Source organism: Gambusia affinis, linkage group LG08, assembly GCF_019740435.1.
Source record: "Gambusia affinis linkage group LG08, SWU_Gaff_1.0, whole genome shotgun sequence".
NCBI lineage: Eukaryota > Metazoa > Chordata > Actinopteri > Cyprinodontiformes > Poeciliidae > Gambusia > Gambusia affinis.
Genome location: NC_057875.1, coordinates 29,319,370 through 29,380,317, shown reverse-complemented (window position 1 = coordinate 29,380,317; position 60,948 = coordinate 29,319,370). Strand labels below are relative to the sequence as shown.

Here is a 60,948-nt window from a genome sequence, read left to right as displayed (position 1 = left end):
GCTAAAATAAAAGAAATATGATCTCTCTTTTTAATTGTAATCAGAACCTTTGCTGAAGCATTTTGTACAGAGCTCTCGAGGGGACATGTGGAAAAAAAATATTTTGAGTTCCCTCGCAAAACTTTTGTTTCCACTCGCAATAATACTGATCAGTTCATGCAGCGTAATTGAATACTGTAAGCCTTTCTCACAGTGCCCATCATACTCTCTCTTTCTCACAGTGCCCATCATACTCTCTGCCTTAATATAAGGCTTTCTTGGGGGTTTTCCATGTATGTTAATATCTCGTTGTGAAATATCTAAAGTTTTATATATTTTTCTTAAGGATAGAAATGCACCACAAACCTATGATATAAACAGAAATTGTACGAAAGAAAGAAAAAGCACATCCAAACTATTAGGAATAATTCTGAGTTGTTATCACAGGGTAATGAGTCACCTGATTTTTGATTGTCTCTTTTGTGTCTGAATGGTTTAAAGGGCACATCTCACACTTTTCACGTTCAGTTCCATCTCAACCTTAACAGACATAAACATGCAGTGAATAAATTGATTTTCAATCAGTTTTTTGTGCCAAAGAGTTAAAAATAATTAACACGTTTTATTATTATAAAACACGGCAAACTAGTGAAGGTAGAGGGCCACACTGGGTCTGACGCGTGTGTCAATGATTTCCAGGCCTTGTCTTTCTTCTGTCACAATTATCGATTTATTCCATTTTGATTATCATGCTTCAAAACTTTGCGAGGACTGACCACCTTCATCATAAACACAAAGCCACCACACCTGTAACCTTCCAAGTCATTATGTCACTAAGTATGAATTATTCATACTTAGTGACAGTCACACCCACATCAACACACCCACCACCCAAGTGTCAAAGCCTCGTGCTTCTGTCATATCAACAATTACTTATTTCATTACAATAATTACTTATTTCACAGAGCCTCAGTGAAAATGTTTTTATTATTATTAACTCTTTGGTGCAAAAAACTGATTGAACCTCTTTTTACATCAACCGTAATGTGTTGTTTCCATTAAGACTGAGATGAGAACTGCCCTTTAAACAATTTAGACCGGCACAATAGAGATACAATCAAAACTGTCAGATGATTTATTACCCCGCGATAATAACTCAGAAATAGTCCAAATAGTTTGGACGTATTTTTATTCCTTTCCTACTTAGAGAAAGTTTCTGTTTCTATCATAGGTTTGTGGTGCATTTCTACGACAAAAAATATATAAAACTTCAGATATTCAACAATGAGATATTGACATACATGGAAAAACCCTACATAACCTTGTGTTAAGGCAGAAAGTGGCGGCCCTGTAAAAAAGGCTTACTGCTAGAGAATGCAAAACCTTTTGTGAGGGAACGCCATAGAAAGTGTTTTCCCCATGTCCCCTCGAGGGCTGACGGGTTTTAATTGTATCTTATAAACTTTCTGACAGTAAAGAATTACAGCAGCCCAGCTTTGAAGTAACAAATGCATGAAGACGTTTTTTAGCATCAATTCTAGACAGGATGTTTACAGTTTTTATTTTCTAATCTTTTTTTTTTTCTCCCCTCCAGCGGGTCTTTTTGTGGGCTCTAGTGTCCCTTATATGACAGTAGGCTGACAGGAAAGGGGGAGAGACAGGGGGGAAGATATGCGGCAAATGTCGCTGGGTCCAGGAATCAAACCCGCGACGGCCGCGTCGAGGACTCAAGGCCTCCAAATGTGGGTCGCGCTATCCCCTACGCCACCACAGCACGCCCGAAGGATGTTTACAGTTTTCTTGAGATTCTGTTGATCAACTGTGTCTAAAGCAACAAAAACAGATATAACTTCATTATCTGAGGCCAAGAGAATATTATTTGTGACTTTCAACAGAATCATATATATAATGGGTGCAGAAGTTAAAGGGAACACTTCTTTGAATTATTTGTTGGGATTGGATCCAAGATCATGGCAAATTAAAGGTTTACACGAAGCTAATATTTTTAATAACTCCAAAAACTGAATCTTTTTAAGTCATTTTTGTTGCCATAAAAGTGCAGAGAAAATGCATGTTTAGTATAAATTTTAGAAGTCTTGACTGTATACTTTGATTAAAAGTAGGACAGAGCTGGTCCTGAGGCACCAAGTTACCAGAAGAGCTGTTTTTCTCTTTCCTACACTTAATTTATATTAAAATTAATCTAATGTTTAATCCAAAATATTTCCATTTTGAAGTAGAGAGGGTTTTTTTTCCCATTTCAAATCAGTAATAACTATAGAAAACAGTCCCGGTTTCACACACCACAACTTCACTATGGCGCTGTGTTCCAGAGTAATGACTTGTCAAGTTCTCACATTCTGCCATCTCCCTCTACCTACATCAGGCCATCAGTCTCATCAAGAGCTACAAGGAACCACATTTAGTCAATTAATATGAAAACCTTGCCTTGTCTTCTTACCAGTTTAGGAAATACTTCACTTGTGTTCATTTAGTCTTGAACACAAGACTAAATGTGTTGGTATTATTCAAATGTGAAGCATTTCACCTAGTTTTCCTATCGTCAAGATCCCAGTTTGTTCCCTTTTCCCTTTTTACTTTTAGGCTTTAATGGCAGGGTAACACTAAGACTCCTGGTGTGAATTATTATTACAGTACCATCTGGTGGAAGGCACGGTCAACTTTAATGTGAGAAGATGTAAGAAGATTTTACAAAACCCCACTGTATGCAATAGGCCACTGATGAGTTTCTTGGATGACTCAAATACAAATCAAATTCTGGCGTTGCTTTCTATCAGACCTGAATTTATTCAACAACGGTAGGAGAACAGCACCACTAACATAATGTCGGCTATGAAGGATGTAAGTCAAATCAAAATCTCTACCATCAGTATTACTGCAATAAACACACAAAGGAACCTGCAATTAAAGAAAACTAAGAGAGAAGGTTCAACATGTTAGGTGGAAATTTTGGTCTAAAAAAATCTTCTGAATATTATTATTTTTTCATGTAAACTGTACATTGTGTTTGTCTGGATTAGTTTCTGAAGCACCACCTGCTGTTCTCCCTGTTGATCAGCTCCCATCACCCGCTTAGATGAAATTTTGCTTGCCTAATGCAGCGACACCAGAATAGCATCCTGCAGGCATCTTCTCCGTTGCTCTCACCAAACTAGAACCTCCCTCCTAAGCATTCGAGCCTTCCATCTCCTTATTGAGCACTTGTGTAGGGCGTGGGTGCACACTGAAGACGTGGATCCTGCCCCATGACTGGGACGGACGTGTCTTCAAGCCCGGCCTCTGGCCAATAGGGAGGTTGAACGGATCAAGTGTCACTATAACAGAAGGACATAATCACGGTGGTAAGTTTGCAGAACCTTACAGCCTGTCTTGGCCAACAGGGAGCTCACTTCATTCAGCTTTTCTGAGGTAAGGCAGAACATTGCATGTGTGGATGATGGTGGGAGCTCATCTGCAATGTCCCTAAACATCACCTAAAGTCAGGTGCAAACTGAGTCCGTGTATCTTAAAATCACTCTCACCCCCAGTTGAGGCATCTACAAAGATCAGCGCTACAGCTACTGGAAGACATGTTTGAGTTTGAGCTCTATAAAGCTGATGTGTTTCTCCCAGAAGAGCTGATGATCAATGGGCTCAATGTACTGATGTACATCTATCTAACTTTAGCTGGGCAGAAAATATACGGTTTATTTAGCACTTCTAATGGAGACACAATGCAAGCCGGTGAATCTCAGTTTCTTATCAGGTATGCAGCTGGACTTTGTTGTAGTTTTTGTGTTGTCATGGCTAGAGTCAGGTTTTATTGAGTGGGGCAGAGATGCTGAAAGGATTTACAGATGGCTCTGAACCTTAGCTCAGCTTTCCACCTGGGCCGTAAAAGATACATGATTAATCTTTGCAATGTTGGTGGTTCACTGGATAGATTTTCTCCTTACCTTAAGCATGCACTTTTTCTCCACTGCTGCAGTTTTTACTTGACAATTTTGCATGTGGACAGTAAAATACCGACTAGAAGACTGAATGTGTTGGCATTATCTAATTGCCAACACACCTTGTTTACTGAAATCACATTAAAATGTAGACAGAAACTTCATCTGTCAAACTGTTCAGGACTTCCCTGTAAATCCCAAGTAAAGCAGCTTCAGCCAACAAGGCGCCTGGAGGATGATTGAAGGAACCATGTGAGAGCAGAAAAACTCCACATAAGGGAATGATGCTGGAGGAAGTCCAGTGGACGGAATCCAATATTTTACATCATGCAAAGTAAAACCAAATCTGAGACCTGTGCAGCTGTCATGTGGAGAAAGTGGTGATGTCAGGAAGTTTTCGTGGGGGCCCTGTGCTAAAGAGATTGATAATGTAGACTAATAACCAAAAATCTAATCAGGTAATGAATTTAATGATGAGTAAAGTTGGGTACTGTGTGTTTGGTGTTGGGTTTTGATCACACACTGTACCGAGACATGCTCCCAGATGAAATGCTGAAACAGATTTAGAATGTGGAAAAATTTATGCTAACGTGTGGATACTCGCTCCTTTGTTGGCATAAGACAAAATCATCTTTAACACATTAGCTGCTGATGGGGGAGGACAGCAGGCTGACCTGTAACACTATCACTGGACCTTTTTCTTTCTCTCCACTGCAATATTAATCTCCTGCCTCAGTAGTTAAAAACAGACTATTGGCATAAATCTATGTTTAGTCTCCTTCTCATTTATCATGAGAGAAGCAAATTCATGACTGTGGCTCAAATTTCAGCCCAGCGTTTTACAACAATTATATAACCGAGCTGTCCAGATATCATTACGTTAGAAATATGTGACAATAAATATTATTGGGAGAAACCTATAAAATGAATCAGATGTAATAATTTTTGTTCTTTTATTTCTACTAAGGAGGATTGTATGAAAGTAAACAGGTTGGGGCTTATTTAGGGTGGGGTCTGCTGTACATATTTGAAGCATCTGCTACTCAAGTCTGAGCTATAAATACAACAGGAGACATGGCTGCTCCTTAAAGACAGACTTTAAGCTCCTATTTTCTTTGATTTTAAGGTTTTAAAGTCCACTGCCACCATGTCTGACGCAGAGGAAGTGTAAGTCTTCTCCCATTTCCTCTCAGAAATAAAAATGTTTCATCACATTTGTGAGTGTTTTTGATTAAACAAACAAAATAAAATCTCAGCTTTTGCTTTAAAGCAGCTTTTATTTCTTCTTGAGAAATTTTCCAAAATACTCTACATATTGCTGTATTCTGAAGTGGTGAGTATTTTTTGATGCTAACTTGTTTTTGTCTTGTGTTTTGCAGTGAGCAGGTCGAGGGTAAGTAGTTATATTTTCTGTAGTTAAATGTACATATGTATTTTTATTACCAAAGTATCTTGCTCAGGTACAATTGGGAGCTCCATGCTAAATCCAGATGACATTTCTGAACATTCTCTAACTGATATTCCATTCCCTGTAGAAAGTTAGCACTGGACAGTTTTGTCTGTTTGCAGGTTTGGCTTGACTCCTCCAGACTGAAACTGTGCAGACAGAAAATAAATGTTTGTGTTGCTGTAGCATTCTTGCTAGTTGCAGCACTGGCAGAAAAAAACAACAAAAAGAAAACAAAACAATTGACCATGCTGTTTGAAATCCAATTGCCCTGTTTGCAAATATAGTCTTCCAGCTCTGCATGACTATCTGCAGTTGTAGCTGTCCTTCTGAGCTGAGCACACTACCATCTGAAAAGTGATTGTTTAATTCATCTTAAAGCTCCGATCAGCCCAGAATGACTGCTTTGTTTTGCTTAGCATGGAATCCCACTGTGCCCATCATTTACATTTATACTTTTTGAAAAATGGGTACAAATGGGATGAAATGATAATATTCTTCTGCTCCTTTCTCTCTCGGATCAAGAATACGATGGTAAGACAGCCGGCACACTACCAACCGTAACATTAAAAAAATAATAATAACTCATTTATGACCCACTTGTGAGTTCTTCCAGATATACTTTATGCAGCATGCTGTTTAACATTAACAGTATTTAAAATTTAAAACATACAAATGGCAGTGCAGCTACAATCCCATTTCATCCAACAATGGTCCTTTTGTATTTCTCTTTCCGATGCCTGCTGTCTCACGTGCTTTGGCGCCATCTTGTGGAAACTGACCAAACAGCATTATCATTAACTCACATGTTCCTTTCCATACCCACAACTGAAAACATCCATCTCTTTCCCCCTTTTCCTCTCTCCCGCTTCTATTAAATGTCTTGCTACCCCCCACCTCCATCTCCACGGTGATTTGCTGCATGGTGTTTAGCTGTAGAAGTGGAGATAGTACAGGAGGTAGAGGTTGCCCCTGAGGCGGCTCCTGAGCCAGAGGCAGAGCCTGAGCCTGAACCAGAACCAGAACCAGAACCAGAACCAGTGGTAGAACCAGAGCCAGAGCCAGTGGCAGAACCAGAACCAGAGCCATTGATTGAGCCTGAAGGTATGTGGCAAGAAGGGGGACGGGGTTATTCTATCATCCCTTTCAATGCAAAGACCCCACTAACGTCTTGATACTGTCTGCACATACCACCTTCCTTTCACCTCTGGACAAACTCAAATACTCGGCTTTTACGCAGAGCTCAGAAAGTGCAGGTTGAAGGACCATCCATCCATCCATTTTCTTTACACCCTTCTTCCCTAAATGGGGTCAGGAGGGTTGCTGGTTCCTCTCCAGCTGCGTCCCGGGCGAGAGGCGGGGTACACCCTGGACAGGTCGCCAGTCTGTCGCAGGGCAACACAAAGACATACAAGACAATCAACCACGCACACACACACTCACACCTAGGGAGAATTTAGAGAAACCAATTAGCCTGACAGTCATGTTTTTGGACTGTGGGAGGAAGCCGGAGAACCCGGAGAGAACCCACACATGCACAGGGAGAACATGCAGACTCCATGCAGAAAGATCCCCGGCCGGGAATCGAACCCAGGACCTTCTTGCTGCAAGGCAACAGCTCTACCAACTGCGCCACTGTGCAGCCCCGGTTGAAGGACCTCTTGAAAAAAAAAGAGGTCCTTTTATATATATATATATATATATATATATATATAGTCTAGTACCATTCTACCATGACTTAGTGACAGTTAAAGGCTTATTTTGCATTGCTGAATGATGGTTCTGTGAAGTATTGGTCATAGTTCCCTTACCTGCAGTGGGAACATGTCAGCTGGTTGAGAATAAATACAGTTTGTCAGTTCAAGGCTACCAGCTAGTTGGTTGTACGCCTGCTGTTTTATCTGACTTTTGCAATTTACTTTAACTCAAACTGAACAACATCTATGTTTCTATATGAGCTTTTTATGTGATAGTACCTTGGTTCAGGGAGTTGGGGTGATACCACCTCTACAGGTCAGCAGTCCGTCCAAGCACAGGGCAGCAGAGAGACACAATGCAGCACACCTAGTGAAGATTTAAGCATGACCAGTTAACCTGCCAGCATGTTTCTGAACTGTGGGAGGAAGCATGAGGACCTGGAGAGAAGCACCTTAGCGTGGGTAGAAATTGTTCAATCCATGCAGAAGCCCCCGGCCCAGATCTAAATGTACCAGGCGCCACAAAACCTATTTTCTGGCCCCATGTTGTTTGTCCTAACTGACAACAGAGCTGCTAAGAATACAGAAGGTGACAAAACATTTCCTTAGTGTGTCATTCTTGTAGGTTGACCCAAATGGATCCTGCAGTTGATTCATCGATTGAATGTGACTAATTCAGTTCAATTTTTCTCTAATACTTCAAGAAGAAAAGCATTTTTGAGAACCCTGGGATTTCTCCACATAACTTTCTTATTTCATTTGATTTTATAAATAACATATTTACTTTACAGTAACAGTAAACATCACTAGATTTACCAAATCTGAGGAATGTTTTAAAAAGATTTCATTTTGTTAAAACCATTTTGAAGAGCGATAATCTATAACCAAATTTGGTTATAGACCTACTTAATAAGCATAATGTACTAACAATACTAAATGATATGCACACAGAAGGATTGACTAACATGTTTGTCTCCTACTGACAGAAATGGATATTGCTTTCAAAATGTTTCAAATTTTAACTTCATTAATGTCTAATATGTGTAAATGTTCCACTTATATCTGTTTGTCCAACAGAAACAACAGAAGTGTAATGTGGGATACCCATGCAAACTATCCAATTATTTATATGAATTTGATGTTTTGGATGGCCATTTTTGTTTATTTTATTTTCCTTACGTTGAATGGGTTACCTATTTCAATGTCAAACGTTGCTTTTCTGTGTTATTTGGTGCTTGATGCATGCTGACGTCGTTGAGCTGAAGAGGAAGGTATGTAGAGTAAAAAATATTTGATGGATATAAAAGGGATTTTTCTGGTTTTGGTGGGATGTCAGTGTTCTGGTTTGAGGCTTGTTTCTCAGTCATCCAGTCAGTCCATGAGCACCAACCAGTTGTTAGGGTGCCGGGGTTTAAGACATAAGAATGAAATGAAAGTGATTTTTTTAATCTGTTTTTAGGGAAAAAACAAAAGTGTTATTGGAGAAGGAAGAAAAGGGTGAACGAATATGGATTCCTAACACATGCTTTACTGCACAGCAAATGTAGGGAGGCTTTCAGACCCAAAACAGCAACTCAACACTGCACTACAATACTTCTACATTTATTTTGCTGCCAAAAGTCTTCAGATATCCATTAAACTGCTGCCAGTAGGGCTGAACACACTCTGCCAAAAATGGAGCTCATGTTTCTCTTCCCTAAAACTCAACTCAGCTCCTCCAGGTCTGGAAGTCCGTCTAGGTTTGCTCTGCAGCTCATCATATGCGTCATATGGCTAATAGACAGAACATGGAGAAATAATTTGTGTTAAATAATTTTGGGGGTCAAGCCAAAAAGAAAAAAAGGCTCAAAAGAAAGAAAGCAAGAAGGAAAGAAAAAGAGGAAGGAAAAAGTAAAAAAAGAAACACTAACAGAGACTGGTTGTGTTAATTGTTCAGATTTGATTCTCACACACGTTTTATTTAATCCATGTTTAAAGTTCACACTTCTGCCCATATCTGTTTCATTGAATTTTGTTTCATTTCCCTGTTGTGACTCTAACCTTAGCTATTAATAAGCCAAGTTTTTTTTTCTTACAAATTAATCTCTCATTTAAAATGATTGTGATCTATGAGCAATGCCCAAATGAAGGGCAGTATAGTCTGTGTCCCTCCTAACCCAATGACATGTACTCATCCCCTCTTCATTTTTTAACCTGCAGAGGAGAAGCCAAAGTTCAAGTAAGTCTCCTCCTGTAGTCATGTGATCATTGGCCACAAAGCAACAATAAAAAAAATGGCACACATTAGTAGTCTCAAAAGTGAATCCGCTCTGTTGCAGGCCCAGCGCTCCAAAGATCCCAGATGGTGAAAAAGTGGACTTTGATGTAAGTGAGAATTACATGAGAGTAAACAGGTTTGTTTTGATTTGTCTGCGATGTTTTCTGCTGAGTGCTGGGTCCATTTTATTATTATTATTATTATTTTATTGTTTTTTTTTTTTTTTTTTTACAATGCAGGACATCCAGAAGAAACGTCAGAACAAGGATCTGATGGAGCTTCAGGCCCTGATCGATGCTCACTTTGAGTGCAGGAAGAAGGAGGAGGAGGAGCTGATCGCACTCAAGGACAGGATTGTGAGTCTTACTTACTGACTTGATTTGATTTAAATCCAAATGTTGCATCCAAAAAGCCAGGCACAGAAGAGTGAAAACATAACTTTATTGCCATATGTTAAGAGGAGTCAACAATGAAATAATTTTTTTTAAATGATATTTTCCTTAATTATTCTTACTTCTGCTCAATCAGAAGTAAGAGATATATATATATATATATATATATATATATATATATATATATATATATATATATATATATATATCTATATATCTCTTACTTCTGATTGAGAAGTAAAAAATATATATATATATATATATATATATATATATATAATTATATAGTTATATATAATATAATATATATATATATTATAGTTATAATTATAATATTTTAATATATATATATTAAATATATATATATATATAATTTTTTTAGAAACTGTCAGTAACTGAAGGACAAAAACATTAAAGCATTTTTGGGGAAACACAACATGGATGAGTAGATGCTGTCACTTACTCATCTGAATTTGTCAGTGTGGTTGTTGCTTTATTTCTCTGATGTTTTGAAGGTTTGGCGTCGTCGACAGAGAATTGTCTGATCATTAACCACCTGCTCAGCACTGCCAAACACTCTTCAATTATAACTTGGGAGAAACATATTGTTAAAAGTGGAATTATCTGCAATGCAGAAAGTACTTTCTTTTAATAAATATTAATGAAGTGTATTAATGAATATTAATGAGTTTATATATCTTGCTGAAAATGTACTTGTAAGTTGGTTTTGTCTTATTTCTAAGATATTTGTATTAAGATATTAGCTCTAGAAATTGGACCCAAATGACTTGGTAAGATTTAGTATTTTTGCAGTGGAATGAAAAAATGACTCTTTGGATGAACATAAAAAAATCATGGAAAGGTTTTCCACCTCATAACTTGCCTTATTTCAGCACCATGTAATTCTGTTACTCCTATTTAAAGCAAACGTGTTAGGTCAATTTAATTTATTATGGTTATTCTAATTTAAATAAAATGAGTTGGCTCAACTTATGTTATTATGGTTATACCAATTTAAAGCAAATGTGTTTGCTCAATTTAATTTATTAAAGTTGATTCAACTTTACAATTTACAATAGTTGGACCCAATGTAATTTAAAGAGCCAGCCCAACTAATTTGCAATGCTTTGGACCAAATAATTTACTTGACTAAGATTAATGGCAATTTAGTTGAAACCAACTTTTATTTTTCTCTGGAAGAGTTTTTGCTGTGCTAGTGGTTCGTATTTTTTTGAGACAGTAGGAGGACATGGAAAAGTTTGCCAGGACCGGGAGTCGAACCAGCGACATCTGCGTCGAGGACTAAAGCCTCCAAACGTGCAGTGTGCTAAACCCCTGCGCCACCACGGCACGCTGGAGAAACCAACTTATGTTACAGTGATACCTTCACAATACTTATTAAGTTGATCCAACTCATGAAAATTAAGTTAGCTCAACAAACATGCTCCATGCTGAAAGAAAGTTATTTAATCGTGTGGAAATCCTTTGCATGATTTAATTATGTTAATTCAAAGACTTTTTTTTTTAAGGCATAGACTTGTAACAGTGTTACAGTGCATTTAAGAACTGTTTCAGTGCAGTTCTTAAATGCCAAGAACTGCATTTTTTATTGTGCTTTTCCCCAACAGAGAAAAGCACAATATCTATAGTTTAATGTGTAACTAAAACTGTTTTGAAGTCTTCCCAGGCGCAAAATAGTTATGTCGCGTGATCTTTCATAATCTCTCGTGATCCCCTGATCTCGCTAGACCCTCTTTGGAGGGAAATGAATCTGACTAAAATGAATCATGTTATCTCAACTTGAATACGTTATTCATGTTGAGACAAAAAAATCGATTGTCTCACATGAACTCGCGTGATATCCCGTGATCTCACTCGCTGTCTTCAGCACAAGATCAGTCTGACTACAAAGAATCATGTTATCTCAAAAAGATTAAATTTCATAAATGTGAAGTTGTTTAATTTCTTGTTTATCCAACATGACTGTATCATGTTTTAGTTTGAAACATGAAATTATTTAGTTAAAAGTACATGATATTCTTTTGTTAATGTGATGACCCCCTAAGTTCATTTTTTTCAGCGTGCAAGTGTTTTTGCACGGTCTCCATGACTATGCTCATCCTAACCCTGCAGGAGAAGCGTCGCGCTGAGAGGGCTGAGCAGCAGAGGGTCCGAGCAGAGAAGGACAAGGAACGCCAGGCCAGGCGTGAGGTTGGTCGACAGTATGTAATGTCATGACGCCGATCAGCAACAGTGTGGACTCACTGTGGGTTTACGTCTCGTGAACACAGGAGGAGAGGCGGATAAGGGAGGAGGCTGATGCCAAGAAGAAGGCTGATGAGGATGCCAAGAAGAAGTCAGCTCTGTCCAGCATGGGCTCCAACTACAGCAGCCATCTGCAGAGGGTCAGCACACATACGCATGCTCACACCGATGGAGGCATAGTTAGAATCGTGATCCGCTCTGAGCCTTCACCTATCTACACTATAAACAGGCTGACCAGAAGAGAGGAGGAAAGAAAGAGACTGAGAGGGAGAAGAAGAAGAAGATTCTGGCCGCCAGACGCAAGGCGCTCAACATCGACCACCTGAGCGAGGACAAGTTGAAGTATGACTCATTTTCTCTTCCAGGAAATGTTTTTTGTTGTTTCTTACCTACAAAAAAAATCAGAGACCAGTAAAAACTCCTTGTGGACACATGAGAGTTAAAGCTGTTATACATAATGATCTAACCTTCTGCTTCCAAACTAAAACCATTCTACTGAGCAACAGTCTGATGTTTATTTTTGTTTGCTGTCAATTTATTTACACTAGATAGTAATGCTTTAGACTAGCTGAGTCGCACAATGACAACAGCAGTAAGAGTTTGTAAAAAGCTGATTGGTTCTCCTGCAGGGAAAAAATCAATGAACTCAGTGACTGGATGCGTCAGCTGGAGTCTGAGAAGTTCGACCACATGGAGAGACTGAAGCTGCAGAAGTACGAGGTGAGAAAAGTCGATTACTCTGCTGCCTTACACATATCAAACCCCAATGGTCAATAAAGGTTACAATAATTACTTAAGTATATTTTGTAACTAAAAATGCAGAACGAATTATGATTTTTTTAAAAACAGATTTTACGTGACGTCTTTATTTTGTTAGTATGAAATACTGATTCAACTTAATTCAGTTCATTTATAGCAACAATTCACAAGATCTGATTTATACACAGAAACATATTAAATCAATTCAATAGAATGAAATAGACAAGTTCAAATTCAAATTACAAACTGAGTCCTAATAGTGGATGTATTACATCCTATTTTTATATGATGTTATTTGTTCAGTTTTATTCCATGAGATGCACAAAAAGAAAACTAAATCTGGTTATTTATAGTATTTACTCTGATTTTGCTTTTACTGTTTTGATATGCATTCCTTAAGGTTTTTGATATGAAAGAACTCTAGACATGAACATTGAAAACTTGTGTGTAGGTGTAACACCTCCACCTGCTCTGCTGTACACTGAAAACAATGACTCTTTGGATGAACATAAAAACATCATGGAAAGGTTTTCCACCTGATTACTTTGCTTTATTTCAGCACCATGTAATCCGTTACCCCTATTTGAAGCAAATGTGTTAGGTCAACTTAATTTATTAAGGTTATTCCAATATAAAACAATTGTGTTGGCTCAACTTATGTTGTTATGGTCACTCTATGGTTGATTCTAAATCAAACGTGTTGGCTGAACTTAATATATTATGGTTATTCCAATTTAAAGCAAATGTGTTGGCTCAATTTAATTTATTAAGTTTGATTGAACTCATTTACTATAGTTGGACCCAATGTTATTTAAAAGAGCCAACCCAACTAATTTGCAATGCTTTGGACCAAATAATTTACTTGACTAAGATTAATGGCAATTTAGTTGAAACCAACTTTTTTTTCTTGTTTTTTCTCCAAAGATTTTTTTTATTTTTTTATTTTCCCACCAGGGGGTCTTTTTGTGGGCTCTAGTGTCCCTTATATGACAGTAGGCTGACAGGAAGGGGGGAAGGCATGCGGCAAATATCGCCAGGTCCGCGTCGAGGTCTCAAGGCATCCAAAAGTGGGTCACGCTATCTCCTATGCCACCACAGCACACCCCTCTCCAAAGAGTTTTTATGGCGCTAGTGGCTCATATTTTTTTGAGACAGTAGGTAGACAGGGTGAGGACATGCAGCAAAGGTTGCCGAGACCAGGAGTCGAACCAGCAACATCTGCGTCGAGGACTAAGGCCTCCAAACGTGCAGTGTGCTAAACCCCATTGGTTTCTCAGCACACCTGAGAAACCAACTTACGTTACAGTGATACCTTCACACTACTTATTAAGTTTATCCAACTCATGAAAATTAAGTTAGCTCCAAAACCATGCTTTGTGCTGAAAGAAAGCTATTTAATCGTGTGAAAGTCCTTTCCATGATTTTATGACGTTAATTCAAAGACGTTTTTTTAATTCGAAGTCTTTTTTTAAAAAAGACTTTTTTTACAGTTCTTAAATGCACTGTGTCTGTGCATTTAAGAACTGCACTGTAATAGTGCAGTTCTTAAATGCCAATAGTGCCCTACAGAGAAAAACAAATATCTATAGTTTAATGTGTAACTAAAACTGCTTTGAAGTTTTCCCAGGTGCAAAACAGTTATGTCGTAAAATCCCTTGTGATCCTCTGATCTCGCTAGACCCTCTTCGGAGGGAAATGAATCGGACTAAATTGAATCATGTTATCTCAACTTGAATACGTTATTCAAGTTGAGACAAAAACGATTGTCTCGCGTGATATCCCGTGATCTCACTCGGCTTCAGCACTATATCAGTTTGACTATAATGAATCATGTTATCTCAACGTGATTAAATTTCATAAACGTGAAGTTGTTGATTTTCTTGATTATCCAACATGATTGTATAACATTTTTGTTTGAAACATGAAATTATTTAGTTAAAAGTACATTATTTTCTTTTGGTAATGTAATAACCCCCTGAGTTCATTTTTTACAGTGTATGCTGTTTCCTCCATCACCTCATTATCTTCTGAGATTAAAATTCTTCTTCTTCTTCTTCTTCTTCTTCTTCTTCTTCTTCAGGTTACAAGACTGCGCAAGAGAGTGGAGGAGCTCAGTAAATTGTAAGTCACAAAAGTGAAGTTGTTCCTGCATGTCAGAGAACAGTGAGAATGACACCACAGTTTCCCAGAATCACTTTTTTACCATGGAGACTAAACCTCCACCCATGAGTTGACTTAAGAAAGTCAGAGCTGGTAACTGGGGAGTGTGGATCTGTTGCTAGGGTAGATTTCCTGCAACCTGGAAGTTGTGAGTTCCATTCCAGCGTCGTCATATGTCACTGTGTCCCTGAGAAAGGCACTTCACCCAAAGCTTTGCATCAGCTGTGAATGAGTGAATGTGGAGTCAGTGTAAAATACTTTGAGTTGTTTTGTAGAACAAGAAAAGGCATTGGTTTGTTTTATGACCTTGGTTGACTCAACATTAGATTTTCTGTGTCTTTTATGTTAAAGTTAGGGACAGCTCCTTTAGCTGAGATTATCTTTGAGTTTTTGTTGCAGTTTTCAGGTTATATTAAAGCTGTAATTGGTTTAAAAACAATATTTTTATGATTGGCCACCCCTCCAAAAATGTGTTAGGTCACAACCATTCATTTAGACCTGAGGTTCTCCTTTTGCTGTCAACATGTTTGGTGATTTGTCATGTATGCTGGCAGGGAATCAGACAGGCCAATTAGAGCCTGATGGGAAATCAAGGTGTGTTGCTGGAGGTGTTTATTTATGAGACTGGTGCTGTAACATCACAGCCAACAATGGATGTAATGAGACTGTAAGATTAATGTATTATAATACTTATATTTTTCCTATTACTCAGTATTTACTAAAACAGAACTGGATGAATAAAAATAATTTTCGAATCTTTCAAACAATTAAAAGTTGATTCTATTGGATGTTTAAACACATAGCCAGTCTGCTTGTGCATAAAAAAAAAAAAAACAGAACGACAGGACAAACAACCATGCACACATATCCATACCTAAGGGGAATTTAGAAAGACCAACTGACCTGACAGTCATATTTTTGGACTGCCGGAGAACCCGGAGAGAACCCACCATGCACAGGGAGAACATGCAAACTTCATGCAGAAAGACCCCGGGCCGGGAATTGAACCCAGGACCTTCTTGCTGAAAGGCAACAGTGCTACCAACTGCGCCACTGTGCAGCCTTTGTCAATAAAATATTTCAGCCAATTAATCAATGATTCAATGTGAAAATAAGGAGTTAAGCTTTCTGTGAATAAATGTATCTACAGCACACTGTTCTCTACCTATAAATGTTCATATGTGCTTTAAATGGTGCCAATCTATTTGCCTTTATGTTTCACCAACATGGCATCTTTGGGACAAATGAGACACAAGTTGCCTCTGTTTGGAAGTAAAAATGTGAAGTCGCAGCTCTGACATGTCTCCCTGTTTTCTGTTTGGAATTACAGCAGCAAGAAAGGTGCTGCAGCCCGCCGCAGAAAGTAGATTGGCTGAACCCACGAGTACTTGCAAACCAAACTGCCATCACCATATGGACACACGCAGGATGAAGCAAATCACACTGTGGAGAAGGTTGCACCTCTGAAGAAACTAGTAACGCTGAGGTCCGCCCTGCGGTTTCTCAGCCATGTCATGAAGAAACAAGGAGCCTTTAGCCGCCATTTAATAGGAAGAAAACACTACTCAACATGCTTGCCATCACACCTCCTCACCCTCAACTCTGTGGTTCTCAGTAATTTTGTAAATAAAGTGTGACTCTTCAAACCATTTCTATAGTTATCAGAAGCCAATAAAGTTCCGTCTTTTCAGATGTGGAATCTTAAAGTCATCTGTTCAGCTCTTATTTCAGTTTTGCCGAACTAATTCTAATCTTCAGTCTAAAGCTTCAGTCATTCAGAACATGCTTTTTCACTTCAGCTAGCCTAAATTACATTATTTTTCAAGGGTCTGCAGTGAAAAAGAGCACAATGTGCTTGAAATGTGGATGTAAGCAGGGATGTAAAAACTTCAGATCAAAGTGGATGGGATGTGTCAGAATAATATTCAGGCGCAAGAACATCAGAGATTCTTTGGCCATTCTCAAGAGCTTTGATGTTACATAATCCATCATCCTTCTTGGTCAGAAATAAATATATTACATGGCTCACCATAGAGAAGTATTTCAAATAAAATTTAAACTTTGTCCTGCTGATTTTTTTAAATTTATCAATCAATTTACTGTTAGTATATTAAAATACTGGTGATAATTAAAAAAGGGGATTCTCATGCTTATTTAGTATTTTGTTTGATGAGATTTCCAGTGTTGTGACTGTAATTCATTCATCAGTAGTTTTAGAGAATTTAGAGAAACGGCTGGGTGTGCTACAACAACATATCCAACTTTCTGCTGCCAAAAGGAAACCTTTGTTCAAAGGCAACATCCACGTTGACTAGGAGTTGTCTGGAATGGACCATGACTCTGGGAACATGGATTGTTTTTAGAGCAGATAAGTGGCCCTTAGAAATCCAAAACATGTAGATCAGAACTGGTCGAAGTTCTGAGTCAGAACTTCTCACTCTCTCTCTCCATCAGACTTTACATTTAAATTACACTCACTGTTTTCATTAACACACAAAGAGTTGCTCCTCTAATCAATAATGCAGAAAAGAAAAGTTTTATAGAATTTCTCCCAATACAGTCAAATATAGTTTTATTGTAAGCAGGTTTAGCCTGTTACAGAGAAAACTAGTCTTTCGTTTAGACAATAAACAAAAGACTAGAAACAATATTTAGTGGCAGGGACTTTGTGTTTCCTCTGTTTTCCAAAACCTTTATGGTACTTTTATTTTAAATAGAGAAGCATGTTTCAAGCTGTTTTGTCCAAATTGGGTTGTAACATTTTGTCAAATTCTAACGTTTTTCCAAGAATGAGACACTCATCAATAAGCAAAAAAAGCCTCATGTCTTCTTCTATAACAACTTCTTAAAATCCAAAAAATGGTTTTAAAAGCTGGGAAAAAAAACAAAAAAAACACGGCATTTTCTCAGCTTCACCAGCAGATGACAATGTCAACATCCTTCCTTTGTCAAAACCTGCTGGTCTGTGTTGAGCCAACCTGAGGATGGGTCAGGTTTCATCCATCCAGAGGTAATTTTTAAAATTATTTTAGTCTTTAAATAAAAATTCTTGAAATCCAATAAAGTATCAACATTAGGCTTTTTGTATAAATAAGCCGGTGGATTTATTTTCCTTAAAAATTTCACACAATTTTCAGCAGTATAAATATAAAGGTGGCAATCTTCTCACAACAACAAACAATACAAAGAGGAACATTAAATAAAAATGCATGACTTCACATGAAACAAATCAGCTCTTATTTACATGATATGTACAGAAACAAGAACTAAATAAAATTGAATGGTCCTGACAGAGACTTCTGGGTCTGGATTTGACAGGAGCTTAAAAACAAACAATAAAACACAAACAGTAGATTACTTCTCCAACTGCTGAACTCTATTATTTTTGTCAGTAGGTTTTCTCTGCAGGAGATTTTTTTTTTTTTGGTATTTTCAGATCTACTGGAATCTCCTGGACTTTAGAAGGAAGGATGAGAGTGGAGGAATGTTACTGGATGCTTGTTGGACTTATTTCATTAAATGATTTTTTTTTTCATATAACTTAAATAGAAACAAAAAGTTATTAGTAGAATCCTGTTGAATCCAGTTACGTAATCCAAAAAGTGGAATAATGTAGTCTTTGAAAATCATCTGTGGGGAGAAAATAAATTATTCTTATTAGTTTAGCATTCATACAATCAACCTTCTGGTACCAAAGTAGTGACAAGTTTCTACTTAGTTACCTCTTCAACAGGGATGGAAACTGTACAATAATAATAATAATAATAATAATAATAATAATAATAATAATAATAATAATAATAATAATAATAATAATAATAATAATAATAATAATAAATTTGGTCTATTCACTTAGTTTTTAGATTTTTATTTGGAAAAACATGTTGAAGTTCATTAATATGTTTAAAGTTTCAATTAAGACTAGTGAAATATAAAATCACATTAAATTAAATTTCAAAACTAATTTAAAAAAATGTCCACTGTCCTCGGATAAAAACTTAGACAGGTTTAGTTAGTTGACTTAAATTAGTTTTTTCTTCCCGGCAGGAAGGAGCTTTGACGTGATGGATGCATGTCAGGCTGCTAACAGCTGCCGGAGACTCTTTAAAAGCAGAATAACGAGGCCATTTTGTTACAATAAGTGTTTTCCAGTAATAACTCTACAACAAGGCAGCGTGTTATTTTCCAGCTGTGCTGAGCGGGAGGCTTTATAGGACTTGGTAGATGAGGTTTGGGTCCTGGTTGTCGGGGGAGGAGGGGATCTGAGTGGCTTCTCGGGCCTTTCCTGCCTCGCTGAGAGGAGCTGAGGAGGCCGGGGAGCCGGAGGCTTCAGGCCCGGGCTGCAAGCTGCTGCCGTCTGTGGAAATCCGCTCCACAATGCTGGATAGGCAGTCCAGACTGGAGACCACCGAGCTGCGACACCTCTTCGGACCAGCTGCACAGACAGTACAACAAACATGCATCTGATTCAAATATATTTATTGATATTTTTATTGACATTTACTGTAGATCTATTTGTTGCTCCCCCCCAACCCCTCTGGTGCTATACAAATAAAGTTACTTGATTTTTTTTTTCTATAAGGGAATTGGATTCTTAAATTTCTGACTTTGATGCAAGACATTTTCATTCTGAATTTTCCAACGATTTAACTTAGTTATAAATTATGCGACTGGAAGTGGTTCAAATTCATAACCAGTTAAATCTAATATTACATAACACTCATTTTATTGATCGAAAGGCTCTGAGAAACGCGCTCACCGCTTGGCGACTCAGAGAAGAAAGAACTGGTGTCAAAGCTTTTTGTTCTGCTCGGTCCGTTAAAATCCATCTGGAAGGGAAAAAAAGGCCGCTTACTGACGTCAGACAGCATTTTCACCGGAAAAGTGAAAAAGTTTTTACATAAATGTTAGTGTTTGACTTTCTTAAAATGAAATAAAGAAAAACTATAATCTAGTTTGTTGACGGACGTGTTTCAAAATAAATCACACATCCTGTGCCTGCGCTGAAATATAATTAACAAATCATGTCTCGTTTTTATATATCTCTGCTGTTGATACATGTTAACGCTTAACATCTTAATGTATTTCTCCATAAACATTTAGATTAAAATGCAAATTTGAAAAGAATGGGAAAAACAAATAGCATTTTAGTTAATTCAGAATACAACAATCAAAAGAAATGGTCTCAAGATAATAATAATAATAATAATAATAATAATAATAATAATAATAATAATAATAATAATAATAATAATAATAATAATAATTTTAGCGGACCAGGTGTGTTTGCTGTACTGTTTGCTTCTTAAATCACCATAGTGGACTAAAAAAATAAACAAAAACGAATAATCGAAAGCTGGTGAATGTAGGTGAATGGGTATTTAAAATGTCGAATGATCGTTTGAGAGAAAACAAAACAAAAAATAAAATAAAATAACTGCGTGCCACCAATCAAGCACTGCTCGTCTTCTAGTGTTCGTTGAAATTAAAATAGTCTTATAGGAAGGAAAGTTATAACTAGCCTGAGACGGTATCAGGTCAGCAGGTAGAATGCTAAAGATCGTCGGCGTGTAAAAGCGCGCCGCGCGTTCCTGGACTCACCATCCCGTCGGAGCAGTTGGAGCGGGGACTGGACGCGTCCGAGTCCCCGCTGTAATGCTCCAGCACAGGGTAGAAGCCCTCCTCCTGGCCCCCGCGCAGCAGCGCCTGCAGAGACTCGATGTAGCTGATGGCGTTCCTCAGAATCTCCACCTTGGGAAGCCTCTGGTTGGGGTTGGCCGTCGTGCAGCGCTTCAGTGTCTCGAAGGCGTCGTTCACTTTGCTGAGCCGCCGGCGTTCACGCAGCGTCGCCGCCTTCCGTCTGTCCGCGTTGGTGGTCTTCCGCTTGCAAGCCTTGCAGGCCCACAAGAGGCACCGGCCCGCCTGGTGATGCCCGCTGGGGGCGCGGACGTGCTCGTCGTCCTCTGCCTCCGGGTGTTGGAGCTGGTGATGCAGGTGGGGGCACGGTGAGGGCGATGATGAAGACAAAGAGGAGGAGGAGGAGGGGGAGCAGGAATCCTCGGGTTTCAGCGGGACCCCATGCACCAGTCGCGGATCCAGGTCCTCGAAGAAGTGCATGCCAGTGGTGTTAAAGCAGGGGTCATCATAGAAGTCATCAGCAGAGGGAATGGAGAAGGAAATATCCGACAGCTCCATGAGTGAGTCCAAACCACAACAGAGCAGGAGACAGATCCGCCGGAGCAGAAACAGCTCGCTTTCTGTCGATGTGAAGTGTTCAGGCAACAGCGAAGAAGAAGAAAGAAGAAAGAAGAACAAGAAGAACATGAAGTGATGTTTGATTCCTGCTATCATAGCAGCTGTCAGCCTGGGGCCCCTGCGTCTTATACATGGCCCCGCCGCAGCAGGCAGGGTCAGGGCACTGGGGGTCCGCCCGGAGCTGACCAATCTGCTGCCAGCAGGAGGGGTTTACAGCTTCACGGTAATTAGCTCAGTCCTACAATTAACCCAAGAGGAGATAGAAAAAAAAATAAAAATAAAAATAAGTGCAGAAGGAGCCAGAAACCCGCAGCCGAACAACACGGAGACAGAAACAACGTAAATGTACCTACCGGAAACAGCTGTGCATGATTTTTTTTTTCGTTTCTGATTGCTCTTGAGTTTTCATTAATTTTTCATCCTTTTACAAGACAATCCTTTATTTATTTAATCAGCAACGTGCAGTTGATTAGAGCAAGAAATGAACTAGATCAAGTTACAAGAGCAAGCAACAGGATTGTTGAAAATTATTCTCATTGTAATTCGATTGTAAAATTGAATGTAAATCAAATTAGAATTGGGTCAGAGAACATTGGTTTGGTTTGTTACATAAAATTGGAATAAAATCCATTGTGATTGTAAAATGGTTTGAAAAATCATAAGGCAAATATTTGTACCAATATTTCTTGTACTGTAAATTAAAAAAAAAAATTGAAATAATATCATTAATTATACATAAATACGAATTTTAATGCCGGATTTGTGAGAAATAAGTTTCTCGATAAACTAAATTGTAAATCTTGCAGAAAGGAAACAGTGTTGATAAAACAAAAGGGTGTTTTGGAATGTAATCATTGTTATTATTAATAGCAATACTGGTAGTAAAAATAGAATGTGATCATACTATTTTTGGAAACAGTCATATGTACAAATACAATAAAATTAACTTATTGAATTATTTCTCAACCAACTCTAAAACTTCACTCCGTCCCAACTCAGAGAAGCCCGTGCTCATATTGGAAATACGTCCACGGAGAATGTAAACACTACATGAAAAAAACAAAACAAAAATAAAAACATCTAAAGTCAGGGCGTATTTTTAGACAGATGAACCCCTCACCTGTGCTCTCTCGGGGGTCGTTGTCCTCCAGCTCCTTGCAGCCCACCCCTCAGCTGTTACTACTACAATTTCATCAATAAGTCAAAATTTCCACTCACAGTGAACACTGATTTTTTTTTCTTTCGTTTTTCTGAGGATGTAGCGAGCTAACCTTCCAAACATGACAGAAACAACAAAGTTATATCTAAAATAAGGTATAAAATATCTGGGGGAAAAAATATCTTAAAAAATGAGGAGACCACTGCTCTGAACCCGATTGAAAACCTCCTGGTTATTCCACCAAATATTGATTTCTGAACTCTTCCTGAACTCAAACATTGGTATTGTTGTTTCTGAATGAATATGAACTTGTTTCCTTTGCATTATTTGAGGTCTGAAAGCCCTGCATCTGGTTATTTTAACCATTTCTCATTTTCTGAAAATAAATACTAATAAACTTTTAGAGACATGTTATTAGTTTACAGAATAAAAGAACAATGCTCATTTTACTCAAACATATACCAATAAAAGTAAACTGATTTTAAGTAGTCTTTTATTTTTACATTAGCATACATTAGGATACAATTATGTTTAGCAGAGTACGCTCTGCTAAACATAATTAAAAGGAAGTATTAAATATTCTCGTACATAGTTTGATTTGAAATATTCTATGAAATTTAATTTTCTCTGCTGCACCTAATTTTGTCTATACTTACAATTGGCATATCTGGTATTATATTTTCTGCATAAATTGATCGCACCTTCAGCTTCTGGATTTCTGAATGAAAATTAATGCACTTGTATTACCTTCCAAACCTTAAGCCATACACTGTATATCATTTATAGGTGGGTTAACTTGAAAATGAAAATCCAACTGCTGCCCTGAAACTACAATTAAAGTCACCATGAAAATTGTATTGGTTTTTCACTCAGAAATTAAAGTTTATGAAGGTGATTTACCAAGAAGGAACAAGTGTATAAACATATATTTTTTCAAAATTTATTTTAAGTTAATTAATCTTGAATTGTGAGATTTAACTGAATGCTGCAACTTAAACCAAATAATTATTTCACAACATGCAAGAAAAACTGTCCTCATCTTCTCAGAGTCATATTTCTCTGTTATTTTCACTCACAATGTCAAGATAAAATAACGATTTTACCTTATAATAAATTTAACATTTAGAATAATATATATTCTTGTTTCAAACTGCATGAACAAAATTTCTGATCTGATCAAAAATTCTGCTCAAAACCATTTAGTGTGAAAATGACATTATCCACAAGCTGTCAGTTGCCTTAATAAGGCAAATGTTTATTTGCTTTATTAGATCAATGTAACACACACAGGATACCAGTTTCCACTCCTTTCGTTTTCTTCTTTCACTTTTTTTAAGTGCTAAAAATCCCACAACTTCAGAACAATATTCCACCTGAGTTTATTGTGTTAAAATGTGTTTATTATGAGAATAATAAACACATTTCTAGGAACTCCCTCCATCAAATGTCTTTTTGAGGAGGAATCCTTCAGAGTTCTGCTGCTCTCATTTTTAAATTTAAGTACTTGTCTTATGAGAACGCTCGCATCACATTCTTAGCAATATGTACTGCTAGCATCTGTGTATACCTTTAAGCTTATGGAACATTCCTTATAGGTGTAAAACATTGCCAAATCTATTTTAAATTCTATAGTCAAGTTGGCAAAGTTTGAAATACTTTGGAGCTCAGTCAGAATCTCTCCATATTTTGTCTTGTTGACTCATTATTAATGAGTAACAGAAAGAAATCTGACATGATTTGTGGTACACAACACCAGAACAGGAGACAATTAACAGGTGTCAGAGAATTTTATTGTGCTAATCTGGGGTTTAGCTGACTAATAAAGTGGCAGAGAACGGTCAAAGGCCATGCTGTGACAAACCAACACCACCACCTGGAAACATCAACACCGTTCTATCTCTGTGGCAACATTAATCTTTCCAGTTTTCTGGAATGATTGGGGGGGTCTAGCCATGTCAGATTGGGGGGTTAAATGTACAATCTGACATGCTTACTTTAATTTTTTTTTATTGATTTTCATAACTTTATGTAAACATCAACAAAATTAAACAAAAACAACCCACCCCAAAACAACAAGGAGCACTGCAATGTCCACATAAAAAAAAAAAAAAAACATACATACATACAGCCCACATACACAAAATACAGCAGTCATGATTCAAAATAGTCACGACTGTCAGACAGCCAAATGAGTGATATATTGAATGTAAGAGAGAGAGAAAAAAATAAAGATAAAAATAAAAAAATTACAGCCTCTGTAAAAAGGATTGCAGTGGGGCCCAGATCCTCCAAAATTTGTCCGACTTTTGATGAAGATCATGAGTAAGTTTTTCAACTGAGACAATGGCAGAAATCTGTGATATCCACATATCAACTGTAGGGGCCTGTGGTGCTGACCATCTCAATAGTTTACATTTCTTTGCCAGAAATAAAAGGATTGCAAGCAGATGTTTAGTGTCTGCATTAAGTAGAATGTCTGAAGCATGGTTAAAGAGACAGAAGGAGGGAGTTAGTGAGAACTGTTTACCAATGATCTCTTGTATCATGAGATGAACTCTTTTCCAGAAAGTTTGAATACAATTGCAAGACCAAAATAAGTGAATAAATGTGCCCCTATGTATTTTGCAGACACAGATCTGAAGCATCAGGAAACATCCTCCGAAGGCGAACAGGTGTATAATAAGTTCGGTAGAAGAGTTTAAAGTTCTGCTCATGTAAAGAAATGAGGTGGAGTTGGGGAAGACCCCATCACAGATTTCTTCCCAATCTGCCAGATCAAATGTCAGTCCTAGGTCACGCTCCCACACCAGCTTCATAGCATCATAACCTGAGGAGTCAGAGCCAGATAGTAAATGATATATCTTAGAGATAAGTCCTTTGGGAGATTTGGTCTTGACAATCATATTCTCTAACTCTGACAATTTTGTGCATAATTTTCCTGTCCTCCAGAGAGAGCTCACAAAATGACGGATCTGTAGGTATTTATATAAATCTCTATTAGAAATATTGAAATTGGCTTTAATTTGTTCAAAGGATTTAACAGAGTCAGAGTCCAGCATGTCCATAATATTTGACAGTCCCTTAGATACACACATGCTTACTTTAAATTAATGACAGTAACCTGCTTCTGCGGTTGGGGCACAACTTAATGATAAAGGAAAAAAGCAAATTACTTCTTTCCTAGTTATTGTTTAGCAGTCACCTAATAATTTAGAATAGCACAAAAGCAGCCTAAGTCAAGACAAAGACTTTAATGTTTTGCTTATTAAACAATCTCTTAAGTTCATAAAACCATAAATAACAATATTGATGATCGATGAAGTCAATAGTTCACTGCCTACATGAGGCAGTGAACGAGGCAATGCTGCTCATGCTATAGTAGCCGTCAGCCACATCTAGCTTAGCTGCCATTAGATTTAAGAAAGTGGGACATCTTAGAACATTTTTAGAATTATCTTATGTAACTGAGTTGCCAAATAAGAGGACAAAATTAGCCATAAAAGAGACCCTCACCTTACATTAAAAACACTCAGTGTTTTTAATGTAAGGTCCAAATTCTTATTAGCTTTAGATGCTCCAAGCTCTCAGGCCATATTTTCTGGAACACTTCTAAATTTTTAATGGAAAAATACAATGAAAATACAGAATAAAAACATTTGCACTTGTCTTCCTAAGATATTATTTCTGCTCAGAAGCAACCGACTGTGAATAGAGTTCTGATGAACACGGTGGGCTTAACTGTTCACCTGGCTGCATCTTTGTCTGAAGCCAGGAGACAGCTAGCTGCTTGGCTAACAGCTTGCAAGAAGACTTGCAACATGGTGTTTTTAGCTCCAAATCAGGCTGGCATGAGTGACCAGCAATAATAAAGTGTTGTTTCTCAGCTCAGATTCTCAAACTAATCAGAAGGATTAGCAGCAGCTATGCATGGCTAGTACAGGTCAGCTTGAACAGCTGACGCATCCTGTTTGCTCCTGTCTGGCTGTCATATTCAGTGAAGCTGTGACTCTCAGCTCTGGAGTTCAAAAGGCTGGTTCATCTTCTCCCTTAGAGGGGCTAGCAACCATATTTTGGATGCCAGCAGCAATTTTGGGGAACCTGTAATTCCAAGGTGCCTTTTGCAGAATTCTGAATTAAACCAGGATCAAGCTGTAGTTAGGTACTGGATGCAAAAACAGTAACATGTATTTTTGGATCTTTCCTCCGTTTTGTCCACTCCAATGTAGCAGTGCCACAGAAAGAGACAAGTGTTATGCTATCTAAACAGTGTTGTAAATTTAAGGTGCTCTAGTTAACTAAAAGAAATGTTTACTAGTTGAATAGTAAGACTTAATATTAATCAAGTAGAGCCCAACTCTGACCATTAGGGGACGGAGCAGAACTGAAAACTAAATGTTTCCTAACCTGGGAAGGTTTTCTCAGCTTTTGAGAGCTTTAATACAACTTGTTCAGGTTTCCAACAAATTATTTTATGTAATTAACATGGAGGAGCAGAATGAGGAGACCAGAACATTTGTGTTAATATTTAATACATAGTTTAGAAAGTTACAATTTTCTTAGGAGGTATTATATCAGAAATGAACATCTCCTACCATTATGATTATATGTGATTTTACAGATTCAAATTCAGATACATATATTACAGTATAATATAATACAATGTAATGCAGTACAATATAATCAAATGTAGCTTCTTCCTGAGCAAGCAGGCAGCAGCAGTGGGAAGGAATGACTCACTTTTTCTAAATGTGAAAGGCATCTGCATGCGTGTGCATGTGGGTGTGTGTGTGATGTTGTTAAACACTCAAGTAACCTTAAACACTCAGCTGAGTATGTCATACAGCAGTTAATGTAGTGATGACCAGATCACAGGGACCCTTTACACACTAATGACACTCAGGTTACATTTCATGTTTGTGATCTTTTCTATGTCATTGTCTATGTGTGTCCATCTCTCTCTCCTGTTGTGTGTGTGTGGTCATGAAGTCCCCCAGCTCTCTGTGTGGTCTGTCACCCTTTACCCTGCAGACCTGCAGTGTCTGAATCAACACACTCAGTCTCTATGTTCCTGCTGCTGCTCTTCACACGTTAAACATCCAAACATCATCTTCCCACAGAGTGACAGAGTGAAACCAGCTCACAGTGGTTGCCTCTGAGGACCTACACATTTCTGTAAGTTTAAGAAAATTATCTTGAAAAAGTGAAACGTGAACAACTAGCATATTTTGAATAACCTTTTCAATCCACAATCTGCACATTGCTTACATCTCATCACCTGAAATATAACAAGCATTATTGGGGCATTAAAGTTTCCTCCCTCCACCAACATTATATCATTGCTCCACCTTGGAGGGAGGAACAGGACAATGTTACCTATGAACTTGTGAGGGCAAAATGGGAAAGCTTATTTACAGAATAAATAAGCAGTTACCTAGAAGTCATGAAGTAACCCTTAAAGCAGTCAAGTGTGAGAAAGTATAGTGAAAAAACCAAACACATTACCACTAGAGACAAGCGCAACAAAATTAAAACGACATAGAGTAAAAATAAAATAAAACAGAAAAAATTTGTAATGAAACAGCGTAAACTCATAAGTGATAGAACTCAATAATAGATAAATAGGTAAATTGATAGAAACTTTAGGATTTTCCCTTTGGGAAATTGTAGTTCCCATCTCCAACAGAGCACCTAAACATCAAATACTTAAATTAAAATTACTTAAATATTTAAATTAGTAATAATTAGAATTTCTCAGTTAAATGTATCTGAATAACTTTGGAAAATTTTTCCAAAGTTGTAGGAACAAGCTTATAATATCACTCTTTTTATTAGAGTAATATTATGAAGAAATGTTATGCTAACTGCCCTGTGACAGACTGGCGACCTGTCCAGGGTGTACCCCACCTCTCGCCCGGAACGTAGCTGGAGATAGACACCAGCAATCCTCCCGACCCCATTAGGGACAAGGGTGAACAGAAAATGGATGGATGGATGTTATGCTAACTAAAGCAAAATTTCTGGATATACTGCACACTTTGTAAAACGTTTAAGACTAAGTTAAAATCCAAAAGTCAAGATGGTAATAAGATACATGTATGTCATCCATGCTTGGACATGCTGAGGGTCTTGAGGTGAGCGGTGGGATAAACCCTCATCAGGTCTGAGTAAAAAACAAAAAGTTTGAAAGAATCAATCAGAGAGGTAAAAATTCATGAGGGTTCTGGTTTATTTATAGTTTGCACAAAACAATTTTCCTCTATCTAAAAGTATCAGCAAACAATGATGGCTAATTGGTGCCCCCCCATTGCACTTAGCGTTGAAAGGTTAACTCCCACAGATCACAGTATGAGGGAGTAACTGATAACCTGAGCATAGCTTTAAGACTGAAGCATATAAAAGGCTCGACCATCCTCTCTGGCTGGCTAACAAGTGTGGCTCCTGGGGGTTCTGCCTTCTCTGTGCTGGTGGTCCACACACTTTGTTACATTCTTTATTTGTTCAAATGGTGCCGAACGTCATGTGTCTATTTTACAAGCTCAGTATTGACACTTCTACACAAGGTTTCATTAAATTACATGAAGGTATTCTATTGAACTTCAGATCATTTCAAATGACATACATGGACCTAACTTAGACATCAACATCATTTCATAATATTCAGATTAATTCAGCTGTGAAGATTTGTTGTACTGATCACACTGAAAAAAATACCTCTTTGGATGAACATTAAGTTCAATCGAGTGGAAATCCTTTCCATGATTTAATTACGTAAATTCAAAGACGATTTTTTTAAAAAGTCAAAGACTTTTTTTTACAGTTCTTAAATGCCAATAGTGCCCTGCAGAGAAAAACAAATATCTATAGTTTAACGTGTAACTAAAACCGCTTTGAAGTTTTCCCAGGCACAAAACAGTTATGTCGCGTGACATGTCCATGCAGTGACATGTCCGGGCTGGAAATCGAACCCAGGACCTTCTTGCTGCAAGGCAACAGCTCTACCAACTGCACCACTGTGCAGCCGCTAATCAGACATTTATTGCTAAAAATGTCTGATAGACACACCTATCACACACACCTCAACAATAAGTGTAATAATAATGACCAAAACAAAACACGGGAAATATTAGGGTCAGCTAAATTGTCTTTGCGGGACCTAAATAAGACCCCGGAACTGACGCTGTTGTCATGGTTACCTAGAGACGGACACTACGCAGACGCAGTGAGCTGTTATCAACCAGTGTCTTTTTAAAATGTCCACCCGATAGAACACCATCCTTAGAAATAAAACCTCTGGCAAAAATACAGACAGTAGTGGGAAGACACAGGCTAAACAATCACAGTGAAGTTTAATAGGGGCATTAAAATAAATGTGTCGGTGACATTCATTCAGTGGCACCATTGAGTTTGATATCAGACAGAATGGATCAAGAGAGGAAATGCAGACCCGTTAGAACGTAAAGAACCAGACATCAGTCTCTTTATTCCTCCGTCATTTCCTGAGACCAAAAAATAATATAGATGGCAATTTAAAGAACAAATCATACAAATAAATTAAGTAAATAAATAAATATTGTGAAGAGAACATTAAAAACGTTTGTTAGGGATGTGGGTTGCCAGTTTGGATAAGGCTTCCTATCAAGCTATAGGAATGATAGAAAACATGCTAACAAAAAGCCTCAGACCTACATCTCATAGGAGGGTCTAGACACAGGCTAACAGAAGCGGCTCTTTGGCTCACTTGTACAAGTTTATGTCCTGGGGGGCGCCGGTGAGATGTTCGCGTCCACCTCAAAAATATGTAGTTGCGCCCCTGATTGGATGCCTGTGGCTTGGTGTGGTGCATAGTTTTTGCATTGTCTTACACAAAGTGTGTTTTGTTCAGGTAAAGTTGACGTCTATTGAAGGCCCTGACTGAAACCCCCTGGCACGCCACTGACTACTATAATTTATGCCACAATTTAGGGTAGTGTGTAAAAATACACACGGAAGTAATCATCTCAATTTGGCTGTTAAACGTTTCATTCAGTATTGAACTGATATGAGACGCGATTTGTACCGAATTGCCCGACAGAAATTTTTATCAACCCTAAGTTCAACAATAATTACAAAAATAAAACACAAGGAATGTTAAGTCAGCTAAATTGTCATGGTGGGACCATCACAGGACCCCCTGGAACACTATGGACCTGCACTTAAAAAAAGTGATTTTGGAGATTGGTAAATATGATCTATACAAATCATATAAAATTTAATTTATTTTTTCAGTCAGCCAAGGAATTATAAAATAATGGGTAAATTATACATATGTTACCCATTCGTTAATACTAAAAACCATTACATAGGAAAATACAGTAAAATATACCCCAAATCGGTCCTCCAAAGTTGCACATGCGTCAGACCACATTTTTGAATGAGCGGGACAGGTAACTCTGCATCCTCTCTGCCATCGAACCGTGAGCTGAAGGTAAGCTATTTACATAGGGGTGCTGTGAATAATGGGAAGGCAAATTGTAATATTTGAAAAGATGAGATATTAGGCCTACACTTGACGTATATTCAATGTGCATCTGTGTAACATGCCATTACTTGAAATCAAAGTTTGAATCTGTCCCTGGCGCCACCATGGCTGTTAACTGTCTGGACAACTGCAGGTAAGTTGCAAAGAAATGTGTTCGCGGTGTGCTTTTTACAAGATTAGCCAGCATCTCTGACCGCTGGTTTTAAGGTTATAGTCAACGGCAGCTTTATCTAATACAGTGGTCCCCAACCATCAGCCTGCTTAAGAAATAATTAAATAGCCTATGTCTGTTCTATGTATTGAGTCTGGAGGAGCTTTTATTTTGGAAATCCTAAATCGGATGCTGTTGGTTACCTTGTGCGCCAACATGCAGCAGAGTAAGAAATAACGGCATCGGTCTCGGTCCTTACACTGTGCGTCACTGTTTTATGTTGTTTACCTGTTAGCTCCGTTAGCTCCCTCAGCATGGCTGCTAGAGTCGGTCTCCGCCGCGGTCTGTTTAAAAAAAAAAGATCCGCTCTCCAGATTACCTACATGTCTGTATACATGTGTCTCTGTTGGTAAAGTGTAGCGTTACTTGTCAGAGTTTTATTTTTACAATCGGGACTCTAAAGACTCACGTAAAGATGACGTGTTGCACGTCTTTTCCGGTCAGTCATCATGGAAACAGGTCGCTCATCCAGGGTGCTGGATGTGGACCAAAGTGGAAACAAACATGTTGTAAAATGAAAACAAAGTACCATTGTATCCCACCTTTATGTGTGTAAACACCCACCAGGTCTTATGCAGCTTATGCTAAAGGAGGGCCTGCAGGTTCCAAGATGCACCCTCTGCTAGACACTTTAAATGACATAATTTTATTTTAGCCTACTTTTTTTTTCACAAATATGTCATTATTGATATCCGTGAAATAAAAGTGAATTAATTTGTAAAGAATTGCTTTGTTGTACACAAAGTTGAGCTCCTTACCAACTTGAACTACCCTTTGGTTTTTAAGCAATTCGGTCTTAGTGTATGTAATTTCTAATGTCTAGTACAGTTTAATTAATGATGACACGTTCTAACATTCATATTACTGTACTATTAAGGAGAAAATCAAAGAAACAACATTTGACATATTGTCATGTTTGTTAATGTAAAGTACAAAATGAAAAAGTCCAGAAGGCTTAGAAATGTCTACGGGAGCAGATTTGTTTTGGCTCAGTGAAACAGTCTGGTTCTTACAGCTTCTTTTTCTCTTTCATCACTGGGACCCCACACTGCTCTCTAGCTCCCACACTGTCACAGACAAAAAACTCTTATTTCTGTGCTTATGCAATTAGAAAGCCCCCCCACCCTTTCTTGGATGAAAGGCTGTTTGACGCCACTAATACTTAGAATATAAAATTGCGGTTTACCAACAATCCCTCACCGGAAAAGGAACAGCTCTCACTTCAGCTTCTCCTGATGCCTCTTTGTAGCCTGATATTCCATTGCATTTACATATTTTATACAGTATAACCATTTTTATACTGCTTTATCAATCACAAATAATTAACATAATTAAAAAAAGTGGTAGAAATCTCCGAAATCTGCTCAAACTTTATTATTTTTATAATAAAGTTTTCTAAACCTGCCTCTTGCTGACCTTTTGTGTGAGGCCGTTACCCACACAAAACAGATCATAAGATTACTGTCTGCTTATACCTTGCCTCCATGAATAAAATGAGAATTGTAGAACCATTTGTGAGTTAGTTGGATACCTGAGCACCTGAACAGGTTTGCTGCTTTTATTTACCCTCACGTGAGGCCAACACCCAGGCTGAAAGTGATACTTCAGTCAGGGGTCCTCAAAGTCGGTCCTTGGGGGCTGGCATCCTGCATGTTTTAGTTCTCTTCCTGGTTTAATGTACCTGGATCCAATGATGGCTCTTTAGGAGGCCTAAGAAGAACATTGACATACTGAAAAGGTTGTTACTACCACAAGGGAGAGAACTAAAACATGCAGGATGCCGGCCCTCGAGGACCGACTTTGGGGACCCCTGCTTCAACCGATGTTTGCTCAACTGTTTTATCCTAATCCCTGCAACTACATATATGGCCCTGACATGATCCGCCTTGATACTGAAAAATGACTTTCTGACCAAGACTTAGACTTGGGGTTTTGAAGCACTCCATCTAGAAAGATTTTGCTGAGATTTCTTTTCATAGAAGGCCTGAATTAAAAGCAATCCTTGTTATTTTAACTTAATGACAGAAATCAACTCTCTGTGAAATATTTTAGGAAATTGTGGTGTTAGACTTACTACAGCTTTAATAAGTCTGTGTTAAAACCAACACAGCAATGATATCGTTTTTTGCTTTCTATAAAAGTTGCTACCTTTTTTCAGGAGATTGATGTACTTTTTTCAAATTAAAACCACTTCATCAGAAACAGTGGTGGGGAAATGTAAATGTGATTTGGAATGGTAAAGTGAGATATTTACTGAGGTCTACTGATTATAAACACAGAATTTAACCAACCAAAACAGTGCATCTATTCTGTAAGTCCAAGTCAAAGGGTTCCTGCCATTACTAAAGTATTAAACTATAAACATTTTTCTTCCTCTACTAAGAATTTAGAAGGCATAGGTGGATGAGACTCCGTATTCACTTAGAAACAAAATAAAGTTGTTTTACGAAGGTTTTTGTCAATGAGATAGAAATCGAAACCATTGTTTTGAGTTTGGTTTTGTCTGAGTTCTGGTTCTTGTGTTTTGAGATTTTCCTGTCTTTTAGTGAGACTTTTTTTAACTTGTATCAGTTCGTACTTCCTGGATTATTTAAGTTTTTCATAATTTGTGACTTTGGTCAACTTGCCAGAGCTCCACTGACTATGAGATGCTGTTCCAGTTCCACTAATCCCCTTCCAGTATTAGTAAGCCTTTTTCTGTCACTCCTTGCCAGATTTCTCTGTATTCCAGGCTGATCCATTTATTCTCTTCTGGCTACACTGTTCCATTCCTGGTTCCAGCTTTATGCAATCCCTGCCTTGAGTTTTCTTAGGACATTTATTTTTGTAATTCTCTTTCACATTATTAAATCTTCACCTACAGAAAGATTATTCTGCTGTCTCTACAATAACTCCACCAAACAGGTCAATTTATGGTTTTAAATGTTATTTATGTGAATTTAAAATGTGGTGAAAATGCAGAGTATCCCTTTATGTCATAAAGGAACGAAACAATAATGTGCCATCCTTAAAAACCTGTCTCTTTTGACCAAAATCTGCCTTTGAGATGTGTTGTAGTCAATCCCATGACTATGTTCACAAGTTCACAGGGCAAAACATAATCAAGGTGTAGGTCACTTCCATAGGAACAAACGCCACAGCCACTTACTACTGTACCTCCGTCTTCTTCAATAAACCACACTTTAAAGAGACAATTAAGCATTTTAAAATATTTAAACTCCCCCAAGCTCCAACAATTGTTAGATAATTTTCTATGCCATTTTTATTGAGTTATCTATAAGTGATGTGTCCTAAAATTCAAGCAACCTGGGAAACTGAAGAAAAACATTGAATGATTTGTGATTTTTTTTTTCTTGTTGTTGCATGATTATACCAGCTGGATATCAAAGTACATAGAACAGGTCTTTTCCTATGTGCTGCTGACTCTACTCCCAGTGGGGAATTTTCATGGCAGACTTCCACTGTGGAATCAGATCCAGTGTTAAGTTTCCTTGTTGTTGGACTGATGGGGAGCCTTTTCCTCTGCCACAGTGGGACTGAAGGAATGGTGTTTACTGCATAGAGCCAACTGGCCTGTGAGACTACCACAAACACTGCAGCACAGCTATTAAAACTCAAACTGGGCTTCAAAGTCCATCAAACACACTGGAACAGAACTGGAGCTCCTTTTCAGACATATCTTGGCATGTTTCCTTAATAACCTCACTTCAATATTTACACTTCTTATGACCACCAACACACACTCACATCATGTAACCCGCAAGCACACACATGCATGTAACTCCAGACCCCTCCCTTCCCCAATCCTTATTGGCTCAATGTGTCGTCACAGAGACAACAGCTGTTTCCAGGATGAAGAAGCTACTTTGAGGGTGCCAGCCAGTCTGAGGGCCTGCAACTAGAGACTCCCTTGGGTCTCTCATGGCCACCATAACGCACACGCACACATGTGCACGCCTTCACACACAGGCAGCACAACAGCACTAGGTCCCTCTCAGGAAGAAAGGAAAAGCACACTTCATCCATAATGTTAATGGTGAGTAGAAGACTACCTGGTTAGTCATCATCATGCAGTCTAAGTGTTGATGTCTTTTAATATGTTTTTGAGATGGAGACCAGGAGGTCCATCCTTAATAAAAGATCATTGATATTATGTTTAATTTATTTACAGAACAAATGCTTTTTGTTTAACTTCTTTATTTCACTTACATTATGACATTTAAACATTCTTTCAGGCAGAGGGACTGGCCATCCTTCCTGTACAGGGAGATTGTGGGGAAAATGTCAGTTTGTTTCAATTAGAGGTTAATTGTTTGAGTCTTACCTTTTGGGTGTGTCTCCTCAGCAGGGTGGAGCAGCAAAGGGAGCTCCAGGTGCTGCTGGAGCTCCCTTGTCAATGTCAATTAAGAGGGGTAATGCTCCAAGAAGTTATATTAAATTTATTCTTTGATTGACCTTAGATTAGCTTAGTTCTAATGATTTGCATGAATGCAAATATTTATTGGTACCATTTATTGTTTTGTGTTAGTAATGTTTATTTCTTTTGTTTTATCACCCCTTTATGAGTTTTGTAATTGTCCAAAGTATAAAAGCCAGCTTCTTTGTCTCACTGTGAAATGGGTGTTGGTGTAGATGTGACCTGCAGGTCCAAATAAATCTACCTCGACTGCATTTTGTTGTCTTGCCTCTTTCCTAAACACAGAGCCTCTGCCAGTCAAGGTGACAGTTTTCATGCCTAAAGTTTACAGCTCAGGGTAATTGTATATAAAAATGCTTAAACATGTTTGTAGGATGATTCTATTTCAGTATTTGTTCTTAACAACAAAAGTCTGAAACAGAATCATATTAGAAAGAATGTGCATGCAAATTACAAAAGACTTTGTGGTGAAGCAACAATAATAAATTGCAATTTAAACTCGGGATGTCCCGATCAGTTTATTTTTTTTATTCCCCCCCTCATTCTGAGTCCTTTGATTTTGTGTACTGGCCGACACCAAGTTCCGATCCAATACTTTTGAAGAAACAGATCCAGGATGTCCCTTTTTTTTCACCTTTTTTATTATTTAACAAAAAACTGAGGCTGTGTAAATCAATGATGTAATATTTTTTTAGCGTGATTTTTTTCTTTTTTCAGTAAAAAAAAACAAAACATTGAGCAACATGAAAAGCTATATTCATGTAGACTAGGAAAAATTTTGCTTCACACAAGACAATAACTGGGCTTCTTAATGCACAGGTTTTTTTATTTTCAATCATAGAAGATTACATAAAACGGTCCTGTCTGTATAGTTCAACAAGCAGAAGATAGACTTGTATCGAACATTTGGCTACCACTGATAAAATATTACAAGTTTCCAGAATAGCAAAAAATGCACATAAGAAAATACAAGATAAAATGAAAAGACATCTGGCAGTGGTCTTTGGCTGCATAAGAGAATAGAATGGAATGTACTTTATTGATACCCAAGGGGAAATTGTTTATTAGTTGACAAGCTTCCCCATCCAAGGTGTCAAATATTAATAATACAATATAACCATAAGATATAAAATTTGTTAAGTAAGTGGTGTTAGTACTTCAATATGACTGAATATAAATAATAAATCAATCAATAAATAAAATAAGTATGCACATGCAAATATGTTAGTCTATAAATAATCTATAAATAAGTGCAGAAAAAATTATATTTAAGTAAAGTTACTCAGAGTTGGGCATTGTAAAGTCTGATGGCTACTGGCAGAAAACATTTTCTGTGACACTCTGTCCAGCATTTTGGTAAAATGTGTCTCTGTAACCAGCCAGAACGTCATGAACTGGATGAGACTCTTTGTCGAGTATGTCCTGCACCTTGGACAGTATCCTTCTCTCTGACACCACTGTGAAAATACAGAGAGCTACAACAATATGCAGCACTAATTTAGAACATGTGGCAGTTAATTTCATTAGCACTGGAGTATGCAGATGACTGCACATTTCATTCTCACATGCAGAAAATGGCTACCCTGGCATTTAGGACTGGACCGTTCGTTTCAGAAATTAACCATCTTGTTAAAATACTGACTGCTTAACACTTATATGTAAACATTCCAACATATTTTCACAATTTATGTGCATCCTTACTGATTTTCTGCCAGAATTAGCACCTAAGGAAAATGGGAAGTCCCAAAATGCATTTCTTGCCCAGTCTTGGGAAAACAGTAATCAATTTTCAGTGCCCTCTGGTGACCAACATATGCTACAACAGAGACATCTTCTGTGGCGTTTTATTGACAGCTTAAATTCTAACAAACAGCATGCTATCCCTAAATGAGTTACATAGGTATTGCCTTCCCATTCAAAACTCCTAATATTGTGACCATATTCCCGGGATTCTCTGAGTACTTGTTTAGTAGACTGATTTTTCTCATGTCCTCATAAATTTAACCAACAACGCACTGACAGTTTCATTCACCATAGGTCCGATAGTATTTCTTCAGTTTCCATCTGATGTGCAGGGATTACAGAAGTTCTAAAAGAACCACAACATATCTGGAGTGCATCAGCTTAGATTCGGTCTAAATCTAATAAAAAGGAATTAACAGCTAATTGATAAACAATGTATCCATACGCATGGCTCTGGTTCTGGAACCAGTCTCCTTGAGAGGGGCTGGACATACTTCCACTCTGGAGTTGCCCAAGGTGAGATGCGTCAGGCAGGAGTGGGCATACTTGTTGCTCTCCATCTCGGCGCCTGTACGTTGGGGTTTACCCCGGTGAATGAGAGGATAGCCTCCCTCCGCCTACGGGTAGGGGGACGGGTTCTGACTATCGTTTGTGCTTACAGGCTGAACAACAGTTCAGATTACCCACCCTTTTGTTTGGAGAGGCCATGGAGAAAGACTCCCGTACAGCTTTGAGTCAATTCTGGTCCACCATCCAGCGTCTCAGGAGGGGGAAGCAGTACAGCACCAACACTGTTTACAGTGGGGATGGTGTGCTGCTGACCTCAACTCGGGATGTTGTGGGTTGGTGGGCAGAATACTTCGAAGACCTCCTCAATCCCACCAACATGCCTTCCATTGTGGAAGCGGAGTCTGGGGACTCTGGGATGGGCTCTCCAATCTCTGGGATCGAGGTAACCGAGGTGGTCAAAAAGCTCCTCAAGGGCAGGGCGCTGGGGTGGATGACATCCGCCCGGAGTTTATTAAGGCCCTGGATGTTGTAGGGTTGTGTTGGCTAACGCGACTCTTCAATATCGCATGGACATCGGGGGAAGTTCCCCTAGATTGGCAGACTGGGGTGGTGGTCCCCCTGTTCAAAAAGGGGGACTGCAGGGTGTGCTCCAATTACAGGGGGTCACACTCTTAAGCCTCCCTGGCAAGCTCTATTCGGGGGTTCTGGAGAGGAGGGTCCGTCGGACTGTTGAACCTCAGATTCAGGAAGAGTAGTGTGGTTTTCGTCCTGGTCGTGGAACACTGGACCAGTTCTACACCCTCAGCAGGGTCCTGGAGGGTGCATGGGAGTTCGCCCAACCAGTCTACATGTGTTTTGTGGACTTGGAGAAGGCGTTCGACCGTGTCCCTCAGGGAGCCCTCTGGGGGGTTCTCCGGGAGTATGGGGTACCGGGCTCCTTGATACGGGCTATCAGGTCCCTGTATGACCGGTGTCAGAGTCTGGTCCACATTACCGGCAGTAAGTCAGGCTCATTTCCGGTGAGAGTTGGACTCCGCCAGGGCTGCCCTTTGTCACCGATTCTGTTCATTACTATTATGGACAGAATTTCTAGGCGCAGCCAAGGTGTTGAGGGGATCCGTTTTAGTGGCCTTAGGATTGCATCTCTGTTTTTGCGGAAGATGTGGTCCTTTTGGCTTCATCAGGTTGTGATCTGCAGCTCTCGCTGGAGCGGTTCGCAGCCGAGTGTGAAGCAGCTGGGATGGCGATCAGTGCCCCCAAATCCAAGGCCATGGTCTTGAGCCGGAAAAGGGTAGAGTGCCTTCTCCAGAACGGGTGAGGGGGGGGTGTCCTGCCCCAAGTGGAGAAGTTCAAGTATCTCGGGATCTTGTTCACGAATGAGGGACGAAGGGAGCGGGAGATTGACAGGTGGATTGGTGCAGTGTCTGCCGTCAAGCGGGCGTTGTACCGGTCCATCGTGGTGAAGAGAGAGCTGAGCCAAAAAGCGAAGCTCTCGATCTACTGGTCGATCTACGTTCCCACCCTTATCTATGGTCATAAGCTTTGGGTCATGACCGAAAGAACGAGATCGTGGATACAAGCGGCCGAAATGGGTTTTCTCCGTAGGGTGTCTGGGCTCTCCCTTAGAGATAGGGTGAGAAGCTCAGTCATCCGGGAGGGACTCAGAGTAGAGCCGTTGCTCCTTCACGTCGAGAGGAGCCAGTTGAAGTGGCTCGGGCATCTGGTCAGGATGCCTCCTGGACGCCTCCCTGGTGAGGTGTTCCGGGCACGTCCCACCGGGAGGAGACCCCGGGGAAGACCCAGGACACACTGGAGGGACTATGTCTCTCGGTTGCCCTGGGAACACCTTGGGATTCCTCTGGAGGAGCTGGAAGAAGTGGCTGGGGAGAGGGAAGTCTGGGCCTCCCTTCTGAAGTTGCTACCCCCACGACCCAACCCCGGATAAGCAGAAGATGATGGATGGATGGATGGATGTATCGATAATCCAACACAGATTGAATTAAAGCATTAACATTGCTTTAATCAATGTTCTTCTGTACAAATAACTTAAATGAGAGTTTTACATCAAACTATACACCTAAGTACCTTATGTTACTGTTGCGGTGCAAAACATTCAAAAGAGATTTGTTGATTGATGTTGCAACATTTAATTGAAAGTCTGTAACACAAAATAACTATTAAAAGTGGAGTCTTACACAGTGCTTATACAGAATCGTCTTAGCAATGGTTATCTTTTTATCTAATGCATAATTCCCAAGAAAATCAACATAGCGTCAAAACATAGTAGACATTCCTGATATTTTACTTATCGCAGTTGGATTCAGAAAGGCAGCAGGTTTCTCCATCTAAATATACACTCCATGTTACTATTTTTATAACCAAAGTTATCAAATCTTTTTGATCTAACTCCAAGAGCACAGCAAGTAAATAACACAGAAATCAATATTAATTTACATTGACTATTACACCAACATGCTCTATGTGTCACATTACCACCTTTTTCAGTTTCTGCCCATTTAATCTAAGATCCATTGTAGGATTAGCCTTCTTTTCCTTGAGAAACATATTGTGTATTTTCAACAGACAAATGAAACTCCATTCATGTGACCATCTGTCAACTCTATCATCGCTAATTGCATTCTATTTTTAAGATCGTTAATATTACCACCTCTTGCCCATAATGACTCATCATTTTCATAGTGCTTTACTGATGCTGAATCCATTGTTTATATCTGAGACACGCCTCCAGGCCTGCTGATGTATGACGTCCCTCAGGGTCCTCCCAATGGTCCTCCCAATGGTCCTCCAATGCTCTACCTTAACTAAAGTTAAGTTTCGTTTCTACCGAAACTTTCCATTAATAACAAAAGGCTGTTGTGAAGAATCTCATGTGTCAGTACTTCGTGTGTATGTGTGTGCGTGTCTTGAGTAAGCGTCTCAACACCACCTCTCGCCCATAATGACTCATCATCTGCATAGTGCTTTACTGATGCTAAAATCTATATTATTAAATATTTCATTAACCATTATATTAAAAAGTATTGGTCCACATACACTTCCTTGTGGAGTTCCATTTTGTATAGTTCTCTCCTTTCAACATCTGATTCAGTTACTTTTCTTATTTCCTTTATTCATTGTTTGCCAATGTATTTGGACTTCTTTTACAATAATCACCATTCATGCTACAATTATCTAAATCATCTAATACTTTGCATTTTTCCATCTCACTTTATGGTTTGATTTAATCTGTAATGAAATCTGGTCACACCTCTGTCACTTATAACTTTAATAAAACCTTCACTCTAGTTTGTCTCTTAGTACATTCATCTGTGTCCATCCCTGTGTGCCAATCGTACTTCTTTCCTTCCCACCAACCTCTGTCCAACAATAGAGACCAACTACATGGACGTATTTAAGTGTGCAACACATGCAGATAACAAATAAAAATGCATCAGCAAAAGAAAATCACTCTGTAGCGTTGTTGCTGTAAGTAAAGGCTGAGTTACAGTTGCGCTTTTGAAAGTTCGCATTAAGCACACGCTAGAGAATATAGCAACACTTATGACGCTTATGGTTAACACGTAAGTTGGACCTGTATTCTCAGAAAATGAGGCTTCATAGAAGGTTTATACAAATGCCAATGCAAGAGGACCTGCTCTGCAAGAGCACCTTCTAAATTGTCCATTTGTGTGAACGGTGATTTTTTTCACAAATCACAGAGACTTGTAGATGAAAAAGTGTCAATTTAATTCCAATTCAAAAACACTTCACTGATCTCAAAGGGCTGTGACAGACTGGCGACCTGTCCAGGGTGTACCCTGCCTCTCGCCCGGAACGTTAGCTGGAGATAGGCACTAGCACCCCTCCCGACCCCACTAAAGTCAAGGGTGAAAGAAAATGGATGGACGGATGATCCCAAAGGAAGATTAAATATTGTTGTAACTCATTAATTCAAAGTTTTCAAAGAGTTATTGTTGATAGTGATGGCTGGTGGCATCACTATCTGTATGACAATGAATTTAAAGAAGCCTCACATGAAGAGAGGATGGTCAGGATTGTCCATAATTTTCTTGATGATATAAAGAATCCTTCTTCGCATCGTTATTTCCAGATATTACTTTGCTTTGTTTACATTAAAGATGAGATGATTGTGAATTATGTCAATTTTACATACCACTGATCCTTTGGAGGAAGAAATAACTTCCACTTTCAATGTCTGGAGATGGAAATGGAGGAATGCTTCCATCAAAACCTCCTAGCATATTTAACCAGGAAAGTAATATCTGAGACAAAATGTAGACAGATGATGAAGAGATCAACTTGGAACAGAGACTAAGTGTTTTCCCTATCTTTATTTTTAAAATTTAGCTTTTTTTTTTTCAAGAACACGCAAAGCTGGAGAGATCACACATATTACCCCTTCCAAACAAACAAATTGATAACACATCCAAATGAAGAGTGTGTCATCAACCAGGACCTTCACTCAGCTTATGGCATTTGTATAGATTGATGTGTTAGCATGTTTCTGCTCTAGTTCTCTATAAATAATATAGATTTGTGTTTTCCAGATATTGTGAAGCTTTGTCCTTCAATTTTGCAGATCAGTCAGCGAATAAATGTGCATAACCAGACAATACTGGAGGCCTACACAAATCTTTGCAGACTTAGTAGATTTTGGTATTTTCCCCCCAAAATTAAAAAGCTTAGCAGTTCTAGTGTCAAACAGGCACACACACTGCACACACACACTATGGCAGCTTTGTCTTTCAGAACCTGCTGCACATGTTGTTTTGAGTTAACTGCAACTGTCAGGACAACCAGCCATCTTATCTGCACCTGCCACTGACACAGCAAATGCATGTCCACACACAAACACACAGGAGAATAATGTCCAAATGATTTACTACAAGGCATGCTGGGAGACTGCCATCCAGCTAGATATTAGTCAGCTGGGGAAAGTAGGAATCATTAGTGTTTATGCTTTGTCTTTCAACAATTCTCAGTTTGTCTTTTGTAATCAGGACATTTTGTGAAATTAAAAAAAGATTCAACATGCACAGAAACTAAGAAGAATTGGAAAATTATGATTGTGACTGTGTAACAATATAGCTCATAAATGTATTCATCCACTCACAGAAACAACAGTGAAACAGACAAATGTACAGCAGAGACGAGGCAAGTGATTTTTCATATATTCTGTTGCTGACTTTTCAGTCCACATTTGTGCAACTCTCATCTCATTCAGAAAAACATTGGGCATTCTTACTGCAAATACACACTTGAGGCTGTACGCTGATTGACAGGTGTGGCAGGTGGGGCACCTCAGTAGCAGCGTCCCACCTGTTGAGCCCAACCCCCTCCATGCCCACAAGCATGCTCCCTCATAACTGCTTTCTCCGCCCCCTCGACTTCTGACCCTATGACCAACTTTCTATCCCCATGGGCAAGGTAAAGGCCCTCCTGTCTGTACCAGCAACCAGAATCCCAGCTTCATAAATAAAACCTGATCTGCCCCTGCCTGGTGAAGCCCACTGCTGCCGTTCACAGGAACCCCTGCCACTTGGGACCCCCTCCCTCCCACCTACTCTGACACTTCTGCTGAAGAGCAAAACTGATAACTTTACAAAAACACCATCTTAACTTCCTGTTAATATTAAACCTTAAAGTAGAGAATAACAGACTGATGATAGAAATGGCTTGTGCTTAAATGTCAAACTTTGTTTTATTTTGTTTCACAAGAAAAGATAAAACATAAGAAAAAAGAAGTGGACAAGGAGACTGAATATACTTATCACAAACTGATAAGATTAAAACCTTCTCCTATATAAGTGATGAACTGTACACCCCTGTAGTGCCCCTCATAACTGAATTTTTCAACTTGGTTGGTTTAAAAAAAATTTAAATACTGAGTTGTTTTATCAGAACATCTTAGTTTTTACAGACCAATGGCATGGGGGCCACCAAGTGGCTTTTTTCCCATTATTATGTGTGTGTGAGCTGTTTATTGCGTGAGTGTGGCATTTATCCCCTCTTGTCTATTTTTACTTTTATTTTTACCATGATAAAAATAAAAGTAACAACAACCTGTCAACTTTTCATATTCTCATTTTTTCATTTAATTCTGACTATGGTATATATATACTATAATAGAATGAGTGGTAAGGTTAGATTCCTGTCCTGGAATGTGAATAGCCTGAGCAGTCCGGTGAAAAGATCTCAGAAAACATCTCGATGCTGATGTAATTTTTTTTCCCAGAAAACTCATCTGTGGATCTGAGACCAAAACAGACAAAAATCTCCATGGGTAAATCACATATTGCATTCATATTTTTATTCAAGAGCCAGAGGGTAGCAATTTTAATTAAGAATAAGATACACTTTTCTTTTGATAAGATAATCTCAGACAACAATGGGAGATATTTAATTGCTGTGGGTACCCTGATGAACAATCCATGAGGGTACCCAGTGATTGTGATGAATGTTTATGCTCCAGATTTTGATGATGTTATTTGTGTAAATAACCTTTTAGCAAATAGAACAATTGCTAAACAATGTAACCTTTTTATATCCAAACATTTGTGGAAGGATCTTTTTGAGTTGAAGCCCAATAGTAAGGTTTTCATATCACAAATACATACTATTATTGCTGTTTAGGGCAATCATTTAACAAAAAAAAACATTGCTTCTAAATGGGAGCAGGAATTGGGTTTTAAAATAGGGAAAGATTACTGGGACAAAATAACTGACCAGATTCATAGATTATCATCTTGTGCTAGGCTTTCCCTTATTCAATTTAAGACAGTATACAACCTTCATTATCAAAATCAAGACTATCAGAAATATATCCCAGTGTGTGTAATCTGCGCAGCAGATGGAATGCCTCCCCTTGTGATTTAACTCACATCTTTTTCAGCTGGTCATTGCTTCAATCAAATTTGTTTTATTATTTTGTTGTGTTTGTTTCTCTATGGTTTGAATGTTACACTAAAACGCTGCCCACTAGAGGTGAATTTTGGTTTTTCTGAGAATTCCACGATGAACCTTGGTCGAAAAGCAGATGTTATCACCTTTACCTCATTAATGGCACAACGCAGAATTTTATTGACTTGAAAAGCTTCTCAACCCCTGGTGGCAACACTCTGATTGAAGGATATCATGTCTTTCTTGAAACTAGAAAAAAAAATCAAGTTTAGGTTAACAGGAAATGCTGACAAGTTCTTCCAGATATGGAAACATTTTTGTTTGTACTCTTTGTATAGTAGCATCAGTAGCTACTTTGTAGCAACTTTAATGCATCTATGATGTTACTGTATTTACAGTAGCATCATAGATGCTACTGTACAAATAAAGTGCTACTGAAAGTAAATTGCCACTTCTGTGATCACCTCACCACATTTAACTGATGCTCCAGCAGTTGTATTTCAAGTCATATTTTTAACATTTTAAACCCACAAAATAGAACCGGAGTCCTATTCCATTATTCCTAGCTGCGGTATTCAGGCGAAGGGGGCCTGCTTTGAACACTTGGATTTTTTTCAAAGTAAACGCTTTGAGCCCTTGCATCTTTGAGTCCTAGATGCCAGGGCTCAAAGCGTTTACTTTGAAAAAATCCAAGTCTTTGACATATGTGATACATATACAGTATGTATCACATATACATACTGTATACGTGATAAGTTCTATATATTGATGATGACATATAAAGATTATCATCACTATCTCTATATATCAGGACATATATCTAGATACATATATGGAGATGTACATATATAGACATCAGATTTCCTTAGTTGTCTCCAGATTAAAATTCCAGATTAAAATGTCGAATATATTTCCTAGGAGATTACAATGGCTACATTCTTGGGGACAGAGGCTACTCCTCATCCCCTGCATCACAACAGGGCTCACAGCAGAAAACAAGCAAAAGTGGAACTTAACAGAGCGATGAGGATCCAGTGCCGAGTCAGTCAAAATATTGCATGTGATATTATAGAGGCTTGTGTAACTTTACACTTATAGCCACTATTAGGGGCGAGAACTGTCCAGGCCCTGATGAAGTCATTCTGGATGAGGACGTGTACCTCGTTGAGTTGTTAAAAATGCAAAATGCCTCAATTATTTCTAATTTTACCCATCACTACCCAAATAAAAATATTTTATGTGATGTATTTTTTTTAATGCCTGAAAGGAAAAGAAACACAGTTGTGTTCTAAAAATAAATTGCCACTTCTGTGATCACCTCACCACATTTAACTGATTCTCCAGCAGACAGAAAAACTTTAACATTACAGTTGCTTTTCTATTTGTTTCATGTAGTGAATGACGTTTCAACTCCTTACTGAGAACAGTTGTACTCCAGAAGTGGACAGACCTTCAACGGATCGTCCTTCATTGGTCTTTTGGAGAGAAACGTCCAACTGTCATTTTGCTACACACTTAGAAGTTGGATCTACTCTCATGGAACAAACCTCGTTGTGCACCTGGGTCTGCTCTTCCTCTGGCAGCAGATAAGATGCCTTCATCATCATTGTATGCAGTTGTTTTGGTTCAGATTTAATTCATGGTTTTGGTCTGTGGGAGGAAGCTGAAGTACTTGTAGAAAACCCATCAGTGCACAAGCAGATTATGCAAATTTACAGATCCTAACCCATGACTTTCTTGCTGTAATGCTAAAGGGTTAAATAGCACAGTTTGTTCTTATTTATGTAAAAAGGACAGGGAAGAGCCAAATGAATCATCAAGCACCGGAGTGTTGGGTGTTCCATGAAGCCCACCTGCCTCTTACCCTTCGATGGAAAAAGATGTGTGAAATTGTAAGCAACATGAAAATAAACTGCCATACTTCTCAAGACTGTGAGGAGAGGAGTGTGTTAGCTGTTGGCATGCATGCCGCTGTGTAAGTTGATACGTTCGACTCTGTGTGAGTGTGCTCTGTTGGTAGTCAGACCAACTGTGAGCCCGCTTTGAGTTGGTGGATTTTCAGCAGGCTGCGGGTTCAGAGAGTTGTGGTCACAACAATAACAGGTGCTGGGAGATGGAAACATGATCAGTTGGGCACATAGCAGATGTATGCTGTAATTGATTAGAATGAGTTTTATGACAGTCAGGCCTTAGACATCCAGCAACAGCTCATGCCTCATGGTGGTTCTTTATACATGGACTTCTTTTCAGAAAGCTGTGAATCTTTCTTATACTTATTGTAAAGTAAAAACAATGACAAATGTATTTTCTTTGTCTCCTTCAGATCCAAATTTACATTTACAAGAGATGATTGTGAATCCTGACTGAACTATCATCATCTACTGGGATAACTGTAGCCTGACATAAACTATCCCCCTGTACTACTCTTCAGAGTCTGAGCTCTCAGTTGTTAAGGAACAATTTCTTCCTGGAGGCGTGGTCTCTGTTGAGAGTACATTTTCGTGACGTATGTAAGCGACAGTTTGATGCTAAGAAGCTTACTGGAAATATCCTGTGCTTTAAACATCCGTCCTCCACTGCAAAGAGAGAACTGTGGAGTTGTGCAAGATTGCTAGTAATCTTAATTCAGTATTTGGAAGAGTGGCTAAAACTACAAGCAGAATACAATTCTGAAACAGAATAGAAAATGTATGTTATTGTTTACAACGTTTGCTTCTGTTTGCTGATTGGCCTGTAGAAATTCTACCAGAGGAATCCAAGATATTGGGAGAAATGTAATTGAGATGTTAGAGAGGTTTGAATCGAGTGGTATAGCACATGAAGGCAATGTCTGGGCTAAGCAAACTTAATTATGTTTGAAAAATTACTATGGGTGCAATTTTTACATTTTTAAGATTAAATATCAATGCTAAAAATAAAGTGAGATTGAGAAACACTTCAACAAGCAACTATGAAAACTTTTAGTACCTATTTTACTGGAAAACCAGCAAACACTGATACACTGAAAAAAATACATCTTTGAACATAAAAAAATCATGGAAAGGATTTCCACCTGATTACTTTGCTTTATTTCAGCACTATGTAATTCTGTTACCCCTATTTGAAGCAAATGTGTTAGGTTAACTTAATTTATTTAGGTTATTTCAATGTAAAGCAATTGTGTTGGCTCAACTTATGTTATTATGTTTATTCTATGGTTGATTCCAAATCAAAAGTGTTGGCTGAACTTATTTTTTAAGGTTTATTTTACTCATTCACCATAGTTTGACCCAATGTAATTTCATAGAGCCAGCCCAACTAATTTGCAATGCTTTGGACCTAATAATTTACTTGACTAAGATTAATGCAAATTTAGTTGAAACCAACTTATTTTACAGTGGTACCTTCACACTACTTAAGTTGATCAGACTCATGAAAATTAAGTTAGCTCAACAAACATGCTTCATGCTGAAAGAAAGCTATTTAATCATGTGAAAATCCTTTCCATGATTTAATTATGTTAATTCAAAGACATTTATTTAAGTTACATTACATTAAGTGTTTTAAGACAGGACTGGGTGAAAGGGTAGAAAGAATACTCAACAATTAGAAAAGGTACAACAGAATTGTATTTTCAAAAATGTTAATCATTTTCTTTTACATGTGCTGTGCAGGCACTTTACTACAAAAGGTAAAAACTCTTACCATATCACAACACATTTGAACATGCATTTAATCAATCAATCAATCAATCAATCAAATTATATTTGTATAGCACATTTCAGCAGCCAGGCATTTCAAAGTGCTTTTCATCATATCAAACACAGAAACACAATGCAACATAGTATCAACAATAAGACGACATTAAATCAAGTTCTATCAATAAATTTGTAATTGATTACGTTTCAAATACAATCCTAAACAGGTGGGTTTTTAGTCGAGTTTGCATCCATAAAAGATTTAGCATTTAAGCTAAACATGATAAAATGTTGAAGTTTATGTTTTCGTTTCAAACATAAACTTATCGTGTTAAAAGTACATGATATTCTTTTGTTAATGTAATAACCCCCGAAGTTAATTTTTTTTCGGCGGGAGATGAATCTGACTAAATTGAATCACGTTATCTCAACTTGAATACATTTTATTCAAGTTGAGACAAAGAATGATTGTCTTGCATGGTCTCGTGTGATTTCCCATGATCTCGCGTGATATCCCGTGCTGAAGACCTGTCGTGTTCAGCACATCAGTCTGACTATAATGATTCATGTTATCTCAACATGATTAAATTTCATAAACATTAAGTTGTTGAAATTCTTGTTTATCCAACATGTTTGTGTCACGTTTTTGTTTGAAACATGAAATTATTGTGTTAAAAGTACATGATATTTTTTCGTTAATGTAATTATCCCCTAAGTTAATTTTTTGAGTGTAGCTGATTTTCTACAAGTGTCACGGGCTGAATGTCAGAACTGGAGGAACGATTTCACTCGTGGATGCATAAAGAATTTGCTTTTGTTTTTATCTGTGCTACTTTATCAGATTCTCATATCGTAGCCCATCTAGATGTATATCTGTCGGTGCTATCTGTTGAAACTGCTGGAACTGCTGTTGGGTTTTATTAATGATGCAGTCAGATCTCTAGGCCATAGTAGTTATCAAGGAGATTAATATAAATGACTCTACATGCAGGCCTTCTTGGTGTTACCGCTTCGGGGCGGAGCGTAGTCACTCCTGAACATTCTGATTTAGAACTCTGACATTGGTGTATCAGAAACTGCCAACAAACTTCCACAGTTTCTGTGAATGAGTTGAAAAGCAATTGAACACAATGAACATGAATAAACTCCTTTTCATGTTTCACAATTTCTAAATAAATTTGACTTGCACTACAGTTCATATATGTTTCTTTCCTCTCCATCTTGTGTTTTTTTTCTAATGCAATGTATACTCTGGAATGACTTATAGACTGGAAATGATACTTAGTCATATACTTGCAAAAATAAGAGTTTGCAAAGGATTAAAAGACAGTGAAACTATGTAAGTGTGTTTTTTGTGCATTAGTATGCCTTAAAAGGGTCCAATTTTCTAAAGCGAAAGATAACCACCACAGTGTTGACATGAGAACTGGTGTATATTTTCTTGCAGGTCAGATATAGAAAGTTATTTTTACATTTTGATAAAGTTGTGTAGCTTAAGACAGTCTACAGCTAGACTGTCAATCATCTTTAGACAGAGGGCAGCCAAAGTCATTCATTTTTCTGAATTTGTAGTTTTAGGTAAGTACTTATTGTTGAGGGGCACAAGCAGGCCACCTGACGCACAGATGAAAAAAATAAATAAATGAAAACTTGAGGCATCAAGTAAAAAAACTGGGGAGGGACATAGCAGGCCTGAGACCTTGTATCTTCTATCTGCTCCTTTTAGAACAAATTATGTAATGTTGGATGTCAGTTTAGATGACTATTTGTCATATCATTATCTGAGAAATGTATCCAAGGAACTTTGTGTTTTGGTCAAAACGTAAAACCCTCTGGAAAGTAGACTCAAAGCAGCACTATCCTGTATGTGTGTGTGTGTGTGTGTCCTGAGACACGCACGTATACATATATATATATATATATATATATATATATATATATATAGCTCTGGAAGAAAATTAAGAGACCACTTAAAATGATCAGTTTCTCTGATTTTATGTTTATGTTTGAGTAAAATGAACAATGTTCTTTTATTCTATGCACTCCTGACATCATGTCTCCAAACTTCGAAGCAAAAATTTTGTATTTATTTGATGTCTGCTATGTATTTTTGATTGTTTGTTAGTTTGAACTACACTGATGTGTGGATCTGTTCCATCAGTGCTGACTGATGTTTTTGTGTGTTCGAGCAGTGCTGATATCACACAGCAGAGTTGCAGGTCCCTCTGCTCCTCTCATTATCCCGTGCAGATGTTCAGTCAGAGGTGTTAGGTGGCAACAAATCTAATTGATATCAAAACTCTGTTGTGGGAAACCTAAGTCCCTTTGTGTTCTCAGGTTACAGCCCATTATAAGCCTGATCTGACTTTTGGTAGCCACTTCCAGCATGAAACTTGCCTGTCTTCACGTCAAAAGGGTAGAAGATGAGAAATTATGTCCTTCCAACACCTACAAAAAGACATACTGTGACTTTGTTGTGTGAATTTTCAAAGCTTCCAGACCAGTTTGAGACTAAATGAAATTAATCAAGCTCATCAATCTTGCATGCCTGAGTAGAGGACACTGTCCCTGTAGAGAAAAGCTATAGCATTGATAAGCAAACAGTGAGTTTAAAATGGGAAAATGATCCATGGTAGGGTATTACAATGCAGCTGAGGGGAATTGGAAGCTTAAGGAAAGGATGTGAAGGTAATGACTTTAAACCAACATAATCCTTCCCATCTGGGTCGAGAAATTGTTTGATATTTATGGCTGAAGTTCAGCACTAATAGGTCTGTTACTTTCTTATGAGCAAATATAAATGAAAAAGAAAACTGGGAGAATGCTGTGATATATTTTGTTTTCATTTTGTTTTGAATTTAAACAAGAGATCCCTTTCAGAGCTGTGGCTAATCTTCGTCTGTGTGTAGATTGGATGGAATCAGAATCTCAGCATTGTATATACACAGTCTTCATGTCTGAGATCAGATTAGAGTGGATGATGGGACCAGTTCTCCTGCATGACTTGTTTGACTGGAAAAGGATGAGATTTCTTAATATCATTCTTTAAAAAATTATACATATACAGCTGTAGAAAACATTAAGAAACCACTTGAAGTTATCAGTTTATCTGATTTTACTCTTTATGTTTGAGTAAAATGAACATTGTTCATGAACTACAGACAACATGTCTCTGAAATTCCAAGAAAAAATGTATGTACCGGTACTTGCAGAAAATGAGAAATGGCCAAATTACCAAAAAAGATCCAGTTCTTTCAGCTCTCAGACCTCAAATAATGCAAAGAAAACAAGTTTGTGTTTGTTTAGAAATAACAATACTAATGTTTTAATTCAGGAAGAGTTCAGAAATCAATATTTGGTGGAATATTGATCTCTGAATCAATATTCTACACCTGCAGTAAATGACATTGTCAGTTTAATTTTAGTTTTCAGTTTTCAACATTGCTCTTAATTTAGGTTTAGTCATAATTTATTTATGATAATGTTTCACAAATGGCACCCCCAGGTCCTCTTCAACGGGACATGTGAGACCAGTGTCTATCTTTAAGAATGTGAATCATTCATAAATACCTTAAATGAAAATAGAAATCAACCTAACAATCATATCTGATTGTTAGGCTGTTTAATGCTACCTTGTCTTGCATTAAACAGAGAAATTACTGGATGAAGGAGTGCTTGTACCAGTTATTGTTCATACGGAGAGTTCTGAGCTGGAGGGCAGAAGGCAGAACCTGGAACTCAGAGCATAAAGGCTGAGAGCCATCAGCAAGAGTGCTTTCAGTCCTCCCTATGTGATGTTACTATGTGATACACAGATGCAATTAATATTTGCCTGAGATTTTAGAGTTTTTGATTTGTTATAAAAGACAACCATGTATCACTACAAGATAAATACATATAAAAATACAAACAGTTGTAATAATTTGACTTGAACTCTTATTGAGCTACTGATAATGTCAGCAATGTTATCTGTTTCCTTACTGTATGGCTACTACCATTGTGTAATTTCATTTCTGCTCTTTGTAGCAAGCAATAGGCCATTCTAAATTGAATGACCTATTGTACTTAAATAGTGTATTAAGTACAAACCTATTTTTCTTGCTGTGCATTTTAATAAACTGTTTTTATAGAGTTGGAAATAAAATATGAGAAAGAAAAATCATTTAACACTTTTATTAGAAGTAATGACAATCTGGAGAAACTGTAGTAATCTATTACTTTGGGATATATGTATCCCAAAGTAATAAGTCCATGCTAGCTGCTGGGACTGTAGTTTTATACATAGAATCAGCCATTATCTGAAAAAAGATTCTATGAAACTGATGTGGAATAAAGAGTTCGCTGCCAATGTACAGGATGACCTTAGCACATGCTGTGTTCAGTCTGAAAGCCACATAATGCTGCTTCATTCAGCCTGTGGTATGTGCATGTTCATGCTGTACATGTGTCAGTGTCTGTGTGGTTAATAAACTATTTGAAGTATTGAGGTTCTGGAGTCCGGCTTGGTTCTTGCTTTCTTTGGTTTGAGACATTTGTTCCTGCAGCTGTACATTTTCTCACTTCTTCCAGCAGTGGACAGCTGCATTGTGAATTGCACTAAAACTGAAGTTTTACAGGGATTAGGGTGTGCACTATTTCCATGTGTGTGTTTCCCTAGAGACGTTAAAACCCTGCACACAGAGCTCTTTAAGTTCTAGTATCAAGGCTGGCCTTCAAACTTTTACTAGTTCTTTAGAGGAAAGCTCCAGGAGCTTTTATTTTATACTTTTTTCTCTAAAAATGTCCATAAATGACCAGAAGCAAGGTTTTCTCCACTCTAAATCAATTTTCATGTCACAATATGTCACAATTTTCTTGCCTTTTCTTGCTCTTTAGTTGGATGGCTGCAAAAATTCAAGAAATTTGTTTTTGCATTTCCATATCAAACAACTGATTTATCACAATTAACATCTCAATGTAGCATGAGTTTTTCACATACTACTAAGAGGAGAAGCGATTGCTCCCTTGACTCTGTTGAGGTTTGAAATTTTACACAATTGATAACGTTTGCCTGGGACATATGTAATGTGCCAGTTCGATGCTATGAAGTTTATTGGAAATTGTCTGAACTGTAAACAACCGTCCTCCACTGCAAAGAGAGAAGCATCAATCTGAACAAGGCGGCTTTGAATGTTAGTTCAATATTTGGAAGTGTGACCAACACGGACCAAACGGTTTTGTTAACTTCCTTTGCTGTTTTTGCTAAAGCTACAGGCAGACTACAATTCTAAAACAGTGCAGAAAATCAACATTGTCGTTCACAACGTCTCCTTCTATTCACTGATTGGTCCAGTAGAAAATCTCCTGGGGGAATCCAAGTAAAAGGGAAAAAGCCCAGACTGTCTGTAAAGAGAGATTTTAACCACACAGGAAGGCAATGTTCAGCCTAATCTGATATAAGTCTTTAGATGTTTCTCCATATAATATGAATTGACGGGTTTTGATGTTTCTGCTGCTCGTTGTAGCATTTTGAGTAGTTGTTTTGTTTCTTGTTAGCACTGGGAGAAGGCAGAAGAGCTCAAGTTTTTCATAGATGATCTCATAACATATTGTCACAACATAATGACAGTTTCAAGAAATATATAAAAAATATATTTTTCATAAAAGTTACATACTGCAGCTTTAACACCCCCAGGCTGCTCATGAGATACAGGACAGTTCCCCTGAAACATGGAGGTCTGTTTTCTCTCTTATCTTGTTTGCTGAGATATGAAAATTGAAAAATATGGCCATTTGTCTGTCTTACAGACAAATGGCCTGCAGGCTCCTGTTTTTTTTGTTATGCAGGTTCAGCTGTGCGAGAACACCTTCCTGATTGGCTGCCTGGAAGCTGCAGGAGAGCTGCTACTCCATTGGATCAGAAAAGCCAATCTGATGAGGCCCACCTGCACCATATAAAAGGCTCCTAAAATCAACTGTTTTTATTGTGTCTTGGTTCTTTGAAACCTCCCTTTTTTGTAATAAATCACTTTTTTTTTTAATCCCTTTTTTCTCTGGACATGTTTATGTTGCCGCCCCTGGACCCCTAGACCTTGGGGCGTAACATAAGTGGGGGCTCATCCGGGATACTTATTAAGAGGATCCCTTTGTCCAGAGTTAAAAGAGGAACATTTTGGGTTGTCTGTATCCAGCAACCATGTCAGTTTCATTTAGTCTGGAGCACTTTTTAGCCGACCCCTCTCTTGAGCTTATAGATAGCTGCCGCAAGTGTGAATTGCTGCAAATTGTGGAGCATTTTGAGCTGCAGGTCCCAAAACAGGTCCTTAAAGGTGACCTAAAGGCTCTGATAGTGAATAATTTGGTGGAGATTGGTGTGATCAAAGAGCCTGATCTGCCTGAGGCTGCTGTAGTGCCATGCCAAAAGGCCTTGTTTGTGGAGGACCTCAAAGATGGTCCTAATGTGGAGGCAACACCTCGCACACTCCCTCGCTATGACCCACTGTCTTCTGTGAGTTCAGAAGGACGAGATGCAGCTCGTTTGAAGGTGAGGTTGGCACGTCTCCAAATGGAGGCTGAGGAAAAAGCCCAGGACATAAGAGCTCAGCAGGCGCTTGAGATCAGGAGGCTGGAAATAGAGGCTGATAAAGCAATAAAGCTGTGCAAGATTGAGCTGGAGGCCCAGACTCGAGCGCCCCCTGTCTCTGGCACACCTGGTTCCACCACCATGTCTGCTATGCCATTCGACATCAGTAAGTGTATTTCTTTAGTCCCTGCTTTCAGAGAATCTTAAGTTGATTCATATTTTGCAGCATTTGAACGCATTGCTGGTGCTTTGCAATGGCCTAGGGAAACCTGGCTACTTTTGTTACAATGTAAGTTTTCTGGTAAAGCTCAAGAGGTATTGGCGGTGCTCCCTTTAAAAGATAGTTTGGATTACGATCTGGTTAAAGCTGCTGTCTTGCAAGCTTATGAGTTGGTCCCCAAAGCTTATAGACAGAAGTTTCGACAGCAGAAGGAAACTGCTCGACAAACGCATGTTCAGTTTGCCAGAGAGAAAAGCATTCTCTTTGATAAGTGGTGTGTTGCAGCTAAGGTCAACAATTATGAGACTTTGCGTGAGCTAATATTGTTAGAAGACTTTAAGAAGTGCATTCTTGATCAGGTGGTGTTGTATTTAAATGAACAGAAGGTGACCACTTTAGCATCTGCTGCTGTTCTTGCCGATGCGTATGTACTTACCCCTAAGTCATCCTTTGTTGCTAATGAAAAGCCACGTTAGCTCTGTACTGCAGTCCCACATAGTTAAAACCACCATTCCAAAAGAAAGCCGGGAATGTTTCTATTGTCACAAACCTGGACATATCATTGCTGATTGTTTAGCTTTAAAACGCAAATCACAGCCAAATTCTACACAAACTACAGGTGTTGGTTTTGTGAGAAAAGAACCCCATAATAAGAGCACTGGTTGTGGTGACAAATTACCTGATCCCTGTTTTGAACCCTTCAATTTTGATGGCTTGATATCACTGACAGGTGATCCCTCTGATTCAAAGCCAGTACGCATCCTGAGACACTGGAGGTTCTCAGTCAATCATTCTCGCAAATGTCTTACCTTTCTCACATGAGAGCGCCTGTGGTTACAACTCTGTTCTGAGGAGGATGGAGATGGGCTACGCTCCAAGACCAGTCCACAGAGTTTACATAAAATCAAAACTTGTCACAGGATTTGTCCCAGTTGCTGTCTGCCCAGATTTACCCATAGGCGGTGTGGCTATGCTAATGGGCAATGACATTGCTGGAGGTTTAAGACAATCCGTTAAATCAGACAACCCCAAACTCTTCAGACCCTGGGCTGTACCCAGCCTGTGTGGTCACCCGTGCACAGGCATGTGTAACCGGCATAAAATAACTACCTGTATTTTATTTTGGCGGGTCAAATGTGAAGCCACCCTTTAAGTTCTGGGTTGAAGGTGAGCTCTGATCTACTCCATGGCTGTTGCTGCTGTTACCGGGGCTAGCTGTTTCTGTCGGCGTTTCCCTAAATCGCTGAACCATTATTGCAACATCAACTCAAATTAAAGCTGCCAAAGGATTACTTTGAGCATGTTGTGACCACTACTCAACGGTGAGTTGCTAATTCCCTGTCAAATTGTTGTTTATTTTAAAAGTAGAAACTCTATGGCGACACGCCCACTTATGATTTATATATCGGCGTTTTAAATGGTTTTGCGGTCTAAAAAAACCATTTTTGTTTGTTAATTATGTGGCCGAATGAACCATATGCGGTTAAAATGTTATAGAAGCCTTTTGATTTCGTCCTTTAGGGATATTTTTTAGTTATTTTTCTTTTGATTTGTGAACGGCCAATGGAAATTTGTACTGATAGGTTTCAGTAGTTGCGCAACAAAACTCGAGACCAATTAAATACTTATCGAAGTAGTATTTAAGTGAATTAATTTTAATTGACGTTATTGTCAATTAAAATTGCATGGAATTTAAAAAGTGCACTTTACTTTGATACTTTGTCTGATTTTATTTTGATATCTTGTCTGACTTTATTTGATCTGTGATATTAACTTGGAAACTTATTTAAATGATTCCTGACTATTATTATTTGGTTAGTTAAGTATGTTTTTGAATGTTTAATTGTTGGATAGCAGTTTAACCCTGGTTAAACTCTAATTTTTATTTTATTTATGACCTCGTCTAGGTCAGGTTTTTTCCCCCCCACGGTTTCAAGTCAGGATGGCGAGCTACCACCGGATCACCGCAGTGTGGTGGAAGTACTAGAACCAAAAAAACATTTTTCCTCTTTCCCCGGACCTTTAATTATTTTTTCTTTCCCCTTGGATTACGGACTAACACCAGTTGGACGATTGTTGGTGAATCATTAATCACCTTAAAAGAAAAAGAAAAGAGAAAAGCAGGACTTGAATGAGAGAAAGAAAACCTCTTGTGTCTCATCAGGGTTGTTTTTATTGTTGTTTTCTTTTTGTGTTTTTTTTTTATATTTATAATAAAATATTATTATTATTCTAGACCTTACTATATATATATATATATATATATATATATATATATATATATATATATATATATATATATATATATATATATCCGTATATATATATATATATCCGTATATATATATATATATATATATATATATATATATATATATATATATATATATATATATGTATATATATATATATATATATATATATATATATATATATATATATATATATATATATATATATATATATATATATATATATATATATATATATATATATATATATATATATATCCAAGATCCGTGAAAAAAACAGCTATGCCCTACCAGTAATCAGGGACCCTCCTGGTCTAATTAGCTGGCCAAAGGAGGAGATACAGGCCACCGATGTTAAGACCCGGAAACTACTAACAATGCACGGAGGGTTCCACCCCAAATCCAGCACACTGAGACTATACACGAACCGCAAAGAAGGAGGCAGAGGACTAGTGAGTGTGAGAACCACTATCCAAGACGAGACATCCAAGATCCATAGATACATCAGGGACAAAGCCTCAACAGACACTGTGCTCAGTGAATGTCTCAAACAATGGGGAACAGAACCTGAGGTGCCGGAGGAACCATCATGGGAGGACAAGCCCCTGCATGGGATGTACCACCGGCAAATAACCGAAGTGGCTGACATCAGAAAGTCCTACCAATGGCTGGAAAAAGCTGGACTGAAGGACAGCACAGAGGCCCTCATCATGGCCGCCCAGGAACAGGCCCTAAACACCAGAGCAATTGAGGCCCAGATCTACCACACCAGACAAGACCCAAGGTGTAGGTTGTGCAAGGAGGCCCCTGAGACAGTCCAACACATAACAGCAGGGTGCAAGATACTGGCAGGGAAAGAATACATGGAACGACACAACCAAGTGGCAGGCATAGTGTACAGAAATATCTGTGCAGAATATGGACTGGAACCCCCAAGATCAAAGTGGGAAACACCCCCGAAGGTAGTGGAGAATGACCGAGCTAAGATCCTGTGGGACTTCCAGATCCAGACAGACAAAATGGTGAGGGCGAACCAACCAGACATAGTCGTGGTGGATAAACAACAGAGGAAAGCTGTTGTGGTGGATGTGGCAATACCAAGTGACTGCAACATCAGGAAAAAGGAGCATGAAAAACTAGAGAAATACCAGGGCCTAAGGGAGGAACTGGAGAGGGCCTGGAAGGTGAAGACCACAGTGGTGCCTGTGGTCATTGGGACCCTCGGGGCAGTCACCCCCAAACTGGAACAGTGGCTACAACAGATCCCAGGAACAACATCAGACATCTCAGTCCAGAAATGTGCAGTCCTAGGCACAGCCAAGATATTGCGCAGAACCCTCAAGCTCCCAGGCCTCTGGTTGAGGACCCGAGCTAAGAGGAAGAAGAATCACCACCCGCGGTGGGTGAGAAGGGAATTTTTTTTATATATATATATATATATATATATAAAGTATACATTAAAATACAATAACTCAACTTTATTTTTTTTTGTCGGATGGTGTTTATTCACACACGGGCTCCTCGGCCGAACCTGTCTGATTGCCATACCAATAAAATTGGCCGTAGTCAGGCGCCTAGCCCCAATTAGCGTTACACATGCAAAGATGCTGATATTTCAATCTCTGATTCTGTTTTGATGTCTCCATTTTCCAGTGAGGGTGATGCACAAACTAAAAGTAACAGTATGATGTTACTTCCAGATTTGGTGGAGCTGGAGGAGCCTGGTCTACTCTGGGAGAAAGCGTCCATCACCATGACCAGACAACACTTGTCATCTGCTCAACAAGCTGATGAAACATTACAAAGATGTTTCAAAAATGTGGTAAGTGCTGATCAAGCCAATAAAGAGGAACAAGCTTACATTGTGGAACAAGGTGTTTAAATGCGTCAATGGTCTTCATCGGGTGCAGGAAGCTCAGACTGGTGTAATGTTAAACAGATTATTATACCAACCACATATAGACAGAAAGTTCTATCTCTGGCTCATTTGACCATGTCATACTAGACTGTGTTGGACCTTTACCCAGAACAAAGTGTGGAAATCAATATTTGCTCACAATTATGTGTGCTGCAACGCGATTCCCTGAAGCCATCCCTTTGAATAAGATTACAGCCAAATCTGTGGTTAAAGCTCTGACAAAGTTCTTTTCTGTGTTTGGTTTACCTAGAACTCTTCAAACAGATCAAGGAGCAAATTTTCAGTCAAAATTGTTCAAACAGGTAGCTAAGACCTTAAACATTAAACATGTTGTTTCCTCTGCTTACCACCCAGAGTCCCAAGGTGCTTTGGAACGATGGCATCAGACCTTAAAGTCAATGCTACGCAAGTACTGTCTGGAAACTGTTAAAAGCTGGGATGAGGGGGTTCCATTTGTATTGTTTGCTGCTAGAGAGGCTGTTCAGGAGTTCCTTGGTTTCAGTCCAGCGGAACTAGTATTTGGCCACACAGCCCGTGGACTTTATGAGCTTTAAAAGAAACTTTCTTGGTTCCTGCAGAAGGTTCTAAGAAAAATGTGACTAAGTATGTGCAAGCCTTTCGTGAGCGCCTGTGTCAAGCTAATGCTCTAACTCGTAAGCATTAGTTGACTCAAAGAAAAATGAAGCAGCACTATGATAAAACATCTGTCAAAAAGGTTTTTCTTATAAGAGATCAGGTTGTTGCACTCCTACCTATTCCTGGCTCAACTTTGTCTGCCAAATTTGATGGCCCTTATGAAATCCTAGAAAAAGTAGGGAAGAATGATTATGTCATTGGTACCCCGAATCGGTGGTGCAAAACTCGTGTTTGCCATGTGAACATGCTGAAGTTGTACCACTCTCGTCCTGCACCAGAACCTAGTGGAGGGTGTTCTCCAGTTGCAGTCACAACTCAATTAGAAGTAGATGAACTAAATAATGCTGATGGCCTAAGAATGAATTATCCCATCTGTTCTAGTCTTCGCCTTACAAACTCAGAGATGCTAAAATCTCTACAGAGTCAGCTTGACCATTTATCCCCTGAACATCAAACGGATATAATGGTCCTCATTAATGAATACACATGCTTGTTCAATGATGTACCAACACATACAACAGTTCTAGAACATGACATAAATGTTCAAAATGCAAAACCCATCAAACAGCATCCTTATTGTGCTAATCCCACAAAACGTTCTTTAATGAAACAGGAGACTGAATATCTGCTGGAACATGGTCTAGCCAAACCTAGTCAAAGTCCCTGGAGCTCACCTTGTTTGTTAGAAACCTAGTCGGATGGTTCACCACGCTTTATCACTGACTTTCGTAAGGTAAATTCTGTCACTGTACCTGACGCCTATCCTCTCCCCAGGATTGAAGACTGTGTGGATATTGGAGCTGCAAAATATGTTACAAAGTTGGACCTTCTCAAGGGTTATTGGGAAGTCCCTTTGACTGAAAGGGCTTCCAGCATTTCAGCTTTTGTGACCCCAGATGACTTTTTGCAGTACAGTCATGGCATTTGGCATGTGTAACGCTCCAGCTACTTTTCAGAGGCTGATAAATACAGTACTGCATGGCATCTCCAACTGCAGTGCTTATTTAGATGATCTAATGGTGTATACTGAAACCTGGCAGGAA

General features: G+C 38.5%; 2 protein-coding genes across 7 annotated transcripts; one reads left to right on the top strand and one right to left on the bottom strand.

Annotated features, from left to right (window-relative positions):
- Positions 1-3,310: 3,310 nt before the first annotated feature.
- On the top strand, positions 3,311-16,598 carry LOC122836053 (troponin T, fast skeletal muscle isoforms-like). 5 transcript variants are annotated; one of them, XM_044125698.1, is made up of 14 exons: positions 3,318-3,408; positions 5,056-5,096; positions 5,309-5,322; positions 5,902-5,910; positions 6,310-6,480; positions 9,273-9,291; positions 9,392-9,437; positions 9,570-9,686; positions 11,856-11,933; positions 12,014-12,127; positions 12,217-12,329; positions 12,617-12,707; positions 14,827-14,867; positions 16,237-16,598. In XM_044125698.1, the coding sequence occupies exons 2-14, from the start codon at positions 5,077-5,079 to the stop codon at positions 16,271-16,273; spliced, it is 870 nt and encodes a 289-aa protein (XP_043981633.1). In that variant the 5' UTR covers positions 3,318-3,408; positions 5,056-5,076; the 3' UTR covers positions 16,274-16,598. The 5 variants fall into 5 exon arrangements, with proteins under 5 accessions (XP_043981634.1, XP_043981633.1, XP_043981636.1 ...); XM_044125699.1 differs by lacking the exon at positions 5,902-5,910 and having other exon boundaries at positions 3,311-3,408; XM_044125700.1 differs by lacking the exon at positions 6,310-6,480 and having other exon boundaries at positions 3,331-3,408.
- A 223-nt stretch (positions 16,599-16,821) lies between these two features.
- Positions 16,822-22,518, bottom strand: myod1 (myogenic differentiation 1). 2 transcript variants are annotated; one of them, XM_044125697.1, is made up of 3 exons: positions 20,508-22,509; positions 19,666-19,735; positions 19,083-19,341 (listed from the first exon to the last, which is right to left on the bottom strand). In XM_044125697.1, exons 1-3 carry the CDS (start codon positions 21,255-21,257, stop codon positions 19,115-19,117), a joined length of 1,047 nt encoding a protein of 348 aa, XP_043981632.1. In that variant the 5' UTR covers positions 21,258-22,509; the 3' UTR covers positions 19,083-19,114. The 2 variants fall into 2 exon arrangements, with proteins under 2 accessions (XP_043981630.1, XP_043981632.1); XM_044125695.1 differs by lacking the exon at positions 19,666-19,735 and having other exon boundaries at positions 16,822-19,341; positions 20,508-22,518.
- Positions 22,519-60,948: the final 38,430 nt, after the last annotated feature.

Bases quoted from the DNA above. Each gene is read 5' to 3' on its own strand.
- myod1 (XM_044125695.1), bottom strand. From the start codon at position 21,257: ATGATAGCAGGAATCAAACATCACTTCATGTTCTTCTTGTTCTTCTTT. The intron at 19,342-20,507 runs GTGAGTCCAGGA...CTGTCTGTGCAG, and splicing joins CCAACTGCTCCGACGGGATG to CTGGTCCGAAGAGGTGTCGC.
- LOC122836053 (XM_044125698.1), top strand. From the start codon at position 5,077: ATGTCTGACGCAGAGGAAGT. The intron at 11,934-12,013 runs GTTGGTCGACAG...TCGTGAACACAG, and splicing joins AACGCCAGGCCAGGCGTGAG to GAGGAGAGGCGGATAAGGGA. The intron at 12,330-12,616 runs GTATGACTCATT...GTTCTCCTGCAG, and splicing joins CTGAGCGAGGACAAGTTGAA to GGAAAAAATCAATGAACTCA.